The following is a 72089-nucleotide window of genomic DNA, read 5'->3' as shown; positions in this document are numbered from 1 at the left end:
TTTTTTTGGTCACTGTCTCTCTTCAAAAAACCTGTTTTAACTCTGCTACTTGTAGGATGGCCATTGAAATGCAAATGACCTGTGGGACTGTTTTTTTTTTTTTTTCTCTCTCCAAGCAGTGAAAGAAATCGCACACTCATATGCAAATTAGAAGCACTGCATAGGGTCTCATATATGTAATATCTATATGCGTGTGCTTACATCAATGTATGTTATTAGATTAAATTTAGAATTGCATGTTCATTTGTGTAATTTTCACATCTCACTCTCCTGGTTGCCATTTCACAATTGATAACGTGCTAAGAAAGATTTGTTGCTATTAGTAGTTAAAGAGTAGAAGTAATATTTAAGGGTAATTTGTAAAGCACGCACACAGCTTTGCCTAAGATACAAGGAAAGACCTGGGTGGTGCTCGGTAGATGATTGAAGACCATCTACATTGATAAACGTGTTAATTGTATTTCTGTGGACATATCTGGCTGGCATACACGTGTTTCTAACAAAAGGGTTAGACTAGTGTACGCAACGTAAAGGCCGACGCACGCAGCGTATATTACAACGGAGCGTCTGGGTACGCCCACGTAACTCAAATCACACTATAGTATTATTTTAACAGGCGAAAAGGTGGCAACGCGATAAATAGCGCAAGTCAATTTTAGTGTCCGAAATTTAAACTAATAGATCCTTCTCTAAATTTACGACTCATCTGGTCTAAAGGAAAGAAATTTCTGCGCAGAAATAGAAACAAAAGTAAAGTGTACATGTGGTGAGTGAGTGTTTGTATATATATGTTTTTACAATTTTTGGGTTGAACCACAAGAAGTCGAGTTCTCGTGAGGTACATACATGTAAGTGACGTGCATGGTGGCTGGGGAGGCATCCCTTGTTAAACATAAATTTGAGCATTAGAGTATAGCAGACCAGGAGGTCCGGAACAGACCAGGAGGTCCAGGTACAGCAGACTAAGAAGTCCGCTATAGAGAAAAGAGCACAACCCAGGGGGTTGGTGCAGAACCCATATAGGCCATTAAAGCTCTGGCTGAAGGAATTCGCAGCCGCAATTTTCGATTCCACTGGTCGCTCCGCACATAAGATTAGTTGCTTATGTGCCGAACGATTGTACCGCACGTAATTGTGTGCATTAGTTAGTAATCTGACCCAGTGCCATTTGCGTACGAAAGGGGTCATAAACGCTATTTGTACATTCTAACGTGATTTGTGTAAAAAATTTTTATTTTAAGGGAGGTTCACTGGTCACTCAGGAACTATCCAGCAACCAATAGTTACTGGAAAGAGTAAGTGCTCTTCGGATCACCCTCGCATGTTCCAGTAAATAGCGGTTCAGGTCGCAGGGGCCCTGGGTCGAGTACGCCAGCGCTAAGGCAGTGTGTGGGCGTATTGGTCGGCGTGGGCGAGTGAGTGGGGTACTCGGTAAACCGCCACCGTCGGCCTATCTTGAACATCTTGGTTTTTGTAAGGGTTCGCTGAAGACCCTGATTGAAGGTCAGAGGTAGTGAAAGCAACACCTGCAAGTTATGGGGGCCAGTTGTTCAGGTAGGGGGCGATCAACCTCGGTTCGGGTTGATTCAGTAAACCGACCAATCGGGTCGGCAAGGTATGTAATGTGTGAAAAATACGGTTCACACACACAGGTTTTATGTGATGAATGGGAAAGAATGACTGTGCATGACGGGGAGAAGTTTCCCCGGGTAGGTAGCTTTAGCCCAGATGTGTTACAAAACCTAAGGAGAAGGATAGGTCTCATTAAATCAGCAAAGAGACGGATCAAACATTATGACTATTTAAAATTGTGGCAACAGGAAAGTGAAATGCAAAGAAGTTTAACTGACATATCTGACTCTCATCTTGGGAGGAGAGACATGGCAATGGAGAGGATTATGGTTGCGGAGAAAGGCACAATGTTGTACGATAAAAATGCACTTAGTAACTGTATTAAGGATGAAAGTAACAAATGTAATAATGTTTTATAAAAATGAAAAGTGTAAAAATTACAGATGTTAACCTGTGCAAGTCGCACCCCATGTTAAACTCCCCTCAGGATTACCAGCGAGAAGGTGAAACCAACACGATGTCAACACTCTACCCAGCAGTCATCATACGAGACACCCAGAGGGACACGGCCAAGTTGGTAAAGGCAATAGCAGAACCCCCTAACGGAGGGTCAGGTGAGGTCGTGTCAACAGGTAAGTACGGTATTGTATGTTACTCACAGACAAATGCATCTTACACCAAAGAGTTAACACAAAATAGCATAATGGAACAAAATCCTGTCAGGGTGAACAATATATATATTAAAACAAATGTACACTACAGGAAAGTAGCAGTTTAGGTGTTAATAAATGGTTTAAAGGAAGTATTAAGAACGAGTATACAAGCCTCTCTACCTAACTGGAGAAATAACTCAGTAACTGCATTAAGGAACTCCGCTGTTGGGCATGAGCAAAACATCATCAAGCACAGGGAAACAAAGAAGCCCCAGATCCCTGTGGGTAAGTCAAAGGTGAAAAGGTGTTATAATTGCCATAAGGAAGGTAATTTTGCAAGAGATTGTAGACCAAGAAGTAGACCAAATTCATATAAACCCCCTAGACAAAGATATGAGCAGAGTTATGACACACCAAATTGTAATCAGAGACCACATAGGAAGGAGTTTTGGGCCGCACCTGTAACATGCAATCAGGAAAGGTGATCATTAGGACTGATAGTAAGCCTGAGGTTACAGTTAATGAAATGGGAGGTCAGTTCCTTGCAGGCACAAGGACGGCCGGGTAGATGTTGTAATTTATCTGTAAATGTTCTTTTCCCCATCTCTGATGTTCATCGGCAGGACCCAAATATCACATAGCTATTTGGTCCTTGCAGAAGTCTACCAAACCCCAGTATGACCTACCAGCATCGATGTATCCTGGCCAGATACAGAGTGTAGGTATGGAAATACTGGTGGGAGAGACTATGCAAGGATACCATTGGACATGTAGATGTGACAGCCTAATGGTGAACGGAAGATCTGACAATGTTTTTTTTTTTCTCTCCTGAAAAAATGTTTTTTTTTCTGTTGTTGTTTATTGTTGATTTATGTGAAGGACGACAAGACTAGAGAACTAATTATCGTAACAAGTTTCTCTCCCCCTCAAACTGTTTTCCTGTACCCCCATTACAAATTTCTCCTTTTCTCCTCCTGTAAGATGGACTCGCCTCAAGAGACTGTGATCCGTGTTTTCATGTTGACCCTGATGTTGACCAGAGCAGTCTGTTTCGGTGAGAGTACCAGTGAGGTCGAGAAAGGATCCAGAATGGGTTTCTGATGACTGAGACGGAGGTGTAAATTTCCAATAGCAACACAATCACCAAGCAAAGGCGAGTACCGGAAACGATCTAGCAGCCATGTTATTTGTAGACAATTTTGAAGGATTGTTAGCTGAGAAAAGAACTGTATCTGTAGACACTGTGATAGTTGAGGATGGGTGCATCAAGAAATGTCAGTCCAGTTTTAACATTAACATGGACCGGCACCCATTGAGTGACTATCACTCCTTAGTGGGTAAAGTGTTAAATCAGACAGATTGTTGGGTATGCTCTCAAGTACCTCAAGGCCATAGCAAATCAGGTTTAGTACCATTCCCTTTAACGGTAGGGGAGGTACTTGAGTTAAGTGGTGGGAGACCGGTGGACAGGAGGTTTAATATCTCCAGTCCTCCTAGTTTGAAGCTCCACCAATATCATGTGGATAGATCCCTAGTATGTTTTAACATTTCCAATCCCCGAAAGCCGGGAAATTGGGAGGTGTCATGGAATAACCAAACCATGACCTTTTCATATAGAGCAGATAGAATGCCTACAGATACAGAGCTTATACGCCACATAGCCGGTAGTGGAAAATCTTTCCGATATAGGTATACCCTAGGAAATAGGATCATGAGAGTTGGAGAGGTATCACCAGGATACTGTGCACATATCATACAAACAGATACGTGTACTAAACAGATGGGAGAATTAGGGTTAGGAGATTTCATATGGAAAATGTGTAATATGGTTATGTCCTACTCCGTCCCATATGTTCTCCCCGATGATGCATATTTCATATGCGGGAGAAAGGCGTATGAGCGGCTTGCCCCAAACTCAGAAGGATTATGTTATATTGGAAAAGTACTGCCTGAGGTAATGACTGTATCGCATACCAAAATGAAAGATATTCACCGTGGTGCCCAAGCTCCTTATACTCACACCCATTACGAACACGTAGTTAAAAGGCAACTGACAGAAAGGACAGAGCATCCGGCCTCTGATCTGATCCATGAATCCACCGGGATTCAGGTTCTACTCGCGTTAGACTTCACTCGCACCGCCAGAGGAGTGTTGAACTATAGATATATATCAGCGCTTGCAAATTTATTAGACAATATCACTGAAATGTATGACGACACTTTTAGGTATACTGGAAGAGAGCTCCAAGCTTATAAAACAGAACTGGTTCAGCATAGGATGGTTCTTAATTATCTCACGGCAGTGACAGGCGGATATTGTGTCACACTGGCAACGCAGTACGGCGTGAAATGCTGCACTTATATTACGAATAGTACCGAGGACCCGGTCGAGGTCATAGACCAAAAGATGGACGACATTCTCCAATTAAAGTGGGAATTTCGCAGGAGACACAATCTCACCCTTGCTGCTGTGGGAAATGAGCTGACTGGTTGGGTGTCATGGTTGAACCCGCGAAATTGGTTCTCTGGTTTAGGAGAATGGGCTGAAGGAGTTATAATGAATGTAGGGAAGTTTCTTCTATGTATCCTGGGTGTTGTCATATCGATTGGCTTGATATTTAGATGCGGTCAAGCTTTAACGAAGTGTAAACAGAGTTCCAGGGTAATGAGTCTAAGGAGTGAGGAAATTGTAATTCCGATGGATTTGATTTATGACCCAACGATAGAGACAATGATGTGATGAAAATGTGATTCCACGGTCCGTTTCTTTCACCTGTTTCTCCTTTGTTTCTCTCCAAGGTGAAAAGACATCCGCTTGGAAGAAGAATTTGACAGCCTTGTATACAGACAACAGACGGACTAAAGAAGAAGTTTGACAACCTTATACACAGACAACAGATGGACTATGCCATAGACCCCCTTATCCCTAGTCACGTTAATTTTACGCTAGCCCAACACTTTTTGTAAGTCTATGGACATTGACAAAGCTTTTTGCATACCGCTAATAGCAAAAGCCCAAAGGAGACTTCAGACAAGACTTCAGACAAGACATCAGACAAGACTTCAATCGACAAATGTTCATTAACCTCACATAGAATACGACTGCATTTCCCATAATTGTTCTTTATCTTCATTTGTACAACCTTCAGGTAATAACACACATAGTCGATAGGGAATACAGGCACAGATATCAGCACTCACATACCTCCCCCATTCATGTATCATCAACTAAAATGTGCTCCCCCATTTTGTTGCAACCAAAAGCCGAAACGAGCTCGGTAAAGTTTGACAGCCCATCCACAGACCCTTAATACGGGATAAGAAGGAATTCAAATGTATACTTCGCAATACCTCGAAGCTTGATTTAAAACACGTACGGCACGATGATACATGACCCCCCAAACACGGATTCATACACACATGCTTCTGCTACCTCACTAGGTCATACCCTTTTCCCACCTTCTTCTCTCCTCCCTTACCCAATCATAGAAATGTATTTACATATGACATATATTTTTCTCTTTTTGAAATGTTTTAGGAAGTGGCAGTTATTGGTGACTGCCAAAGGGTGGACTGTCAAAGTCAAAAATATTACATAGAGAGAACATACAAACTGCACACATTTAAGTCGCTATACTTGCAAATATGCGCAGCGAGCACAGCAATATATGGTAACACACGCATTTACACGGACATGGCACAGAGATGGATTCGACACTTATTTCATACAGTACATAATTATAATAATATCAAGCACCAGACATCATGGAGATTTAAAATTAGCTAATGAATTAATGTCATGAATGTGTATTATTTGAACAGAACCAGATACACCCGTCATGTTTAATATTAAAACAAGCAGATTGGTGTGTAGATTAATTTGATACTTGTTGTGAAGTTGTGGGACATTGCAGCGGATAGATATGATTATATGTATAAAAGCTAAAATCCCTTTGTTAGAACAATGAATGATACAGTTGGCAGTTTGCAGGGCTGAACCTGATCAGCATATACAAAGCAAGAGAGACCCCTCCCCCAGGAACTAGTCAAATAGTTTAAAGTAGTTCCTGGCTAAAAAAAGAGGTCAGTGTTCAGTTGCTTGTGGCCTCAGAGGACAGATGTACTGTAGCTACTCCCACAGCTACCTGGCACCCAGAAGCATGGCTGGCCTATCCCCAGGACTGACTACCAAGCGAAAGGCTAAGTATCATAATCTCAATATCACATGGCTGATTGGCATAGAATAGTTTAAATATGTGTTTGAGGTAGAGTAGTTGTGAAGTGATTGGTATAGAGTGGTTGGTTTGGAGATACAAATGGCTTAAGGTTAATGAGGCTTGTGCAGTTGTGTGATTGTTGGGTGTTTGTGCTGATACTCTATGAAATCTGTAATGAATTGGAACAGTAGACAATCTGTAGCATAGCATCTCTGGTATAATTTTGTGGATGGTGATTTATAACAGATTGTAGTGGTTTTATATAGAGTGCATCTTGCTGAAATATAGCATGTGTTTGTAGGAATGGCAGGATGATATGTGTGGTTACATTGTGATCAGGTGTAGAAGATGGCTGCTGCTGGGTGTTTTCCCCTCCCCCTTTGAACCATGTGTTGCAGTCTTTGGAATCATGGGAGGTTTTTGCCAAAATGGAGTCTAGCTTCTGCCCCATGCGGCATTGTAGGGAAAATTGTGTTGCTGGGTGTTGTGTATATAGGGACAGGCAGCCTGGGTAAGCTCAAGTATTTTCTCCACAAAGATTCTCAGCATTGACTAACTGCGCAGCGATTGTTCCTCACATGTGTAAGTTTCTCTGCAGCCATATAACCATATTGTCTTATTGTTATTGTTAGCCATTCTCTCTCCCCCTCTCTCTCCCCTCCCCCTTAAACGTACTTGTGTCTTTATTGTATTATATGTTAGTTACTTGGTTAGATATTCTATGTTATTTTGGTAGTGTATAGCTTGTATTGTATTATTCTTTTTGAACGTTCATTCTCTCACTAAAGGCGTTAGAACCATAGACCGGTATTTGATTGATTATTATAAATGCATAAAGGTTCTCAGAGCGTCATAGTCGCTCATACAGCTTTTAAGCTACAAGGTTACACTGCATTACATCTACACATTATCACTGCACAAATGTTTACAGTATAAGTACATTCCTTAAGGTATAGTTAAGGGCGTACCCTTGCGGTACTTTTTGCGCCAATTGCGTACTGTGTTCTATAACCTTTTAGAGGGATTTAAATAAGATAAATATTCAGCTTTATCAATACACAGGCTATGTACAGTATGTATGACAGGGGATATATACACAGGCTATGTACAGTATGTATGACAGGTGATATATACACAGGCTATGTATGTATGTATGTATGTATGTATGTATGTATGACAGGTGATATATACACAGGCTATGTACAGTATGTATGCCAGGGGATATATACACAGGCTATGTACAGTATGTATGACAGGGGATATATATACACAGGCTATGTACAGTATATATGACAGGTGATATATACACAGGCTATGTACAGTATGTATGACAGGGGATATATACACAGGCTATGTACAGTATGTATGCCAGGGGATATATACACAGGCTATGTACAGTATATATGACAGGTGATATATACACAGGCTATGTACAGTATGTATGACAGGGGATATATACACAGGCTATGTACAGTATGTATGACAGGGGATATATACACAGGCTATGTACAGTATGTATGACAGGGGATATATACACAGGCTATGTATGTATGTATGTATGTATGTATGTATGACAGGTGATATATACACAGGCTATGTACAGTATGTATGCCAGGGGATATATACACAGGCTATGTACAGTATGTATGACAGGGGATATATATACACAGGCTATGTACAGTATATATGACAGGTGATATATACACAGGCTATGTACAGTATGTATGACAGGGGATATATACACAGGCTATGTACAGTATGTACGACAGGGGATATATACACAGGCTATGTACAGTATGTATGACAGGTGATATATACACAGGCTATGTATGTATGTATGTATGTATGACAGGTGATATATACACAGGCTATGTACAGTATGTATGCCAGGGGATATATACACAGGCTATGTACAGTATGTATGCCAGGGGATATATACACAGGCTATGTACAGTATGTATGACAGGGGATATATATATACACAGGCTATGTACAGTATGTATGACAGGTGATATATACACAGGCTATGTACAGTATGTATGACAGGGGATATATACACAGGCTTTGTACAGTATGTATGACAGGGGATATATACACAGGCTATGTACAGTATGTATGACAGGGGATATATACACAGGCTATGTACAGTATGTATGACAGGGGATATATACACAGGCTATGTACAGTATGTATGACAGGGGATATATACACAGGCTATGTACAGTATGTATGACAGGGGATATATACACAGGCTATGTACAGTATGTATGACAGGGGATATATACACAGGCTATGTACAGTATGTATGACAGGTGATATATACACAGGCTATGTACAGTATGTATGACAGGTGATATATACACAGGCTATGTACAGTATGTATGACAGGGGATATATACACAGGCTATGTACAGTATGTATGACAGGGGATATATACACAGGCTATGTACAGTATGTATGACAGGGGATATATACACAGGCTTTGTACAGTATGTATGACAGGGGATATATACACAGGCTATGTACAGTATGTATGACAGGGGATATATACACAGGCTTTGTACAGTATGTATGACAGGGGATATATACACAGGCTATGTACAGTATGTATGACAGGGGATATATACACAGGCTATATACAGTATGTATGACAGGGGATATATACACAGGCTATGTACAGTATGTATGACAGGGGATATATACACAGGCTATGTACAGTATGTATGACAGGTGATATATACACAGGCTATGTACAGTATGTATGACAGGGGATATATACACAGGCTATGTACAGTATGTATGACAGGGGATATATACACAGGCTATGTACAGTATGTATGACAGGGGATATATACACAGGCTATGTACAGTATGTATGACTGGGGATATATACACAGGCTATGTACAGTATGTATGACAGGGGATATACACAGGCTATGTACAGTATGTATGGCAGGGGATATATACACAGGCTATGTACAGTATGTATGACAGGGGATATATACACAGGCTATGTACAGTATGTATGACAGGGGATATATACACAGGCTATGTACAGTATGTATGCCAGGGGATATATACACAGGCTATGTACAGTATGTATGACAGGGGATATATACACAGGCTATGTACAGTATGTATGACAGGGGTTATATACACAGGCTATGTACAGTATGTATGACAGGGGATATATACACAGGCTATGTACAGTAAGTATGACAGGGGATATATACACAGGCTATGTACAGTATGTATGACAGGGGATATATACACAGGCTATGTATGTATGTATGTATGACAGGTGATATATACACAGGCTATGTACAGTATGTATGCCAGGGGATATATACACAGGCTATGTACAGTATGTATGCCAGGGGATATATACACAGGCTATGTACAGTATGTATGACAGGGGATATATATACACAGGCTATGTACAGTATATATGACAGGTGATATATACACAGGCTATGTACAGTATGTATGACAGGGGATATATACACAGGCTATGTACAGTATGTATGACAGGGGATATATACACAGGCTATGTACAGTATGTATGACAGGTGATATATACACCGGCTATGTATGTATGTATGTATGTATGACAGGTGATATATACACAGGCTATGTACAGTATGTATGCCAGGGGATATATACACAGGCTATGTACAGTATGTATGCCAGGGGATATATACACAGGCTATGTACAGTATGTATGACAGGGGATATATATATATACACAGGCTATGTACAGTATGTATGACAGGTGATATATACACAGGCTATGTACAGTATGTAGGACAGGGGATATATACACAGGCTTTGTACAGTATGTATGACAGGGGATATATACACAGGCTATGTACAGTATGTATGACAGGGGATATATACACAGGCTATGTACAGTATGTATGACAGGGGATATATACACAGGCTTTGTACAGTATGTATGACAGGGGATATATACACAGGCTATGTACAGTATGTATGACAGGGGATATATACACAGGCTATGTACAGTATGTATGACAGGGGATATATACACAGGCTATGTACAGTATGTATGACAGGTGATATATACACAGGCTATGTACAGTATGTATGACAGGGGATATATACACAGGCTATGTACAGTATGTATGACAGGGGATATATACACAGGCTATGTACAGTATGTATGACAGGGGATATATACACAGGCTATGTACAGTATGTATGATAGGGGATATATACACAGGCTATGTATAGTATGTATGACAGGGGATATATACACAGGCTATGTACCGTATGTATGGCAGGGGATATATACACAGGCTATGTACAGTATGTATGACAGGGGATATATATATACACAGGCTATGTACAGTATGTATGACAGGTGATATATACACAGGCTATGTACAGTATGTAGGACAGGGGATATATACACAGGCTTTGTACAGTATGTATGACAGGGGATATATACACAGGCTATGTACAGTATGTATGACAGGGGATATATACACAGGCTATGTACAGTATGTATGACAGGGGATATATACACAGGCTTTGTACAGTATGTATGACAGGGGATATATACACAGGCTATGTACAGTATGTATGACAGGGGATATATACACAGGCTATGTACAGTATGTATGACAGGGGATATATACACAGGCTATGTACAGTATGTATGACAGGTGATATATACACAGGCTATGTACAGTGTGTATGACAGGGGATATATACACAGGCTATGTACAGTATGTATGACAGGGGATATATACACAGGCTATGTACAGTATGTATGACAGGGGATATATACACAGGCTATGTACAGTATGTATGACAGGGGATATATACACAGGCTATGTACAGTATGTATGATAGGGGATATATACACAGGCTATGTACAGTATGTATGGCAGGGGATATATACACAGGCTATGTACAGTATGTATGACAGGGGATATATACACGGGCTATGTACAGTATGTATGACAGGGGATATATACACAGGCTATGTACAGTATGTATGCCAGGGGATATATACACAGGCTATGTACAGTATGTATGACAGGGGATATATACACAGGCTATGTACAGTATGTATGACAGGGGATATATACACAGGCTATGTACAGTATGTATGCCAGGGGATATATACACAGGCTATGTACAGTATGTATGACAGGGGATATATACACAGGCTATGTACAGTATGTATGCCAGGGGATATATACACAGGCTATGTACAGTATGTATGACAGGGGATATATACACAGGCTATGTACAGTATGTATGACAGGGGATATATACACAGGCTATGTATGTACGCCAGGTGATATATGCACAGGCTATGTACGTACGTACGTACGTACGTACGCCACGTGATATATACAAAGGCTATGTATGTACGCCAGGTGATATATACACAGGCTATGTATGTACGCCAGGTGATATATACACAGGATATGTATGTGTGTATGTATGACAGGTGATATATACACAGGCTATGTATGTATGCCAGGTGATATATACACAGGCTATGTATGTACGGCAGGTGATATATACACATGTTATGTATGTAACAGGTGATATATACACAGGCTATGTATGTCTGACAGGTGATATATACACAGGCTATGTACGTACGTACGTACGTACGTACGTACGCCAGGTGATATATACACAGGCTATGTATGTAACAGGTGATATATACACAGGCTATGTATGTATGACAGGTGATATATACACAGGCTATGTATGTACGCCAGGTGATATATACACAGGCTATGTATGTATGTATGTATGTATGTATGTATGTATGACAAGTGATATATACACAGGCTATGTATGTATGCCAGGTGATATATACACATGCTATGTATGTATGTATGTATGTATGTATGTATGACAGGTGATATATACACAGGCTATGTATGTATGTATGTATGTATGTATGACAGGTGATATATACACAGGCTATGTATGTATGTATGACAGGTGATATATACACAGGCTATGTATGTATGCCAAGTGATATATACACAGGCTATGTATGTACGCCAGGTGATATATACACAGGCTATGTATGTATGTCAGGTGATATATACACAGGCTATGTATGTATGCCAGGTGATATATACACAGGCTATGTATGTATGCCAGGTGATATATACACAGGATATGTATGTAACAGGTGATATATACACAGGCTATGTATGTACGCCAGGTGATATATACACAGGATATGTATGTAACAGGTGATATATACACAGGCTATGTATGTACGCCAGGTGATATATACACAGGCTATGTATGTACGCCAGGTGATATACACACAGGCTATGTATGTACGCCAGGTGATATATACACAGGATATGTATGTAACAGGTGATATACACACAGGCTATGTATGTACGCCAGGTGATATATACACAGGCTATGTATGTACGCCAGGTGATATATACACAGGCTATGTATGTACGCCAGGTGATATATACACAGGCTATGTATGTACGCCAGGTGATATACACACAGGCTATGTATGTATGCCAGGTGATATATACACAGGCCATGTATGTATGCCAGGTGATATATACACAGGCCATGTATGTATGCCAGGTGGTATATACACAGACTATGTATGTACGCCAGGTGATATATACACAGGCTATGTATGTATGTCAGGTGGTATATTCACAGGCTATGTATGTATGTATGCCAGGTGGTATATACACAGGCTATGTATGTATGCCAGGTGGTATATACACAGGCTATGTATGTATGTATGTATGTATGTATGCCAGGTGGTATATACACAGGCTATGTATGTATGCCAGGTGGTATATACACAGGCTATGTATGTATGCCAGGTGGTATATACACAGGCTATGTATGTATGCCAGGTGGTATATACACAGGCTATGTATGTACGCCAGGTGATATATACACAGGCTATGTATGTATGTATGTATGCCAGGTGGTATATACACAGGCTATGTATGTATGCCAGGCAATGCACTGAGAGGGGTAGTTGCTCCCACACGCTGGAGGCTTGTACAGGACACTGGACAGGTAGTCCCGGCAACGCCTCCGCTCCGCCGCTAGGTGTCGCTGCTGCTGTTGCGGTGACGTCACGAGAGGTGGTATAATAAGATATAGCAGCTGATGCCGGGCAGGAAGCGCAGAGTGACTGAGCCGGCACTAGTGCAGCAGCTGCAGAGGACAGATCCCGGAGCCGCTCACCAGTCACCAGGTACTGCGGACTCTCAGTGCGGGACACTGCGGGACTCTCAGTGCTGGGGACTTTGCAGCGGGACACTGCGGTACTGGGGGTCCCGGGAAATGTCCTGTACAGCTGGGGCAGTGCTGGGTGGAGGTGTCCTTGGAGAACTTGCTGCATAGGTCTTTCTAGCTTGAGAGGATGGAGGTAGTGCTCTCCTGGCTGGGGAGGATGAGGGTAGTGCTCTGTGGCTGGGGATGATGGGGGTAGTGCTCTGTGGCTGGGGAGGATGAGGGTAGTGCTCTGTGGCTGGGGAGGATGGGGGTAGTGCTCTGTGGCTGGGGAGGATGAGGGTAGTACTCTGTGGCTGGGGAGGATGGGGGTAGTGCTCTCCTGGCTGGGGAGGATGGAGGTAGTGCTCTGTGGCTGGGGAGGATGGGGGTAGTGCTCTGTGGCTGGGGAGGATGGGGGTAGTGCTCTGTGGCTGGGGAGGATGAGGGTAGTGCTCTGTGGCTGGGGAGGATGGGGGTAGTGCTCTGTGGCTGGGGAGGATGAGGGTAGTGCTCTCCTGGCTGGGGAGGATGGAGGTAGTGCTCTGTGGCTGGGGAGGATGGGGGTAGTGCTCTGTGGCTGGGGAGGATGAGGGTAGTGCTCTGTGGCTGGGGAGGATGGGGGTAGTGCTCTGTGGCTGGGGAGGATGAGGGTAGTGCTCTGTGGCTGGGGAGGATGGGGGTAGTGCTCTGTGGCTGGGGAGGATGAGGGTAGTGCTCTGTGACTGGGGAGGATGGGGGTAGTGCTCTCCTGGCTGGGGAGGATGAGGGTAGTGCTCTGTGGCTGGGGAGGATGAGGGTAGTGCTCTGTGGCTGGGGAGGATGGGGGTAGTGCTCTGTGGCTGGGGAGGATGGGGGTAGTGCTCTCCTGGCTGGGGAGGATGAGGGTAGTGCTCTGTGGCTGGGGAGGATGAGGGTAGTGCTCTGTGGCTGGGGAGGATGAGGGTAGTGCTCTGTGGCTGGGGAGGATGGGGGTAGTGCTCTCCTGGCTGGGGAGGATGAGGGTAGTGCTCTGTGGCTGGGGAGGATGAGGGTAGTGCTCTGTGGCTGGGGAGGATGGGGGTAGTGCTCTGTGGCTGGGGAGGATGGGGGTAGTGCTCTGTGGCTGGGGAGGATGGGGGTAGTGCTCTCCTGGCTGGGGAGGATGGAGGTAGTGCTCTCCTGGCTGGGGAGGATGAGGGTAGTGCTCTCCTGGCTGGGGAGGATGAGAGTAGTGCTCTCCTGACTGGGGAGGATGGGGGTAGTGCTCTGTGGCTGGGGAGGATGGGGGTAGTGCTCTGTGGCTGGGGAGGATGGGGTAGTGCTCTGTGGCTGGGGAGGATGAGGGTAGTGCTCTGTGGCTGGGGAGGATGGGGGTAGTGCTCTCCTGGCTGGGGAGGATGAGGGTAGTGCTCTGTGGCTGGGGAGGATGAGGGTAGTGCTCTGTGGCTGGGGAGGATGAGGGTAGTGCTCTGTGGCTGGGGAGGATGGGGGTAGTGCTCTCCTGGCTGGGGAGGATGGGGGTAGTGCTCTGTGGCTGGGGAGGATGAGGGTAGTGCTCTGTGGCTGGGGAGGATGGGGGTAGTGCTCTGTGGCTGGGGAGGATGGGGGTAGTGCTCTCCTGGCTGGGGAGGATGGGGGTAGTGCTCTGGGGCTGGGGAGGATGGCGGTAGTGCTCTGTGGCTGGGGAGGATGGGGGTAGTACTCTCTGGCTGGGGAGGATGGGGGTAGTGCTCTGTGGCTGGGAGGATGGGGGTAGTGCTCTGTGGCTGGGAAGATGGGGGTAGTGCTCTGTGGCTGGGGAGGATGGGGGTAGTGCTCTGTGGCTGGGGAGGATGGGGGTAGTGCTCTGTGGCTGGGGAGGATGGGGGTAGTGCTCTGTGGCTGGGGAGGATGGAGGTAGTGCTCTGTGGCTGGGGAGGATGGGGGTAGTGCTCTCTGGGTGAGAGCTGGGGAGGATAAGGTAGGTGCTGTGGTAGATGGGGGTAATACTCACTGGGCCTGATGGGGGTAGTACTTTATGGGTAAGAGCTGGTCCTGATGGGGCTACTGTATAACTGCATCAAGGGGGTTGTACTCTCTAACTGAATGCTGGGGCAGATGGGGGTTCTCTGTAACTAATGCTGGGGCAGATGGGGGTACTCTGTAACTAATGCTGGGGCAGATGGGGGTACTCTGTAACTAATGCTGGGGCAGATGGGGGTACTCTGTAACTAATGCTGGGGCAGATGGGGGTACCCTGTAACTAATGCTGGGCAGAGTTGGGTACTGTGTGACAGAGTTGGGGGTATGTTCTGTATAGCAGATGCCCTTGCTGACATTGGGAGAATGCAGAGCTGGCTCTTCCTGGTCTCTCTCCTGTGTGACCTCCATCTGTATAATGTCTCTCTAGCTGTAAAAAGAGAAAATGTGACGAGAGAGAGTGTTAGTAGTGGTAGCTGTGATTGGTAGATCTGTGCAGTAGTAGAGGTAGCTATGATTGGTGGATCTGTGCAGTAGTAGTGGTAGATATGATTGGTGGATCTGTGCAGTAGTAGTGGTAGATATGATTGGTGGATCTGTGCAGTAGTAGTGGTAGCTATGATTGGTGGATCTGTGCAGTAGTAGTGGTAGCTGTGATTGGTAGATCTGTGCAGTAGTAGAGGTAGCTATGATTGGTGGATCTGTGCAGTAGTAGTGGTAGATATGATTGGTGGATCTGTGCAGTAGTAGTGGTAGATATGATTGGTGGATCTGTGCAGTAGTAGTGGTAGATATGATTGGTGGATCTGTGCAGTAGTAGTGGTAGATGTGATTGGTGGATCTGTGCAGTAGTAGTGGTAGATCTGTGCAGTAGTAGTGGTAGATATGATTGGTGGATCTGTGCAGAAGTAGTGGTAGATATGATTGGTGGATCTGTGCAGTAGTAGTGGTAGATGTGATTGGTGGATCTGTGCAGTAGTAGTGGTAGATGTGATTGGTGGATCTGTGCAGTAGTAGTGGTAGATATGATTGGTGGATCTGTGCAGTAGTAGTGGTAGATGTGATTAGTGGATCTGTGTGGTGGTTGTTTATAATATTGGTGGATCTGTGCAGTAGTAGTGGTAGATATGATTGGTGGATCTGTGCAGTAGTAGTGGTAGATGTGATTGGTGGATCTGTGCAGTAGTAGTGGTAGATGTGATTGGTAGATCTGTGCAGTAGTAGTGGTAGATATGATTGGTGGATCTGTGCAGTAGTAGTGGTAGATATGATTGGTGGATCTGTGCAGTAGTAGTGGTAGCTATGATTGGTGGATCTGTGCAGTAGTAGTGGTAGATGTGATTAGTGGATCTGTGTAGTGGTTGTTTATAATATTGGTGGATCTGTGCAGTAGCAGTGGTAGATGTGATTGGTGGATCTGTGCAGTAGTAGTGGTAGATGTGATTAGTGGATCTGTGTAGTGGTTGTTTATAATATTGGTGGATCTGTGCAGTAGTAGTGGTAGCTATGATTGGTGGATCTGTGCAGTAGTAGTGGTAGCTATGATTGGTGGATCTGTGCAGTAGTAGTGGTAGCTATGATTGGTGGATCTGTGCAGTAGTAGTGGTAGCTATGATTGGTGGATCTGTGCAGTAGTAGTGGTAGCTATGATTGGTGGATCTGTGCAGTAGTAGTGGTAGCTATGATTGGTGGATCTGTGCAGTAGTAGTGGTAGATGTGATTAGTGGATCTGTGTGGTGGTTGTTTATAATATTGGTGGATCTGTGCAGTAGTAGTGGTAGCTATGATTGGTGGATCTGTGCAGTAGTAGTGGTAGCTATGATTGGTGGATCTGTGCAGTAGTAGTGGTAGATATGATTGGTGGATCTGTGCAGCAGTAGTGGTAGATGTGATTGGTAGATCTGTATAGTGATTGTTTATAATATTGGTGGATCTGTACAGTGGTAGATGTGATTGGTAGATCTGTGTAGTGGTTGTTTATAATATTGGTGGATCTGTGCAGTAGTAGTGGTAGCTATGATTGGTGGATCTGTGCAGTAGTAGTGGTAGATGTGATTGGTGGATATGTGCAGTAGTAGTGGTAGATATGATTGGTGGATCTGTGCAGTAGTAGTGGTAGATGTGATTGGTGGATCTGTGCAGTAGTAGTGGTAGATATGATTGGTGGATCTGTGCAGTAGTAGTGGTAGATATGATTGGTGGATCTGTGCAGTAGTAGTGGTAGATGTGATTGGTGGATCTGTGCAGTAGTAGTGGTAGATATGATTGGTGGACCTGTGTGGTGGATCAGTGCAGTAGTAGGGGCATATATGTGGTGGCTGCTTTGGGGTAGATTATTGGCGAACACGTGCCAATACAGTAGAGATGGCGTACTTGTGGTATTTAAACTGTTGTGGAACTACAAGTGCAAACTTGGTCTACCAAGCAAAGGCTGGAATATCAAAGCTTCCTAAGCCTGGTTCACAGTGTGATGTTCCTGAGTCCTCTCCCCCGCAGGTCACACAAGGGCTGGGATGGAGCCCCCTCTCCCCTGTATATACTCTCTCCCTGCAGTGTATAGATCCTGCACAGCTCACATTTCATTGCAGACTCCAGGAGACATGGAGGAGGGGGCTCTCTACAAGATCCACTTCTAGGAGTCTGCGAGGAGTATATTCCTGGAGCCCATGGGAGGGTGTGGGGCCTCTGGTAACTGCGGAGAGGGTCCAATGATGAAAGTAGCTTTCTGGAGGGAACACATCGCGTGCACGCCTGTCCCATCTGTCACGTAGAGATTTTCCCTGTCAGATGAGGTGACGGCAATATCTGAGGGTGCAGACTCTCGACCACCATGGGCCGGAGTCGCCTATGTGACCGATGTAGAGAGCGGTAGAACATGGCGACTGAAATGCGTTCAGTGCTGCATTGCCTCTACTTGCGCACGCTTAGTTTCGGAGCAGCGTGAAAGCGCGCAAGCCGCGCTCCGCAAATGGGCGTATGTTCCGCTCTCCGTCTGCCCCGGTGTGATAGTGGTGCAGCCACATGGGTTTAATTTGAGTAAGTTAAAGTGTGGTGAAAGAGCGCCCTTATCTGCCGCCAGCGTCCCCAGTCTCTGATCAATGTGTCAGTATGCTGGGGGTAAACCTCTTTAATTCTGTATTACATTTATATTATATCACGGCGGAATGAAGATGGAAATTCTCTCGCTGCCGTCTAATGCTACTTCCAAAAATTGTATTTTTTTTATTTTTATATTTTGCATTGGTATCTGACCTGCGCCATTGGTTGGCTGAGAATACCTCTCTACGCTGTAAGGCTACTCCTGGTATTCTGCAGGCCCTGGTTTGCAGTCTGTATTTACATACTGAATGGTCTTTAATCCTTTCTTAAAAGATTGAGCAAATCAGCAATTGCATATAACCGGTCTGGCAAGAGCACCTGCTGATAGGTAATGACCCCCTGCGGATGCAGGGATATTGGGCCGAATTCAGACCTGATCGCTCCCATGCGAAGTTGCAGAGGTTTGCGTTCAGATAGTCGCCTCCCAGACAGAGTGAAAACCCGCCCCGTGCAAGTCTGCGTACGCCGTGTGAAAAGCTTTGCAAACGCCGGCCAGCTGCAAATCCATCCGCAACTCACTCACCATCAAATGATTTTTCCAGTCTGTGCGTAGCCCAGGACCTACTCCTACAGTGCGAAAGAATCCGGCTGATCGGGGCCGGACCTGACGTCACACACCCGCCCTGAAAACGCTTGGGAACACCTGCGTTTTTCCAGACACTCCCAGAAAACGTCCAGTTACCACCCGCTTTCTGTCAATCAGTCTGTGTTTGCCTAGCGATCAAAAAAGACGCAGAATATTTTCGCAGTCTGGCCTTGTGCGTGCGCATTACTATCCGTACGCATGTGCAGTCGTTCGATAATCGACCGTTGTGCGTTTTCTCACAACAGCGGTCAGGTCTGAATTAGGCCCATTGTCTTTGAGGGATTGGTTCTCTCTTGTGCTAAGAGCATGGGCGGTACTCCTGTTTTCTGGTGTTTCTATATGAGGTCTGATCAAAAACTGCTGCATTTTCTATACATCTGTGAAGATGCTTGTACAGTATGTAGCTATAAGGACAGCACTGTAAGGAAATAAGGACCGCTGTCTCTCCAAATATGCAGGCCATGATTACCCACAGTCCCCTGCTCCGGTGTGACCCCTCTAATGTCCGGGCCACAATACAATTGTCTCTATAAATAAAGTCCTATAGGCAGAGCTGGAGGTTGATTTAATGCGTTCTGCAGAGAGATGACCTCCTCAGCACAGGTTTTATTGCATTATGTGTGGGAATGATCAATGGAACATAAAACCATCTCCTCTCTCCTACAGCCAGTGCCAGTGGCTCAGGTACTAAGACTAGTAGTGTCCCAGTTACTGTATTTGCGTTGCTGTACACCCGGTGTCAGCGCTGATATAATCCTTTAACGGAAACGCTCATCATTTATAAACATGGATTTTATTTTTTATTTTCTTAAATATTCAGAATAAAGCCACATGGGTGAGCGAGGCTGTAATGTATTTCCCTAAGTATCTTTTAATTAAATAAAGCACCAACCACCATATTGATTCCCGGCCTGAGGTAAAGTGCATCCTCCGCCGACGTCCGTGGATGCAGAATGCGTTTCAGATTAATACGAGACGGAAAATTTCATTTTACGGGTTAAAAATATAAAATCCGCTGGTTGTACCTGTCACTTGCCCTTGCAGCGCCTCACACGTGTGTCGTTAGTCATAGGTGCCTGACGCTGTTTATATAATGTTACATCCTAGGCTATAATAATACACCTATAACCCTGTGGTTACATGAGGCGGGGTCTTGTACCGATACATGGTACATTGGGTGTGACAGCTGTCGGATGTTACCTGTTCATAGCTCTGGGCTCAGTCATAGCTTAATGGAAATAATCCTGCAGCTTTTTACCAGCGTGCCTACCGCCTACACCATGCGCTTTCTGCAGTCTGTGGGACTACACATCCCAGCCTTACCTCACTCCTCAATTGTACCGTGCATTGCTTTCATTTAAATCTGATTCCATAGAGAAAAAATTGTACCTATAAGGAGCACAGGATGGGTAACACAAGCTGGTATGGAACCGTCTGCATGGAATAAGCATGACGGGTGCGGATCATTAGATCGACAGTGTCTAGGTCAGTGATGTCTAACCTTGACACTCCAGCTGTTGTTGAACTACACATCCCAGCATGTGTAGTTTTAGCATGGCCAAATAGCAAAACTGTAGCAGGGCATGCTGGGATGTGTAGTTCAACAACAGCTGGAGTGTCAAGGTTAGCCATCACTGGTCTAGGTTGACAATGTTTAGGTCGACCACTATAGGTCGACCGTCACTAGGTCGACAGGGTTGGAAGGTCGATAGGGTTTCTAGGTCGACATGTGCTAGGTCGACAGGTCAAAAGGTCGACATTCATTTTTTTTCCGGTGTTGTTTTCTGCGTACAGTGACCGGGAAGCCGAATTAGTGCACCGTGTCCCTTCGCATGGCTCGCTTCGCTCACCATGCTTCGGGCAAGGTGCCTCGCTTCGCTCGGCACAGATTACCGTTCCAATCGTAGTCCGCGTGGATCGTTAAGTATGAAAAAGTTCAAAAAAAGAAAAAAAAATTGAAAAACTAATGTCGAACTGTCGACCTAGAAACCCTGTCGACCTTCCAACCCTGTCGACCTATAGTGGTCGACCTAAACATTGTCGACCTAGACAGTGTCGATCTTCAGACCGGATCCCAAGCATGACACCTGGTAATCGCATTGTGTGTCATTGTATAATGGCCGTCTGCACCTGCATTGTGGGCAGCAGAAAACTGCCCTCAAAAGACGTTATTGTTTTTGTTTTGTTTTTATTACATTACAACACACCTAAATTACAACACACCTAAAAATGTATTAATTTTGCTTTATTATCCCTAGGATAGGAATGTGCATATGATAGAGTTTTCTGTTCACTCTCTGTTCTGGTTTTCCACAAACTCGTGGGTATATACCTTCCCATGAGGCCATACTCAAGATTTTCTGTGAGGGTTAGCTAACCTCAAAGGGTTTGACAGGAAGGTGGTAGTGCCCTGAGAAAAGGGAAGACAAACAATGGAACTGTACTCGATGGGGAGCTCAGCAAGCTGCGTTACTAACAAAAGTCCTGTGACAAGAATATTTCCATACAGTCCTACAGTGTTTTATCTTGGAGAGGTACCATAAAACATACAGGGTCGGGGTTCTTTTTAATGTACTACGACAGTTTCAGGTGCCTCCGTCGGGATTGGGTATTGTCCTGACAAGTTATGAGGTTGGTTATTTTCTCCAGTCTCTGTCAGCGCACCACCCCAACCTGACTGCTTTTGGCAGTGGGATCACTGTGCTTCTGCTTTTCCCGCTTATTTTCTAAGGGCTGTAAAATGGGCTGAAATACCTGGTGACAAAGCTGTGTCCTATTGTTAATGAATTAATGGCAGTTGTGCAGGGACACATGGGACAGATGGCCAGACAAAGCTTGGAGGGGGATGGGCTGGCTCCTCTGTATACTGAAAGCAATGGGATTTTGTCCTGGGGAAAATCTGTATAGCCCCACTTACATATGTTCTCTGTGCAGCCTGTCCATAGCCACAGGAGGGCTGAGACCCCATTATCTTATTACTGGACAAGAAGTCCCATAAATTTATATGGAATTCTGAAGTAGCCTGCAAAATGTGCTGCACATTTGTGGTGTCATTGTAAATGTATTCTGTACTGTGCTATGGAATTACACAATAAGCAGCTGCCTGGTGTCCAAGCTTCTTATACAGTGTATAATAGCCATTATTATTCTGATTATTACAGAGTGACCACAGTGAGTGGAATCAATGCACTAGCATATGTTCCTATGTGCGGCCTAGGTATTTATATCTCGTTGCCAGCAACAAGTTCTGTGAACTGTCTGGAAACCTCACGTAGAGGAACTTTCTGAAGTGTGACTGTCACTGTAAAAGCCCCCTCCGCTTCAGAGGCGTGACTGTCACTGTAAAAGCCTCCTCCGCTTCAGAGGCGTGACTGTCACTGTAAAAGCCCCCTCTGCTTCGGAGGCGTGACTGTCACTGTAAAAGCCCCCCCTGCTTCGGAGGCGTGACTGTCACTGTAAAAGCCCCCTCTGCTTCGGAGGCGTGACTGTCACTGTAAAAGCCTCCTCCGCTTCAGAGGCGTGACTGTCACTGTAAAAGCCCCCTCTGCTTCGGAGGCGTGACTGTCACTGTAAAAGCCCCCCCTGCTTCGGAGGCGTGACTGTCACTGTAAAAGCCCCCTCCGCTTCAGAGGCGTGACTGTCACTGTAAAAGCCCCCTCCGCTTCAGAGGCGTGACTGTCACTGTAAAAGCCCCCTCCGCTTCAGAGGCGTGACTGTCACTGTAAAAGCCCCCTCTGCTTCGGAGGCGTGACTGTCACTGTAAAAGCCCCCTCCGCTTCAGAGGCGTGACTGTCACTGTAAAAGCCCCCTCTGCTTCGGAGGCGTGACTGTCACTGTAAAAGCCCCCTCCGCTTCGGAGGCGTGACTGTCACTGTAAAAGCCCCCTCCGCTTCGGAGGCGTGACTGTCACTGTAAAAGCCCCCTCCGGTTCAGAGGCGTGACTGTCACTGTAAAAGCCCCCTCCGCTTCGGAGCTGTGACTGTCACTGTAAAAGCCCCCTCCGCTTCAGAGGCGTGACTGTCACTGTAAAAGCCCCCTCTGCTTCGGAGGCGTGACTGTCACTGTAAAAGCCCCCTCCGCTTCGGAGGCGTGACTGTCACTGTAAAAGCCCCCTCCGCTTCGGAGGCGTGACTATCACTGTAAAAGCCCCCTCCGCTTCGGAGGCGTGACTGTCACTGTAAAAGCCCCCTCCGCTTCGGAGGGGGCTTTTATTATTTAGCCGAATGAGAGGGTGTATCTTTGCGCCGTTACATGCGTGTAACTTGCATTTGTGTTCTAGTTAGCTTGCTGTAGCGGTAAATGCCCGGCTCTGTACTGCCAGGAGGGGGACAGATGTATGAGGGAATGCCCCAGGTTTGCAGGCTCGGTGATGGCAGTAGGGGGACAGATGTATGAGGGAACGCCCAAGGTTTGGTGATGGCAGTAGGGGGACAGATGTATGAGGGAACACCCCAGGTTTGCAGGTTTGGTGATGGCAGGAGGGGGATAGATGTATGAGGGAACACCCCATGTTTGCAGGTCCGGTGCTGGCAGGAGGGGGACAGATGTATGAGGGAACGTCCCAGGTTTGCAGGTTTGGTGATGGCAGGAGGGGGACAGATGTATGAGGGAACGCCCAAGGTTTGCAGGTTTGGTGATGGCAGTAGGGGGACAGATGTATGAGGGAACACCCCAGGTTTGCAGGTTTGGTGATGGCAGGAGGGGGATAGATGTATGAGGGAACACCCCATGTTTGCAGGTCCGGTGCTGGCAGGAGGGGGACAGATGTATGAGGGAACGCCCCAGGTTTTCAGGCTCGCTGCTGGCAGGAGGTGGACAGATGTATGCGGGAACGCCCCAGGTTTTCAGGCTCGCTCTTGGCAGGAGGTGGACAGATGTATGCGGGAATGTCCCAGGTTTGCAGGCCCATCTAGTCTGCCCTTTTTTTTATCCTTTAGGTAATCTCGCTGCTGGCAGGAGGGGGACAGATGTATGAGGGGACGCCCCAGGTTTGCAGGCTCGGTGCTGGCAGGAGGGGGTCAGATGTATGAGGGAACACCCCAGGTTTGCAGGTTCGGTGCTGGCAGGAGGGGGACAGATGTATGAGGGAACACCCCAGGTTTGCAGGTTCGGTGCTGGCAGGAGGGGGACAGATGTATGAGGGAACGCCTCAGGTTTGCAGGCTCTTTGCTGGCAGGAGGGGGACAGATGTATGAGGGAACACCCCAGGTTTGCAGGCTCTTTGCTGGCAGGAGGGGGACAGATGTATGAGGGAACGCCTCAGGTTTGCAGGCTCGGTGCTGGCAGGAGGGGGACAGATGTATGAGGGAACACCCCAGGTTTGCAGGTTCGCTGCTGGCAGGAGGGGGACAGATGTATGAGGGAACACCCCAGGTTTGCAGGCTCTTTGCTGGTAGTAGGGGGACAGATGTATGAGGGAACACCCCAGGTTTGCAGGTTCGGTGCTGGCAGGAGGGGGACAGATGTATGAGGGAACACCCCAGGTTTGCAGGTTCGCTGCTGGCAGGAGGGGGACAGATGTATGAGGGAATGCCCCAGGTTTGCAGGTTCGGTGCTGGCAGTAGGGGGACAGATGTATGAGGGAACGCCCCAGGTTTGCAGGCTCGGTGCTGGCAGGAGGGGGACAGATGTATGAGGGAACACCCCATGTTTGCAGGTTCGGTGCTGGCAGGAGGGGGACAGATGTATGAGGGAACACCCCATGTTTGCAGGCTCTTTGCTGGCAGTAGGGGGACAGATGTATGAGGGAACACCGCAGGTTTGCAGGGATTGCAGAGTACTGGAAGCTGCCACAGATATCAGGAGAGCAGGCCCAGCAGGAGGAATTATAAGTACCTGCTGTGGGGTGTCTCCTTTGTGTTGGAAATGAAGCAGACGACACCCGTTCCCTGCATTGCTAATGTGATTAGGATGCCAATGTCTTGCAAGGGAGGGGGTAACTAATTACAGTCATCTTACTGGAGTTTTCTCTCACAACGGTGACCAAAAGCTGACTCATGTAGCGGGATCAGCAATAGCATTTCCGTGCTCGGGGCGGAACTATAGATCCTTTGGTTCGGGTTTCTTCTGTTTGTATTTCCATGTGGAGCTATAGATAAAATGTCCACTTTGTGTGACCGTTGCATCTTGTACAGCGCTCCCTGATATGTAAAAGCATACAAGATGGCCACTTGGTTAGTGAAATATTAAATTCGATTATTCTCTAGAAACTGATTTATTATGAGTTGTTGAAAATGACCAAAACCATAATCCACGTTTCTTTAATATGAGGTGGGGACAAGCCTATATAAGGTGACTGGTCCACTTGAATAAAATTCAAGAGACTTGAAGCGGCCCTGGATGGTGGCGCTGTAATTGAGTCTGCTGCATCGCAGCACTATGGCTTATGTGTAGAGTTTGTATGTGCTCCCATTGTTTGCATGCGGGTGCTCCATGTTTTTCCCACACTCCAAAAACTGGTACGGTAATTGGCTCCTGACGGAAGACTACCCCTAGTGTGACTCCATATGACGGGGTATAGATTGTAAGCTCCACTGGCGCAGGGACGGATGTGAATGACTGGTATATTCGCTGTAAAGCGCTGTGTAACGTGTGCAGGCCCCTTGGTGTACATCTAGCAGAGGTACAGATGCTCCATCTGCAAGGACTAGATAACAGGAACTTGTTTACTGACTGATGCAGGCACTGAGGGCTTGTGTCTGTATTCCGAGAAGCGGAACATGTGACAAGGAAGTTACCGCTGCTGTCCCAGTACACAGGTCTGCCTGTATCACACATGCATCTGGTATTATTACCTCAGCATCCGGTACACATATGCAACATAAACTATTGTACAGTATTTAAGGCTCTGCTGAGTAGATGCGGCTGAAGAATAAGGCGCTGTTCTCCAGTTGTTGTGGAACTATAAGACTCAGAATGCCTGGCATGCTGGGATTTGCAGTTCCACACAGCCGTAGAGCCACAAGTCACTAGGAGTAGGCGGCTGGGCTTGCAGGTGCCTGTAGTGCCACAGTGTAACGAAGGGCCTAATTCTGACCTGATGGCTCCTCTGCGAATTTACAGAGGTTTGCAATCTGATAGTCGCTGCCCAGACAGAGTGAAAATCCGCCTCGTGCAAGTCTGCGTACGCCGTGTGAAAAGCTTTGCAAACACTGCTCAGCTGCAAATCCATTCGCAACTCACTCACCATCTAATGATTTGTCCAGTCTGTGCGTAGCCCAGGACTTACTCCTACAGTGCGAAATAATCCGGCTGATCGGGCCGGAGCTGACGTCACATGCTTGGGAACGCCTGTATTTTTCCTGACAATCCCAGAAAACGGCCAGTTACCACCCCCAAACGTCCGCTTCCTGTCAATCACACTGCGGTTGCAGGATTTATTTGCAGTTTAAGTCTGCACCAAAACATATGCAGGACGTTTTCCCGAGACTTGCACCGTGTTAATATAAAGTGACTTCTGCAGAACAGTTCTGTTCATTATCGTAGCATGTATTTAGGGGGATATATTACATAGATTTTAATGTTTTTTTCTGTCACCTGCCCGGCTACATGCACCTTTGCTGGAATCGGCTTGCATGAACCGTGGTTGTCTTTGGCGGTTGTGAAATGCTCTGCATTAAGCTGCGCTTTGGTTGCAGAGCTCCTGGTCTGTGTCACACAGCAGCAGTGGGAGAATGCAGGGTGCTGACGCGTTCCTCCTCCTCTGTGGCGTTCTCCTGATGCAGCTTGCAGATATGGAAAGGTCACATCGGAGGCTCCGCATTCTCCCAATGTGTATGCATCACAAGTCACCAGACCTGCGGCTGTCAGACATCCAGGAGCAATGAGCTCACAGCCCTCTCCATTATTCAGTCCCTTTGCTGCGCTCATTGTGTGCCCAACAAAAGGCCTCATTCTGAACAAAGCCGGTACACGAGTCTGTCATCCGCTCTCCTGCATAATGCACAGCACAGAACATTAAAGTGTATTCTGGCTGAACTTTCCAGGTCCTGTGCTCTCCGCCATGGACACAGATACATCATCCTCTAGCGTGCCCTAACAGCAAAACAGTGGCAGGGCATGTAGTTCCACAGCAGCTGGAGTGACACACGTTGCCTACCCCTGTTGTATATTCACGTGGCCGGAGTTTTCCAAATTAGAGTGCTTCTCTTATATGGGGAAGGAATTTTCCTGCATACTCTGTACTTCCTGTCAGCAAGCCTAGTCATGGATTTGTAAACAGGGTGGAGGGATGGTGGTGCTAAACGTCCAGTCATTTTACTACTGGTGGTGTCAGGAGCTAGGTGTCTGAGGGCAGAATTCATTGGTGACTGGGCAGGAAAGTAAATTATCATGGGTACCCGTCATTAAGGCTGAGGGGGTTCAGTATATAGGGAATAAGAGAGAGAGAGCCTGTATGGGTGAGTATGTATATTTTGCCAGTGGAAAGGCTCTATACTAGCCCCGGCCGCCCCTGTGTGGCTCTGGTTTAGGATCGACCAGGCATATTCTGTAATGTATATTGCAATATTTATTTATTAACGGTTTCTTATATAGCGCAGCAAATTCCGTTGCGCTTTACAGTTGGAAATAACAATGATATAACAAAACTGGGCAATAACAAACAGTAATAGAGGTAGGAGGGCCCTGCTCGCAAGCTTACACTCTATAGGGAAATAGGAAGGGATACACAAGGATAGGTGCTATCTATTGCAGAGTTGTTCACTAGATTCCAAAGGTTCTTGGTGGGCTGTATGGTATGGTCACACAGCAATGATGAACCGGGGTCGAGAGGAAGGATGAGAAGACGTGAGGATATGTGTGGACTGTGCAGAGTGGATGCAATTTGATAGGAAAGTTTATGATAGGAAAGTTTAACCCATTGAAGGGCCCATAGGCCAGATACCTTACAGTGTCGTTATACAGTGTATAAAGTTGTGGCCTGTTATTGATCCTGTGGGCCATACGTGGTATTGGGAAAACCTGTATTATCGTTTCTTGTTGTTAGATATTACAGCAGGTTAGCGTCATTTCACGTGGCGTTGTGCAATTGGCATTTAATTAATCTTTAGTAACCTAGCTCCTCCTTATTCCATATAACTGTTACAGAGAAAGCTCCCACCCCTGCCCCACACAGCTTACACTCTATATTCCTTTCCATGCAGACACATTTGTGCTACAGCGCCCTTACACACTGTGTATATATAGGACGGATCAGCGTTCCACAGAGGACATCGCACACACGTTAGTGTTATTTTTGGTTACAGTCAGCTGATGTTGTTTAATAACACAGAACTGTGTATACAGCCGGGCTCGAATCACAGACCGCAATATACTATACAAACCTCCTGCAGAATGTATCCACCCTGTTATAAAGTGTATCTACCCTGCTGTCAGTGTACCAAACATGCACATTGTGGGACCACAGCCATCTTGTGGTTAGACCCAACATTCAGCCTATCGATCCCCTAGGAAGATGGAGCCTTGGTGACTCCACTGGTTCCTATTGGTTTGCCTTCTCGTGAATATTGGTTTTGGAAACAAAATGGCTGCCCTCATGTTGTTGTGTAGACATCCAACACACATGAAATGACAGGCCTGAGACCCGTCCTTGCTGTGAGGATATTTTCCTTACACATCCTGCGTCAACAGGAACTTGGTGATTGTGTGTTTGTGTTTCATGGAAACCCCACTTCCAGGATAAACGAGCCAGGATTTCCGACCCTCCGTTCACAGCCAAAATCCGCTAGTATTTACTGCATATTATTTTACTCCGGCGGCCTATTGTTAGACACGGTGTGACATCATTCTGTCCTGCATCTTGTGGGAATGGGCAGTCCAGCCGCTTATATCTCCCACCCTGGCCCTCCACGTACCTTTACATGTGTATAGTCTGGGCCTTAAGTCCCACCCCACCCCACTGAAGTGCACCATCGGAGGAAGCTCTTGCCCCTGTGGCTTCTCTGTCTGCATTTGCTGTAACTTGGTCGAGGTCTCTGGGGTTAAGTAATGGAGGAAGTAATCTGTAATACACGGCCTGTCACGTCCTGTGTGACCTGCGCTGCCGCTTTCTGCTTGCTGGCATTGACAAGTGGTGACCAGTCTGCTTCCAGGCTGGGAACCAGTCCTTGCGCTGCAGGATGTGCTGACGTACCTGTTACAGGTACTCAGGTGACTCTCTCCCCTGCCCGGACTCGCTCTCCTTCAGGTGATGAATGCGCTGCAGAGAAGCCTGGGATAAAAATAGCTCGCCACTGACTGCTCATTTTAGCAATCTCAGAATGGACGGCCATAAATAGATCCCAGGGGATGCGTCATCTGTTATTAGTGCGGCGAGCTCATTCAGCCTTGTGCAGGATGACGCCGTCAGAGGCCCGGCCATACAGCAGATTGCTTGCATCCAATCTCTTTTCTAATATACGGTTATGCCAGTGCTGTATTTATTGTGTGTAAATATATACTAATGTCAGCATTGCAGAAATGGTATACTCAGTCCTGATCTCTCATGCAGCGCAGCATGAAGGTGACGGCCTTATACCCAATACTAGCGTTTGATTTGTGTTTGAAATACGCCTGTACGAACCCGGTGGAACCGCGTGCTATGCTTTTTGCATAATTAAATAAAGGATTATTCTGAGAGCGCTTCTCTACAGTGAGTAACCCTATTACACGGGCTGTATTGTTCCCATGGGGTATCGGCTGCCGCAACGCCAGTGTCCAGGATGAATTGTGGGTACTAGCGGCTCATAGGGTCGCTATAGGAAGATAGAGAGCATTATAAATGGCCTTAATGTTTGTTGCACCCATTAGAGGTGATAAGCCTGAGCTGTGTACAAATGGAGGACTGTGTGTGACGGCGCTTACAGATCTGTGATGCATGCGGCCATTTTGTCGCCTGACCTGAGAGCTATTGAGGAGTCCCTTCAAACCTTTATTATAATGATATGATAGCACATATAGCTGAATATCCTCTTCCCTGCCCTGTGCCCTAGTGGAAGGAGACTGTTAGCTGTGGTTATGTTACCGACAGTCCTAGGGTGCCCATAAACGGGCGATGTGGACACTGTATCTGACTGCCGCGATCTCTGTTAGGTTTGGCATGCACACACCTACACATATGTTGGCAAATCTGAAGTATCTGGCTATCCGGTGCTTGGCCTAAAGCGTCTGTCTCCGCCATGGGTGCAGTGGAACGATGAATGCCATCGTACTGTCCATAATGAGAATTGGTGGTTCCACAACATCTGTGGGTTGGGATCAGCAGCCATTTTGGACCTATACATTTTGACGTCATCTAGGTTCAAAAGTCCTGATTGGCTGTCCGGGTGGCATTACCGGCCCTATGCTGTAATGGAGGGGAAGGGATGTAAGTGGTGTAGTCTAGTGTAGGGCATCAGTGTGTGCATGCCATCTGGCCAGGTAATTGGGGTGGCTCCGATGCCCCATAAAATGATCTACAATGGTTCCAGGGCAGGTGTGCTGTTGCTGCTGTAAAGCGGTTATCCATTTCTGTGCCCTTCCCCCTGATATAAGGCCAGTGTTGCTGGGGAGAGCAGATTATCTAAAGGCCATAGGAGGAGAACCATGTCCTTCCTCTCTGTAGATAGGAAACAAATGGCTTGACACTAGCCGGCCTCACGGAAGGGACACGGCCCAGGTTTGGCAAATGGCTGTCGTGCCAGGGTTGGGACGTTACTGGTGGTAGGCAGGCAGTATTGAGGAGGGGATTGTCCAAGGGACCACCACCCCTTTAGGCTTTATTATCCCACAACTCTCCTGTATAACACAACTGGAGAGCTTGTTATGGATTATTCACCTAGTTGCTTGCGTTACCTAGAGGGACCCGAGCTGGTGACGTAAGCCGGGCCTGGCAGAGGAGCACTAGTCCCCTAAGGGCACCACCGCTAAGCTCCAACGCTGCAGATTAATGATGTAACCCAGTAACTGCCGGGCGACACTGACTCTGTTCTGAACGAATGATAAGGCTCAGTATTGGCGCAGTCCACACAGCGGCCGCTATACGGAGTCCCTATAGTGCCTCCGTGCTGCTGTTAGCTCCAGGTAAATTGATAAATTGCGTTCTCCCTAACGTGTGCAGGGGTCATCTATCAGCCGACTAATAACCAGTATCAGCCGATCGGCAAAGGCAAATCCAGAGCATTCCGGGAATGCTAATGGCTGATTGCTGCAGGTAACTGGACATTTGTGAAACATCATTAGTAAATCGCCATCTTGGACGATGTTTAATGTTTTATAAAATTCAGTTTGAAATCACAATAGTTTTTTTTTGTTTTTGTTTTTTTTTTCTGGGCAACTTTTGTAAACTACAACTTTTCTCTAACGTCCTAGTGGATGCTGGGGACTCCGTCAGGACCATGGGGATTAGCGGCTCCGCAGGAGACAGGGCACAAAAATAAAGCTTTAGGATCAGGTGGTGTGCACTGGCTCCTCCCCCTATGACTCTCCTCCAAGCCTCAGTTAGGTTTTTGTGCCCGTCCGAGCAGGGTGCAATCTAGGTGGCTCTCCTAAAGAGCTGCTTAGAAAAAGTTTTTAGGTTTTTTATTTTCAGTGAGTCCTGCTGGCAACAGGCTCACTGCATCGAGGGACTTAGGGGAGAGAAGTGAACTCACCTGCGTGCAGGATGGATTGGCTTCTTAGGCTACTGGACACCATTAGCTCCAGAGGGAGTCGGAACACAGGTCTCACCCTGGGGTTCGTCCCGGAGCCGCGCCGCCGACCCCCCTTGCAGATGCCGAAGATGGAAGAGGTCCAGAAGCAGGCGGCAGAAGACTTTTCAGTCTTCCTGAGGTAGCGCACAGCACTGCAGCTGTGCGCCATTGTTGTCAGCACACTTCACACAGCGGTCACGGAGGGTGCAGGGCGTTGGGGGGGCGCCCTGGGCAGCAATGTATAATACCTTTTTATGGCTAAAAATACATCACATATAGCCCTTGAGGCTATATGGATGTATTTAACCCCTGCCAGATCTCACAGACTCCGGAGAAGAGCCCGCCGAAATAGGGGGCGGGGCTTATTCTCCTCAGCACACAGCGCCATTTTCCTGCTCAGCTCCGCTGTGAGGAAGGCTCCCAGGACTCTCCCCTGCACTGCACTACAGAAACAGGGTAAAACAAAGAGGGGGGGCACTTTTTTTTGGCGATATTACTATATTTAAGCTGCTATAAGGATACTACACTTATATAGGGTTGTTCCCATATATATTATAGCGCTTGGGTGTGTGCTGGCAAACTCTCCCTCTGTCTCCCCAAAGGGCTAGTGGGGTCCTGTCTTCAATAGAGCATTCCCTGTGTGTCTGCTGTGTGTCGGTACGTGTGTGTCGACATGTATGAGGACGATGTTGGTGTGGAGGCCGAGCAATTGCCGGTAATGGTGATGTCACCCCCTAGGGAGTCGACACCGGAATGGATGGCTTTGTTTATGGAACTACGTGATAATGTCAGCACATTACAAAAATCAGTTGACGACATGAGACGGCCGTCAAACCAGTTGGTACCTGCCCAGGCGTCTCAGACACCGTCAGGGGCTGTAAAACGCCCTTTACCTCAGTCGGTCGATACAGACCCAGACACGGACACTGAATCTAGTGTCGACGGTGAAGAAACAAACGTATTTTCCAGTAGGGCCACACGTTATATGATCACGGCAATGAAGGAGACTTTGCATATCTCTGATACTACAAGTACCACAAAAAGGGGTATTATGTGGGGGGTGAAAAAACTACCTGTAGTTTTTCCTGAATCAGAGGAATTGAATGATGTATGTGATGAAGCGTGGGTTAACCCAGATAGAAAAGGGCTAATTTCTAAAAAGTTATTGGCATTATACCCTTTCCCGCCAGAGGTTAGGGCGCGCTGGGAAACACCCCCTAAGGTGGATAAGGCGCTCACACGCTTATCAAAACAAGTGGCGTTACCGTCTCCTGATACGGCCGCCCTCAAGGATCCAGCTGATAGGAGGCTGGAAACTACTCTAAAAAGTATATACACACATACTGGTGTTATACTGCGACCAGCCATCGCCTCAGCCTGGATGTGCAGTGCTGGAGTGGTCTGGTCGGATTCCCTGACTGAAAATATTGATACCCTGGATAGGGACAGTATTTTACAGACTTTAGAGCAATTAAAGGATGCTTTTCTTTATATGCGAGATGCTCAGAGGGATATTTGCACTCTGGCATCGAGAGTAAGTGCGATGTCCATATCTGCCAGAAGAAGTTTATGGACACGACAGTGGTCAGGTGATGCGGATTCCAAACGGCATATGGAAGTATTGCCGTATAAAGGGGAGGAATTATTTGGCGTCGGTCTATCGGATTTGGTGGCCACGGCAACTGCCGAGAAATCCACCTTTTTACCTCAGACCCCCTCCCAACAGAAAAAGACAGTCTTTTCAGCCGCAGTCCTTTCGGTCCTATAAGAAGCGGGCAAAAGGACAGTCATATCTGCCCCGAGGCAGAGGAAAGGGTAAGAGAGGGCAGCAAGCAGCTCCTTCCCAGGAACAGAAGCCCTCCGCGGGTTCTGCAAAGCCCTCAGCATGACGCTGGGGCTTTACAAGCGGACTCGGGAACGGTGGGGGGTCGACTCAAGAATTTCAGCGCGCAGTGGGCTTGCTCACAGGTGGACCCCTGGATCCTGCAGGTAGTATCTCAGGGTTACAGGTTGGAATTCGAGAAGTCTCCCCCTCGCCGGTTCCTAAAGTCTGCTTTGCCAACGTCTCCCTCAGACAGGGCGACGGTATTGGAAGCCATTCACAAGCTGTTTTCTCAGCAGGTGATAGTCAAGGTACCCCTCCTACAACAGGGAAAGGGGTATTACTCCACGCTATTTGTGGTACCGAAGCCGGACGGCTCGGTAAGACCTATTCTAAATCTGAAATCTTTGAACCTGTACATACAAAAATTCAAGTTCAAGATGGAATCACTCAGAGCAGTGATAGCGAATCTGGAAGAAGGGGACTTTATGGTGTCCCTGGACATAAAAGATGCTTACCTGCATGTCCCAATTTGCCCTTCACATCAAGGGTACCTCAGGTTCGTGGTGCAAAACTGTCATTATCAGTTTCAGACGCTGCCGTTTGGATTGTCCACGGCACCTCGGGTCTTTACCAAGGTAATGGCCGAAATGATGATTCTTCTGCGAAGAAGAGGCGTATTAATTATCCCTTACTTGGACGATCTCCTGATAAGGGCAAGGTCCAGAGAACAGCTGGAGGACGGAGTAGCACTAACCCAAGTAGTGCTGCAACAACACGGGTGGATTCTGAATTTCCCAAAATCTCAGTTGACCCCGACAACACGTCTGCTGTTCCTGGGAATGATTCTGGACACGGTTCAGAAAAAGGTGTTTCTTCCGGAGGAGAAAGCCAAGGAGTTATCCGAACTTGTCAGGAACCTCCTAAAACCAGGAAAAGTGTCTGTGCATCAATGCACAAGAGTCCTGGGAAAGATGGTGGCTTCTTACGAAGCAATCCCATTCGGCAGATTCCACGCACGAACTTTTCAGTGGGATCTGCTGGACAAATGGTCCGGATCGCATCTGCAGATGCATCAGCGGATAACCTTATCGCCACGGACAAGGGTGTCTCTTCTGTGGTGGTTGCAGAGTGCTCATCTGTTAGAAGGCCGCAGATTCGGCATACAGGACTGGGTCCTGGTGACCACGGATGCCAGTCTGAGAGGCTGGGGAGCGGTCACACAGGGAAGAAACTTCCAGGGAGTATGGTCAAGCCTGGAGATGTCTCTTCACATAAATATACTGGAGCTAAGAGCGATTTACAATGCTCTAAGCCTGGCAAAACCCCTGCTTCAGGGTCAGCCGGTGTTGATCCAGTCGGACAACATCACTGCAGTCGCCCACGTAAACAGACAGGGCGGCACAAGAAGCAGGAGAGCAATGGCAGAAGCTGCAAGGATTCTTCGCTGGGCGGAAGATCATGTGATAGCACTGTCAGCAGTGTTCATTCCGGGAGTGGACAACTGGGAAGCAGACTTCCTCAGCAGACACGATCTACACCCGGGAGAGTGGGGACTTCATCCAGAAGTCTTCCACATGATTGTGAACCGTTGGGAAAAACCAAAGGTGGATATGATGGCGTCTCGCCTCAACAAAAAACTGGACAGGTATTGCGCCAGGTCAAGAGACCCTCAGGCAATAGCTGTGGACGCTCTGGTAACACCGTGGGTGTTCCAGTCAGTGTATGTGTTTCCTCCTCTGCCTCTCATACCCAAAGTACTGAGAATTATACGGCAAAGGGGAGTAAGAACGATACTCGTGGCTCCGGATTGGCCAAGAAGAACTTGGTACCCGGAACTTCAGGAGATGCTCACGGAAAATCCGTGGCCTCTACCTCTAAGACGGGACCTGATTCAGCAGGGACCGTGTCTATTCCAAGACTTACCGCGGCTGCGTTTGACGGCGTGGCGGTTGAACGCCGAATTCTAAGGGAAAAAGGCATTCCGGAAGAGGTCATTCCTACACTGGTTAAAGCCAGGAAGGAGGTGACTGCACAACATTATCACCGCATTTGGAGAAAATATGTTGCGTGGTGCGAGGCCAGGAAGGCCCCCACGGAGGAATTTCAATTGGGTCGATTCCTACATTTCCTGCAAACAGGATTGTCTATGGGCCTCAAGTTGGGGTCCATTAAGGTTCAAATTTCGGCCCTGTCGATTTTCTTCCAGAAAGAATTGGCTTCAGTTCCTGAAGTCCAGACTTTTGTAAAAGGAGTACTACATATACAGCCCCCGGTTGTGCCCCCAGTGGCTCCGTGGGACCTTAATGTAGTTTTGGATTTTCTCAAATCCCATTGGTTTGAGCCACTCAAATCGGCGGATTTGAAATATCTTACATGGAAAGTAACCCATGCTACTGGCCCTGGCTTCAGCCAGGAGAGTGTCAGAATTGGCGGCTTTATCGTATAAAAGCCCATATCTGATTTTCCATTCGGACAGGGCAGAACTGCGGACGCGTCCTCATTTTCTGCCTAAGGTGGTGTCAGCGTTTCACCTGAACCAGCCTATTGTGGTGCCTGCGGCTACTAGCGATTTGGAGGATTCCAAGTTGCTGGACGTTGTCAGGGCATTGAAAATATATATTTCAAGGACGGCTGGAGTCAGAAAATCTGACTCGCTGTTTATACTGTATGCACCCAACAAGCTGGGTGCTCCTGCTTCTAAGCAGACGATTGCTCGTTGGATTTGTAGCACAATTCAACTTGCACATTCTGTGGCAGGCCTGCCACAGCCTAAATCTGTCAAGGCCCATTCCACAAGGAAGGTGGGCTCATCCTGGGCGGCTGCCCGAGGGGTCTCGGCATTACAACTCTGCCGAGCAGCTACGTGGTCGGGGGAGAACACGTTTGTAAAATTCTACAAATTTGATACCCTGGCTAAAGAGGACCTGGAGTTCTCTCATTCGGTGCTGCAGAGTCATCCGCACTCTCCCGCCCGTTTGGGAGCTTTGGTATAATCCCCATGGTCCTGACGGAGTCCCCAGCATCCACTAGGACGTTAGAGAAAATAAGATTTTACTTACCGATAAATCTATTTCTCGTAGTCCGTAGTGGATGCTGGGCGCCCATCCCAAGTGCGGATTGTCTGCAATACTTGTACATAGTTATTGTTACAAAAAAATCGGGTTGTTCTTGTTGTGAGCCGTCTGTTCAGAGGCTCCTACGTTGTCATACTGTTAACTGGGTTCAGATCACAAGTTGTACGGTGTGATTGGTGTGGCTGGTATGAGTCTTACCCGGGATTCAAAATCCTTCCTTATTGTGTACGCTCGTCCGGGCACAGTATCCTAACTGAGGCTTGGAGGAGGGTCATAGGGGGAGGAGCCAGTGCACACCACCTGATCCTAAAGCTTTATTTTTGTGCCCTGTCTCCTGCGGAGCCGCTAATCCCCATGGTCCTGACGGAGTCCCCAGCATCCACTACGGACTACGAGAAATAGATTTATCGGTAAGTAAAATCTTATTTTCCTATAGGGCCCGGCTCCGTAGAAGCAGTTTTTTTGCAGTGGTATCCGGTCTTTGGGTTGACAGTCATTAGGTCGATACTGAAAGCGAGAGGACTCATTTCAATTGTCTGTGGTCCCAGATGGAAATTCAGGTCAAGAAACCCCCCCCAAAACTGTGTCGACCTTTTGGGTGTCAACCTTGCTCACGTCAACCTAATGACTGTGTTGACCTTCCATACCTGTCGACCTTCGGTCAATGTCAACCTTCTTACTGTCGACCTTCAGTGGTTGACCTAATGTCTGTCGACCTAGATCCAGTCGATCCAGTCATCCACTCCCCTTTGCAGTAGAACAGTGTACACTTGGGAGCAGGTCTTTACGTCCATGGATTCTGCAGGGAACACGTTGACACTGACTGATGACAGAGGGTAGGCACTGAACTGGAAAAAAGACAGCGTAGTTACGTAGTCCTGACGATGCAGCGTGTATATCTGGGGATGGTTTAGATTCTTCGTCAGGGAGGATCACATTTAGGCTTTGGGCTATATTTTAAATCCATGTTATGCATTTTTTGCATTTATTACAGCAGGATCGTGGAATGTAATTTGATATTAATGGCTTGTGTTTTGTCCTTGCAGATTCTCCCCAGTGAAGCCCCCAGCTGCAGGACACGATGCAGAACGTGCACGGTGTACTCCTTTCCTGTCTGTTTGCAGTAAGTAACCAGTCCTACTCATCCCTAACTCCGCCGGTCACCCCGTATCCAGCTTCTTACAGCACTGCCTGTGTCTATTTCAAGGGCTTGTGCTTGTCCTCTGTCTCTGGCAGATGATTGTTTAGTAAATAGGAGACTTTATACCTGATCGGTGTTACGTGGTGCAGCTCACACCCTGTGACTGTGCAGTGTAAACACACAATGATTGCGCTGCCGGGGCAAGACAGGGAAATAAAGCCCGTCTGCCGCTCTTCCTCCCGGCTGCTGGATCAGATTGTGGAGCCCTCATCTGTGTCGCATCCTACCGGAGACCTGATCCCCCTGCAGCACAGACCGGAGCTGGTATTGGGGAGAAAGTGGTGTGCTCAGCGCTGTATATCTGCATATACAGTCCATGGCCTGGGGACCTTTAAATGCATATTTAAATTAGAGATGAGCGGATTCTGTTTTACTCGGATTTACTCGGTTCTCAAAACGGCATCTTATTGGCTCACGGATGTCACGTGTTTTGGATAGCCAATCAGATGCCGTTTTGAGAACCGAGTAAATCCGAGTAAAACCGAATCCGTTCATCTCTAATTTAAATCTACAACTTTATTTGTCATCCTGGCCGTGCACATAATCTTAGCTCCCTGGCCCCCATGATATCTGGGCAGTGTAGGACAGTGACCCCCAGTGACCGTGACATGGGAAGTATAAGCCAGTAACACCTCACATTTCCTGCATTGTGATATACGTAATGTTTATACGGTGACACATGAGCTGTCATAGCTTCCGCTGGCTATGTGCAGAGAATGCTGATGTGTGTGTGTGTGTGTGTGTGTGAGCGCCCCTTGGTACACAGAGGTGGACGACACTTACTGTACCAGGCGGCACAACCTGCAGTGTTATAGCCACTTTGCAGCAGATGAGAGAGATGAAGGCTCTGTGCTGAATGTGACTTATTGTGCAGAGGCTCCTGACGGATGCTGTGCAGGGAACGTTTCCTCGGCAGCTGCCTGCGACAGGCAGAGGACGCGCAGCGTGAAGGAGAGAACTGTGCCCTTGAGTCAGCATTGTGCGCAGTGACGCTCTGTTCTCTCCTCGGATGCCCTTCCACTGTCCTGCAGAGAAGAGAAAATACTGCAGAACGCCTGACGTTACAGGCACGCTTGTCTTTTTATATCCGAGTGACAGTGTGGCGCACACAGGGCAGGTACGGTTGTGTGGCTCCCTGGCTGGGGCCCATGTGAGCTATCCGATAGGGACCACAGATCTGCCGTCTGTATTTTCCAGCATGCTGCATAAAAACCTGATTGATCCCCCTTTTTTTAGTTAAAGAAATTGTCTCTGTAATTAAGTTTGCACTGTGACTGTGGTGGCCATCTTGGGACGGAGTGCCCTGTGTTCCTGCGTAATCACCATTACGAATGCTATCCACTTTGCCAGAACAGCCCCCCTGCTATATGAGGAGTTAATGCATGATATTTGGGGTTCCACGGGGCAATGCTGTGTGACGGCAGATCTGCGGGCAGCCTATTGCAGGGATATAAGCCTGGGGAGCGGGGTGTGTGGGGTGCAGGCTGCAGGGCGGTCCCCCGGGTGTGATGCGGGTGTCTTCTCGGATTGGATCACTGCTGCGTAGACAGGTGGGACAGCTGCTGCGGGAAGTGCTGTAATCTGATGCAGGAATTCCCAGATCACCGATTTAGGAAGAATGTTTTGCTCTGCAATTTTGTAGCTGTTTTAGTGAATTACCCTTTTTGGATTTTAGGCCCGTTCCATACATTGAGTAGGGTATAGCATCACTTAGTACAGGACACTGTCCGTTTTATAGCTTGTGTGTGATTACTTTGGTAATCAGTCTGGTCATCTCATTTCATGTTTGACATTATCCGAGATGTCTGGCTAATAGCAATGCATTTGCAGGAAGAATTCTAGATGTCTCCAAAACATTAGAATTTTTTAATTGAATGTTCTAAATACTGTACTATGATCTGTGTCCTTCATTAACCTGAGAGAAACATAAATGTACGATATAGCCTTCTCCTTTCTAGTCTGACTCGGACTCTTTAATTAGAGCAGTGAGAGAGCAGAACGGCCGGACGTCATCTCCAGTTATACCGCGTGTGGTCTACAGGCCGCGAGGGGGCTGCTCTGCAGCCACAGTCTAATGGATATAATGCAGAGATAAAGGGGTTTCAGGGCCGGTCTGTACCACAAATATGTTCCTGAGCAGTGATACATCCGTTGTACTGGTAGCGGTGGCGCCATTCATCCAGTACGCCCGATAGGACATAACTGCAAGTGCACCAGGTGTGCGTGCCGTATTGTTGCTGGGGGGAACCGACCTCCAGTTGCACCACGTTCTGCCATGGGTCCGTGATGGGCGCTTGGGTCTGTCCTGGAGTAAATGGGTTAAGGATTGTGCTTTAGTACAGTATGTTTTCACCTGTTGTCTAATCGCTGCCTCAAATTTCCAATGTTCTCTGTGTCTAATTAACGAAGATCACCTAGAGCTGCGGGAGATTTAACCTCTCTCCAAGCAGGTTCTATAAATAAGACTGAGGCAGGAGAACGGCCAATAACAAGCTCCGCTCAGTACATGCTGACGGCAGAACGAAGGCCGCAGATCCGGGAACTGCGGTCATGGCTGAACTTGCTGCACGTTCTTTCATCCATGGAAAATGGGCGTAGGTGCAAACATCTGTATGTAGCTTTGTAATTAGTCTGTCTGCTTCCATTCCGTACATCGGGCGCAGACATCGGGGAGGCGGCTGTTTTCTACGCTGGATCGGTATTTGCAGATTCAGCCTATCCATTCCCTGGGAACCTGTGACATCACTTAGGGACAGAGCGCTGTCACTTGTTTGCAGTGTTTCGATAGGCTGCGTCTTTAGTGGCTAAGTGACGTTACAGGTTGCTAGGGAATGTTGGCTGCATTCTCTGCAGTGTTGACTAAGATCACAAAATGGCCGCCCCCACTGTAGGTGACAGGAATCATTTCTGTACAGTGTACAGTGTAACTTGCTCAGTGTATTCCGATGACCACATGCCGTATTGTCTTCTGTAGCTTCAGGTCTGGGAAGGAATCTGCCAGGAGTGTGGTAAAGGGGAGTACCTGGACAGTAGCGGGCAGTGTGTACCCTGCGTGAGATGCCCTGCAGGACAGGAGCCAGATGGGGTAAGGCATTACATTTCTGTCACGCGTCTTCTATAGTTTATTCTTGACTGTTTCCCGTTTTAACATCCAAAATGCCTTTCCGATCATACGTGACCCGGTGATATGTTGCGGCAAGGATTCTCGCTTCACACTGTGTGTTCCCCTGTGTTCTGCAGTTCTGTGGCTTCGGGACGGGCTCCGGTGTTCGCTGCCGCGGCTGTGCGCCAGGCACATTTTCCAGTCGCCTGGACATGTCTGTCTGCATACTGCACATCCAGTGTGACAAGCGCAATAGGGTCCAGCGGAGTGCCGGCACTGCCAGAACGGACGCCGTGTGTGGTGACTGCCGGACGGGGTAGGTGCCCAAAGCTGATTCACCCTTGTAATGCCCTAAATGACTGTGCAGTTACTCAATCTGTTGTCCTCTCTCTCTCTCTCTCTCGTCATCAGGTATTTCTCTCTGGTGTCCAATAGCGTCAGCACCTGCATGGCGTGCTGGCTGGCTGCCCCTGATACGGTGGGCTGTGAAGGTGGGTACTCTATTTTTTATGCTCATGAATCCGATATGGTCAAAGTAGCTTAAGTGACAGATGCTGGTAGTGGCAACCAATCAGATTGTGCCTATCATTTGCTAGGATGCAATATATGAACCTTGGCTAGATTCTGATTGGTTGCTATGGGCAACTCCACCCCTTCTCACTTTTAGTAAATCTACCCCTTTGTTTAAGGATAAAATGCTGAATAAGGACCCCCCCCCACTGTCCAGCACGCCTGTAACGTTGACTTGTGTGAAATGTTTCTGCGTCGCAAATTGCACGTTTTGTGGAATTTCCCGCCTGTGTTTCCGTCTGTGCTGATTTCCTTTAGTTTCCTTTAATGTTTTTTTAAGGCCGTCGTTCTGTACTTCACAATGATCTTGTGTGAAGTCAGGGTGGCAGAAGCTGTGCCCAGAACACCCTCAGGGACTAACACTGGGAAACAGGATCTTATTGATGCAGCTCTTGGCCTCATTACTTCTCAGTCCCTGTAGGTTCTCTCCTGAGCGCACGTGTAACTGTTGTGTAACTCAGGTGTCTCCGGGAAGACTTGTTTCCTGTAAATAAAGACTCCTCAGAACATGTTCTGATTGCTTAAGAAGGGAACATTTATTAATCCTAATTTAAAGATCCAGTTTCCTTTTTTTCCCCCCTTCTTAAGTGTGTTTCCTTGGGCGGGATGTACTAAGCGGAAAATGCGGTAAACTCCCTGTTTACCACATTTTCCTGATGTACTAAGCCCCGGCCGGCAGGACAGCGCAGCGGCGGGGTACGCCAGCTGTAGTTGGCGTACGTCCATAGAAGCCTATGGGCTTCTCTCCGCGGCGCTGTGTGAGGGATCCGATCGGATCCCTCCCAGCATGCCCTGCGGCCGCCCCCGTCACCCCGCGCATGCGCAGACTGACTCCTGGGGCCGAATCCCGGAAGTCAGGCTGCCGCTGCGCATCGCGGAGGACAGCTCTTATCGGAAGAGCTGTCCTCCGCAATGCTGATCGCATATGTTAGTACATATGCGATCAGTATCGTGGCGCAGGGCGGCGATGTACATTAGTACATCCCGCCCCTTATATTTTATGTGTATTGACCTGTGAATTCGGATAAAGTAGGTCCAAGGTCTTGGTGTCTCACCGTTTTACTTATATTCACTCGTGAATGTGTTTCTCCGGTTCCCTCCAGGTCAGAGGACGCTGAGAAATCGCTCTCCGCGGACCCTGGAGGCTGAGGGTAAGCCGGACCCCAAGTCCACCCTGAACAGCACCCGTAAGGGGACGCGGGAGGACTCCCGGACGGAATACGCCGTCCTGGCCATAGTGCCCGTGTTCTGCATGATGGGCCTGTCCGGCATCTTCCTGTGTAACCTGCTGAAGAAGAAAGGGTATCACTGCACCGCGCAGAAGGAGCAGGATGCGGAGGCTGCCCCAGAGAAGGACGGTGAGTGCTCCCTAACCTGCGCTAGTAATGGGTTATACCATAGAGTCTCCTATTATAGTCCAGTGTCTCTATATTAGGGTACTAAGGGGGACATTTACTAAGCAGTGATAAGAGCGGAAAAGTGAGCCAGTGGAGAAGTTGCCCATGGCAACCAATCAGCACTGAAGTAACATCTATAATTTGCATACTATAAAATGATACAGAGCTGCTGATTGGTTGATGGGAAATTTCTCCACTGGCTCACCTCTCCACTCTTATCACTGCTTAGTAAATGTATGTGCAAGTGTACTAAGCCTTGGAGAGAGCTAAAGTGGCCAGAGATATAGGGACAGATGTACTAAGCCTTGAAAAGTGATAAATATCACGGTGATAAAGTACCAGCCAATCGGCTCCTAACTGTCATTTTTCAAACACAGCCAGTGACATGGTAGTTAGGAGCTGATTGGCTGGCAGTTTATCACTGTGAAATTTATCACTTTTCAGGCTTAGTACATCTCCCCCAAAGTACCAGCTAATCAGCTCCTGTCAATTTTTCAAACACAGCCTGTGGCATGGCAGTTAGGAGCTGATTGGCTGGTACTTTATCCTCTCCACTTTATCTCTCTGCGAGTCTTAGTACATAGACCCCTCAATCTTCTTCCGTCCTCCTGTGATCATTGTGTTCCGGGGAGCGGTCTGCTTGGGGACCCTCTCCCACAATGTTTCTGTTTCATATGTGAGAAGCTGCGGCTCTGACATTACATCAGGGGGACCGAATACCCATTGAAGCAGTGTGACACAGTGAGAGATCTGTAATGGTGTCTATGGGAACGCTGCTTCCGGAGACCCCCAGCTTCTGATGTTAGTGGTTGCTACGGGGCTTTCCATTCCGCGGCCTGTACCTACCTAGCTCTAACACGCCCCCATAGACGGAAACGTCTGTCACACGGGACGTAAATGTGATACCCCGCACTATTTGTGTCAGCCCAGGATTGGCCGACTCGCCCTTAGAGGGCTGGGGGGGGGAGGGGGGGGGAGGCGGACAGCTGATATCCTATTTAATACTCCCAGTGTGGGTGGGGAGAATTCCTCACATCAGCTGGTATGAGAGTCGCGTTGTGGGCCATGAGGGAAGAGAAGGGCTATTAGGGTGAACAGAGCCTGTGGTAGGAGCGTGACTTGCCATATATATCAGGGAAGGTTTATATCCAGACTGATGGTCAGTGACAGCAGCCCTGAGGTATTCATGAGAGGTTTTATTTGAAATAATAAGAAAAAAAAATACTAATTGCCATTATTTTCTTTTATTTGACTTGGTTTATGCTGGCCAAAATCGTCCAAATTTTATGGGAAAATTCAGAAATAAACAATCATTGTGAATCCGATGTTTGTTTGTTTGTTTTTTTAAACAAGACAAAGTAATTTTTGGAACCTTACGATAATTCGTTTAAAATGCTGATTAGTGTGGGAGAACAGAAGTGTTTTATTATAGTCGTGTGTATGTATATATTGTAATAATGAGTGTATTATGTGTGCTTATATTAGTGTATATGTCTGTTATAGGTTTGTATATATTAGAATATATATGTGTGTATAATGCATGCATGGCAGAGGACAGGTATTCGCCTCATCCAAGTCTCTTGACCGATGAGCCTCCATTCCTGTCATATACTCAGGCCTACACTGAGATATGTGCAGGATCCAGGCCTACGTCTGCTCTGTCCTGACGTTGCTGGCACGGATGGTCTGAGGTAAAAGTGCGGGAACATCTGCAGATTACTGCGGCCTGGTGCTGTACCTCGGCCATTACTGCAGTTAGGGAGAATGTACACTAATGTGAAGTGTTGTGTCTCTCGTCTACACAAATATTAAAATTCTGTATATGTCTGGCCAGGTATTATCCCTCCCGACATGTTGGAGGAGAATGGAAATGAAGACACCATTGGGGTCCTTGTGCGTCTCATCACGGAGAAGAAAGGTCAGTTTGCCACATTGTGCGCAATATAGAGGGGAACCTAATACCATGATGCAGATCTTCTGTAACCCTTTCCTCCATTAGTGCATGCCGTACCAATGACGGCTAATGCAATCCTCCCAGCAGTCGTGATTTACAAACTGGGACAGTTTAGGCCCCAATATGACCACAGCCTATTCTGGCCAGGCTGTACCACCAGCCTTAATTGAGGGGTCACCTCTGTTTGCAGCCGATATCTGAGCTGCTATATGAAAGACTGTATTGTTTATTAAGGGGGTATACATGGTGATCACGGCTTCCATCATGTCTGCGATATATGGTCTCTACTTAATGTCCCTCAGGTGCAGAGAGGGCAGTGACTGAGTATTAGCTCCTGCTAGTACCTGTTACTGGTCAGGCTTTCTGACCGCCATTCCCATGGTGTGAGCAGATAGATTAGCGGCGCCAGGCTGTGAGCGCGGAGGGAGGGCTGTCGCCCTGTTGATGTCACATGGTCACACATGTCTCCTCTCTTCCGCCAGAAAATGCTGTTGCTCTGGAAGAATTACTGAAGGATTATCAGAACAAGCAGATCTCCACGATAGGAAACAAGTCGCCCCAAAGGTAAGTGACGTTCCCAGGGTAAGAGACTCCTACGTAGTGACTGCAGAGCCTACACATCCCCCTGTGCTCCATCTTGTGGGCTGAGCATAGTCAGCCATCTGCAAAATCCTTCCCAATGTGTATCGGTCTCCTACACACAGGGAGCTGAACCAATCCTAAACTTGTCAGTTCACTAGCAGCCAGTGACATCACTGAGGCATGAGGCACAAAGTACCTCATGCCTCAGTGATGTCAGTATATATTATGAATCCAAAGAAAATTTAAATTGATTCTCAACAATAGCAGAATCTTGAGGTTTGAGGATGGGGGAGGAGACTCGAAATAAAAGTGCAGCAGTTAGACATTAGACAAAGTATGGCTGATTATGTGGGGGAGGGGAACACTTCTGAGGCGTAACAGTCTGTTACATTAGTCTTGTTTTCTATCAAATGCTTCCAGGAGTGTAATTAAAGGTGACATTGTCAGACAGCCCTTATCCATCCCCTTCTTCTCTTCCCGGCCTCCTTGGTAATGTTACACCCATCCTCTGAAACCAGACCCTCCCGAACAATGCAGCCCTCTAATTACAGCCGTGCAAGAGCCGCTGCCTATACAGATTCTTTCCATAAGCCTCGGGTATCAGTGTACCTCACTACTGCGGTCACGTTAGGGCAAAACCACTGTACAGAGGGACAAATCCTATATATCCCTCTATCCTGGCCGCTTCCACACAGTACATCATCATAATAATAATAATAGTATTATTAGTATTCTAAGTATTAGTATTATTATGACAGGACGGTACCGTACGAAAGCACTCGCCGCTTTCGCGTCCCGTTGGCTGCGCACAGAATGGAAGGTCAAGCCGCACGAGGCCTGACCACATAGGGGATTCCCGCTTACCGTCAGTAACCGCCTGTTACTGACTCCACCCACTGCGCTGTGGGCGGGTTCTCGCTGCCACCACCAAACTCCTAACCTGCCGTGGCGTTTGGAACCACGGTTCTGCTCTGTATGTGCCGACGCACTGCCTTACCACCCCTGTGTGGTGCTGACGAATCCCCACTAGCCACTTGCTAGGCCTCTACCGGTAGCTGGCGGAAGGCGGAGCTTGGAGACGCTAGGTGCTTCCCTGGACAGCCGGAGGACGGGGCTAGGTTTGGCCTAACCCTGTTGGTCACAAGATGAAGCAGTCTTGAGGCAAAGATGTTTATTGCTCAAATAACCTTTAAAAAGGCTCTTCCCTATTGCTAGGGGCAACAGCATACAATTAGATGTTTTCAGCAGAAGAAGATGTTACAACTACAACTCTGGAGGCACGCAGGTCTCCTTTTTATGTCAGTTTTCCACACAGTACCACAGGGGGGTAAGCCCTCCCTGTCTTCTCCAACCAATCAGGTTATTTTACAAAATACCAATAAATTACATTTTACAAGGATATAAGTGCAATAAAACAATATCCTCCTTCCTGTCACCCAGACAACGTTTGGTATCAGATTAACATTCACTATTGATAAATTTATCACATATCTTCAAAATACAGATGTTTCTGGTCATTCACATCTCCAGGCAATCCCAGTGTTTAAGATTACAACAGGAATGGCTACAATACAAACAAACAGTCTTCCTTCCTTTATCTTCCATTCAGGGATCGTATATCAAATCCAAGCCCATAAACCCAATGATTAGCATCTCTCCTAAGGAACTTACACATCAAAAGGTATTGTCCTTCACACCTCTCTGATAGAACAGGGCCATTAGCATGCCACTTCCTATTTCCAGAGGATAAGAGATGCGTATTCAGACATCTATAGTAACTGCATTTTTCCTTTAAATATACACCAAGCCTGTCTTGAATATAAAATAGATACAGTTAAACATGCCTTCCTGCAATGGTGCACAGAGCACTACATATGACATGTTAAAAGTAAAACACATGATTCAACAAACTTTTAAACAGTCCGCAACATGGCGCTGGGCACGATGGTTAACCCCTTCAGTGCCGCAGACGCCATTACACGTGTGGCTGGCTAGTCTCTCCGGCCACATTCCTTCCCCCCCATTCAAGCGGGTCAACCAGGGACCCATGTCCCAACGATTTGGGTCCTGGTCCCGCAGTCCCTTGTGTTGAAGGGGACGCTACCTAGGGTGTGTAGGCTCCGGCCTAGACAGTTCATCCATAGTGCAGTGGGCCTCTCTTCGTGGGTGCACAATGTTCAAATAGTCCACCTGAAGTCCAAGTTCAAGGCTCCACCACAAAAGTCTGTCCAATTCCCCCAAGGTAGGTTGCAGCCACCTAACAGGTAGGTGGTAAGTCACCACGGTGGGAGGCCGGTTACAAACAAGTGCCACCCAAGGTGTCCCAATTGTGGCATACCCCAGCTCCCACAATAGCAGTATACTGCTCAACCAGGCCACAGGGTGCTCCTGCCCATATGGCTCTTTCTGGCTCTGTACTGCTCCCAGTCCGTGCAGTGGCGCAATAGTTCGTAACACACAGTCCTGGTCAAGAATGTGCGCCATCAGCACTGGAGCGGGTACCCGAGCCTCCTTCAATGACTGGAATGCCAACTCGCAAGCGGGTGCAAAGTCCACTGACTTGGGAATGCCCTTCCTAGCCATCTCTGTCAAGGGGTTCACTACAGGACTAAAGTTAATGACAACATGTCCGTAGGGCCTTACAGGTATTAAGGTCAGTACCGGTCTGGGTGATGTGGGTCGGGGACGGCCTCTGGTTGCCTCCACCCCCTCTGGGTTGGGCCTACCCCTGTCTCCTCCCACATGGTGCCCCAGGCACTGCACCTCCGTCATACCTTTCTGGCAACTGTCTGCCCTAACTGTCAGACCTGCCCTCCAATCCTCCACTGTCGACCTATGACTCGGGAAACCTACCCTGTCACCTAGGCCTACTCCTTCCTCCTCGTCCGCTACCTGTGCCACAGTGATGGCGGCCAGACCACCAGCCTCTGGATCCTGTGTGGCATCAACTACAGGGAGGCTGCGTGTCTTCCCCGATCTACTGTGCACAGGCAGGGGACCTGCTATGTCCACAGCAACTTGCTGCAAGGGTTCTCCTATGGGCAGAGGCCCAGAGACAACACAACCGCTGGAGTGCCCCGGCTGCCAACGCATGGCACCAGCCTTACATTTGGTCTGGGCGTCATCCGACATTCCAGACCAGGGTAAGCTCTGTGTCAGGCACTTCAGGGTACGGTCTGTCTCCGGGTTGCTGTCCAAAGGGGTTTCGCTGGCAACCGACACCGGTTGCGCAGGAACGTTCCCTGAGGGGACCAGTTGGACACATTCCCTATCTGGTCTATCCCCTCCCACTTTCCTGGCTACCCTGTACCTTAACCCTTCCCGCCAGGTCAAACTTCCTGCCCCAACCCTGTCAAGGCCGCTGCCAGAGTGGCGCCTCATGCCTTTTGGGGATGGGTCAGAGAGTTGAGCCTCCCTAAACTCCTGCCTGTGGCCCTCAATCTCTCCTAAATTGGGACACTCTACAGGGGGATCCAGGTGGGGACTACTAGGGTCAGTCTGGTAGGGGTCAGTCATGGAAAAGTCAGTGTGGTTTCTCATACTCACCGCCGGAGTTGGCAAACCACTTGGGTCAGGAGCATCATTGGGCACCCCCACAGGATCACACGAGCTGGAACCGACATCCTCTGCGTAGCTAGGGGACGTAGGCATACCAGAGGCAAAAGGCATGCGGGGTCGATGTACTGATCTAGCCGCTGTAATCTTTTCCTCTGGGCTGGTTGATGCTGTGGTTGGCTGTGCTGGCAGTTGTCTAGCATCTGTAGTCTTTTCCTCTGGGCTGGGCTGTGCTGGAGTAGCTGATGTCAATGGTGGTTTTGGAACTTGACTCCGGGGAATGGCGCCAACAAACATAGTGACGATCCCACCACCCAGATCATTTCCTAGGACCACATCAGTTGGGAGACCATCCATGACGGCAACTTCTCGCAACTCTGGTCCAGCTCCCCAGTCCAGGTAGACTCTTGCCATGGGAACCGCTTTTTCTGTTCCTTCTGCCAGGGTGACCGTGGCAGTGCGACCCTGCAATACTGCAGCAGGATCTATAAGGTGGGGGCTCACCACAGTGATTGAGGCCCCAGAGTCTCTTAGGCCTTCTCCCTGCAGGGGTCCCACGTGGACTGGCTGCAGGTGCCTCCACATGTTGTGTAGGGGCTGTTTGGCCATGCAGGTGACTCTCTCCGCAGAGTGCACCTGTCTCTCGCCACACTCCATCGGACTGACTGGAGGGGGAACAGTCTCTGTAGGCTCATCTCCTCTCGTCAAACAAGCGAGCCGGGCTCCAGCACTCGGATTTGGGGCACGAGTCTGGGGTGCTTGGGATGCAGGACAGTTCATCCTCAGATGTCCGATTTTCCCACAGCCGTAGCACTTCTTCTCCAGTCGTGGCACCGATGATCTCTGATCAGTTGCAGGGACGCTGCGGTGCGGTTGCTGGCCAAGAGCACCCGGGTTGGAAGATGCTTGTCTTTGGGGGTAATGAGCTGAAGAGGGTGGTCCCCTTGGTGGTACAGTCTGTTGGAGCTGGCTGCTGGCGGGGCGCTTCTGCCCCCGTGGCCGAATTGCCACATATTTGTCGGCTAATTGGGCAGCCATTTTTAAGCTGGGTGGCTCCCGATCTAGCACCCACTCCTTCACTTCTTGGGCGCACCTGCGGTAGAACTGCTCCCTGCAGATCAGGTCGATCAGTGCGTCCCATGTAGTGGCTTCCGAATCCTTCACCCACTTCACCACGTACTGCCGCAGCTGGGTGGCGAACTGCTCATGGGTGCTGCTAGGATTCTTGGGCAAGTCTCTGAACTTCTTCCTGTAAGACTCTGGAGTGATGAAGAATCGCTGGAGGAGGGCCTTCGCGACTTCGTCGTAGTTCCCGCAGTCCTCCGTCGCCACTCCTCGATAGGTCTCCAAGTCCTGATCTGTGTACAACAGCTGACAACGGCTCCCGGGGTACCACTGCCTGTGATGCCCGCTCCGCATGCCACATCCGAATGACAAGCATGCGTTCTTGCTCCGTTGCCCTTTCCCCCAATTCCGCTAGCCGATCTGCTAGGGTATCCGGGTCGCCCCCCCTGGGACGTTGGGATCCTGGCCCTGCTAGGGATTGCTGGGAAACATGGCTGTTGTGAGAGAGGGCGGGGCTTGTGGTTCTCACCGGTTTTGTGCGAAGGTCCACTGTTGGGTCGTCCTCTGCGATGCTGACGCCGTCAGTGTTTTCCACCTCCACCCGATGAGACTCCTCCCAGCTCCTGAGCGCCGCCTGCATGACGCTCCTGGACGCGTTGAAAGGGATATCCACACCCTTCTCCTGGCATACGATCTCCAGATCATCCTTGGACATTCCGCTGAATTCCGCCATCTTGTGCGTCCTCTTGCGCTGCAGTTACTCCTCTCCTGAGTAACTCGGCTTCTCCAATCGGGTGATGAAAAGCCGCCTGGGATTATCCCACCACTATGCCACCAATTTCTGTGACAGGACGGTACCGTACGAAAGCACTCGCCGCTTTCGCGTCCCGTTGGCTGCGCACAGAATGGAAGGTCAAGCCGCACGAGGCCTGACCACATAGGGGATTCCCGCTTACCGTCAGTAACCGCCTGTTACTGACTCCACCCACTGCGCTGTGGGCGGGTTCTCGCTGCCACCACCAAACTCCTAACCTGCCGTGGCGTTTGGAACCACGGTTCTGCTCTGTATGTGCCGACGCACTGCCTTACCACCCCTGTGTGGTGCTGACGAATCCCCACTAGCCACTTGCTAGGCCTCTACCGGTAGCTGGCGGAAGGCGGAGCTTGGAGACGCTAGGTGCTTCCCTGGACAGCCGGAGGACGGGGCTAGGTTTGGCCTAACCCTGTTGGTCACAAGATGAAGCAGTCTTGAGGCAAAGATGTTTATTGCTCAAATAACCTTTAAAAAGGCTCTTCCCTATTGCTAGGGGCAACAGCATACAATTAGATGTTTTCAGCAGAAGAAGATGTTACAACTACAACTCTGGAGGCACGCAGGTCTCCTTTTTATGTCAGTTTTCCACACAGTACCACAGGGGGGTAAGCCCTCCCTGTCTTCTCCAACCAATCAGGTTATTTTACAAAATACCAATAAATTACATTTTACAAGGATATAAGTGCAATAAAACAATATCCTCCTTCCTGTCACCCAGACAACGTTTGGTATCAGATTAACATTCACTATTGATAAATTTATCACATATCTTCAAAATACAGATGTTTCTGGTCATTCACATCTCCAGGCAATCCCAGTGTTTAAGATTACAACAGGAATGGCTACAATACAAACAAACAGTCTTCCTTCCTTTATCTTCCATTCAGGGATCGTATATCAAATCCAAGCCCATAAACCCAATGATTAGCATCTCTCCTAAGGAACTTACACATCAAAAGGTATTGTCCTTCACACCTCTCTGATAGAACAGGGCCATTAGCATGCCACTTCCTATTTCCAGAGGATAAGAGATGCGTATTCAGACATCTATAGTAACTGCATTTTTCCTTTAAATATACACTAAGCCTGTCTTGAATATAAAATAGATACAGTTAAACATGCCTTCCTGCAATGGTGCACAGAGCACTACATATGACATGTTAAAAGTAAAACACATGATTCAACAAACTTTTAAACAGTCCGCAACATGGCGCTGGGCACGATGGTTAACCCCTTCAGTGCCGCAGACGCCATTACACGTGTGGCTGGCTAGTCTCTCCGGCCACAATTATTATTAGCAGAATGTATTAATTGATGTTTTTAGGACTTGGGTCATTGAGGTAATCTTGGTTAAGAAACTGCAGGGAGTCTGTGTGTGTCTTGTACTAGAGCAGGCCAGGCCAACCTGTGGCTCTCCAGGTGTTGTGAAGTCCCATCATGCTCTGCCACAGTTTTGCTATTAAGGAATGCTAAACTGAGACAGAGCATGCTGGGATGGCGTGTAGTATGGTATGCCGGCGGCCGGGCTCCCGGCGACCAGCATACCGGCGCCGGAAGGCCGACCACCGGTATACTGACAGCGCGGCAAGCGCAAATGAGCCCCTTGCGGGCACGGTGGCGCGCTGCACGCTATTTATTCTCTCTCCAGGGGGGTCGTGGACCTCCACAAGGGAGAAAAAGTGTCGGTATGCCGGCTGTCGGGATTCCGGCGCTGGTATACTGTGCGCCGGGATCCCGACAGCCGGCAACCTGAAGACCACCCCTGGGATGTGTAGTTTCACAACAGCTGGAGAGCCACAGGTTGGCCAGGCCTGCACTAGAGGGTCCGTCTCCAGATTTTCTCTCACTGTGATTAAATATTTTGGCCAATTGTATGGTATGCCAAGTGATTGTGACCCCCCGCTCTTCTTCCCCTGCCCAGCAGGCTGCACCTCCTCCCCCAAATGCCAAACCTCTGCAAACACCAGCATCACCTGCACACCGTCCAGGGTACAGCCTCCCGCTCCGGAACGTGTTGCTCTCGTTGCAGCCAGAAGAAGTGGCCAGGGGAATTTGCATCTCCGCAGCCTGAACCGGTTCCTGCTGCCGCTGCCAAAGCCGGTAGACCTGGGGCCAAAGCTGCCAGGGCTGGAGAGATCACCATCCTCTCTGTGGGCAGGTAAGTGTCTCTTAAAGAACCTAAAATGGGGGAGGGAATAACATGATAATGGTTAAAGTGACTGTATGTCTTAAAAAGACTGTCTAGAATTTTGAGAATATATGTTTGAATAGCCGGGGAGCGGACTGGTTCTCCCGCCAAGCTTTCAGATTAGAAATTATATAAAGGTGGTGATCAAAATTGGTTTGCTGGTTCTGTATTATAAAACAGGCAGACAGAGCCCCAGGGAAAACCAGTTACGTGTACCAGCTCTGTCTGTGGGGAGGGCGGGGGGCGACGTAGTGAAATTATTTTGCATAGATGATAGCACAGGTCACTATGTGACAAGTTCTAGGGAAGATCATATAACAGATGTATGTCGTTGTGCAGTGTGATTATCGTTACCAGAATACATTCCAAAAGGAGATGACCCCTCAGAGTAACCAATCACAGGCTGTCAACGTCCAAGTTCCTGTCCAATCACCTGCGGCTAATTCCTGACAGTTGGCTAGATCCACTTCCTGTTGTGTTGCTGCATAATAATGTTATACAGTTTATTCTTTGGAAGCGACAACTTGTAAATGCAGGAATAATGGTGGCGGTTGTCCTGTGGGCGGAGCCGATGCTCGGGAGATTGCAGCCTATCCATTCGTTAGCTGCTAGCACCATATACCTCAGTATTGTCCCTTGTTCCTAATATATTCATAGTCTGCTTACTCCTTATATTGGCTCCGCCCACAACATGGCTGCCATGGCTGTACGTAGGACCCCTGGCGGCTCTTTAGTGTCGTACATTATCCAGGTAAAATGCAAACGAGCAGCTGGGTGATCGTTGTGATTCTGATCGTCCCAGCAACCATACACTCCAGATGTGATAACTTGATCATGCTTTGACCTCCAGGTTCCGGGTAGCCCGAATACCAGAACAAAAGCCGAACCCCCTAGAGGTGAAAGCCGCTTCTGACCTCGCCGTTGGAAACGTCTGCTGTCTTCCTCAGAATGAGGATTCCGAGCAACGCGTTCTGCTGTCCAACACCGTGAGAGCCAAGAATCGCAGTCTAGAAGATACCAGCAAGTTGGAGGTAACGTCTGGGGTATACGGCCTCCCTACTGCCATTAAATCGCCGTAGGAGGACCCTGTGGGTGGTCCTGCCTGTACGTGATGTGTCCGCTCTTCCACTACATTTCCCAGTGGGAGACAGACCTTTGGTAGGCTAGAATATATTGTATCTAAGGAACATTTTAGCCAATCACTGGCCTGGATTATGTTTTGATAACTGGGCACCAGCTTTCACTATGCCCAATGGATTAGGCTGTCACTACTGTAGTTCCTAGTGAAAGGTTACGTTCTCGTGAATGGTGCGTCGGCTCTGCTGTGCGTGGTGAGTCTACGTTAAAGCTTTGGGTGACGTGGTAACGATCTCATTATTTGACCTAAATCCCATCGGAGATGCTGAATTTGCTGCAGCCATATTACACGGCATCTGACCGGTGATGTGGCAGGAATTGCAGTAATACCGGTAAATTGGCTCAGTCACTCTCTCTCGTGTCAGGCCGGAGATGACGCTGGGTTTGTGTCACACTTAGATGGCAGGGTGTGATGTCTGAGTCACCTGCCATGGAAAGTGCGTCAGGTAGGAAGCATTACCAGAAACGTTGCCCAAACCAGTTCTCCTGCAGGCTGGAAGCACACGCCTTTCTCTCGTTGGACTGGAATAGGATTATGCTAATTGTATACCTACTGTACTCTGTTTATACAGTTGATTCAGCGCGTTGTTTCCTGATTGAAATATCCGCTCAGAGAGAACCTGTGACCTCCCTGAGTCTTGAGGCACAAAATAGCTGTGCTTCCCCGTGCCTCAGTGATGTCATTGGTTCCCAGTGGATTGATAGGCGTTAGGCAATTGGCTGTACCTTACTGCCATTAAATCGCTGTAGGTTCCTGCTGAAGACACAAACCGGAGTAGTCCCATCTTAACGTAAATCTCTCTCTCTTTCTCTCCAGGATGTTATCTGACTCCCCTCCTTTCCAGAACAGCCATTCACCTACACAACTCCAAGCCGTGGTGGTTCGGTCCTCCTGCCGGTCCCAGGAGGACTAACAAGGAAGAACAATGTGAAGTATGGCGCCGCCCTGTCTGTACAGCACCTCATTGCACTGCATTTTAAACCTATTCTTATTCCACGACAATCCCTGGAAACTTCATTTCGGATACAGATGCGAGATGGGGATCTCCGCAAGAGAAATGCGTCGGGAGCGTTGGCCTGATGCCATGCTTCATATTCTCGTGGTCCGTGGATGAGAGACTATGTGACGGACATCCCATCGGAGGGGTCATCCAGTGCTGCATTATGTCCCCTGGACTGGAGAATCGGGCTCTAGGCCTGGAGTGGGACGATTGCTCATATTCTATGGGGAGAGGGAGTACGTCCTCCCTCCTCAGACTCTACAAACCAAAGCTGCTGCTATTAGTGTTCATTTAAATGCACATCCTCTCTTTGTGTTTGTTTTTGCTAATGTAAGTTTCCCCAGAGCAGCCTGCGGAGTACCATCGCTGGGGTGCATAGGGCAAATCAATGTGAAAGTATTGACACTACATGGGTAGAACACGTGGCTGGCGGAGCCTGATATGAATAGTCTATGCATACAACCTGTGCAGTTTTGTAGCTATATGGCACCTGTGGTACTACAAGTAACAGCATATCCTGCCAGCTAGAGGCTGGGGCTTGTAGGTCTGCAACAGCTCAGAGAGTCACTACCTGTATACTAGGGGTGGAGGCCACAGATATACCATACGGGTGGTATTTAGGTTTGCCGGCTGTTGGGATCCCGGCACACAGTATACCGGGGCCGGAATCCCGACACCTTTTCTCCCTCTTGGGGGTCCACGACTCCCCTGGAGGGAGAATAGATAGCGTGGCGCGCGTAGCGCACCACCGTGCCCGCAGCGAGCCCGCAAGGGGCTCCTTTGCACTCGCCCGGCGGTCAGGATTCCGGCGCCGGTATGCTGGCCCGCCGGGAGCCCGGCAGCCGGCATAGCATACTACACCCATACCATACAGGTACAAGTTTTAGCGTTCAGCTACCTGAACTACAAATGACACTAGTGATACATAGAGTGTATGTTATATCTACGTATAATGTAACTGACGAATACACATGTAAAAGTTTATATTTATAACCTGAGTGTACCAGGTTTATTGTGCTGGAATTGTAGTGACTGTAGATGCTTTGCGGTATCGGATATTTAAAGACCAGGCTGTTCGTGGTTCGCTGGATTAAGGCGATATCGCTGCAGAGCTGTCCGTTGTCCCTGTACTATTATCTGGTAGTTCCGTAACCTGAGCTCCATCTTGGTGACGGATGAGCAGAAGTGCTGCGAGCTCCCTGTAACCATGTGATCTGTCCTGAAGCTGGCGCAGCTTTTGCAGTACACGAGTATTAGTCCATTACTGAACTCCGGCTCGTCTCTGTCCTGTTACCGGCTGTCACCTCCTGGCTTCTGTGCGCCGTGATACGGGTCCTGCTAATCGTCTGCTTGGCTGACCTTGTCCCCAATCTCCTTGTGTGTCTGTGTGTGAGCAGAAAGCATTTAGGAGCTATTGGAACATAATGTCTGGCATGTTGGGGCCAGTAAAAGCTGGGTTAGCGGCGTAATGTGACCCCGGGCCATTATCCTGGAAGGGCTGCCTGGGTGTGATAGCCGGGGGATGTTCTGACCTTTTGTTCTTGGAATATGCGTCTACTTTCAGATGCTGTTTGGCAGCACAGTAAGAAGCATGGACGGTGACAGAGGACTGGGCCGGTGAGCTCCAGTGCGCGGCATCACTGAGCTTCTGGTGATAGGAGACCAAAAAAGCCCCCCTACACGAGTACAAGCGCCAGATTCCTCTAACCGTGAGGAAGCGCCATATTCCATTAACGGCAAGGAACGAGACGGGATATTAGGGCGGTAAAACATGGCTTATATTTGCTTGTACCCGTACAGGAGCCAGCGCGCGCCACCTGTACATTGTAATGGAACCTCTCGCCTAAGAGAAACTGCCCCTAAGTGCGCTGGGTACAGGTTAGCGGTATATAAATGAGCCTCCATTTTGTGCTCTGAATCATTACTTACTTTCTCCAACATTAACATTTCTGGTGCTAATGGTACCCCCAAAATCTGAATCTGGACGCTCGGGCGTATTAGATGGGTGAACACGGTCTGTGGAAGAGTTACTGGCCAGACTATGGTTCTGGTGCCGTCTGGTACTTATCGGACAGGGCCGGCTCCATTTTCTGTCACCAGTCTCCAGTCTGGGTCCGGGCATTAGCTGAGGTAAAACTATTTAGGAGATCCTCCTAATAATGAATGCGCTGTCTCCAAAAGAGCCATATATTTTATTTCTCGCTTTATAGTGTGCCTTACATTGGGCGGAGGCGGCCATTTTGTTAACTTCGGTGTGTCACTAAGCGCCTCAGTCAGGTCACTAGTGCCTCATGAAACGTCCAGAAATTTATTCTTGTCTCCACCCTATGTAGGTGATGGGTACACTGTCATGTAACACGTTTTTGCACGTTTCGCCTCTGACTGGTCCGTAGCATTTTGCCGGGGGCGTTCGCCCGAGCTGCTTATAGCTTCCAAAACTTGAATCTCATGACTGTCTCTTGTGTTTTTTAAAATTAATTTATTGATGCATATATTTATATTTTTACAATCTACTCTTTGAAGTGGGGCAGGGTTACGTGGCTGTCTTGGAAGTGTTAAATTACCCGTTGCCTGAAGGGTGTGAAACAGTGTAGTGGATATAGCGCCAGGCTGTCATCGTAGACGAGCAGTGTTATTACTGACCGGAAGGTATTTATATACTTGTATATCTGACTAGCCATCACATGTAGTTCTGTGCTGTGTTGGCATAAAGGCCCGCTAAACTTTATTATAGAAAAATTATTCCACCCTGAAAACATGTCCTGTTGGGGGTACTTGGGGACTGAAGTTTAAACCACTGCTTTAAAGCTACATTTACCCTTTAAAATTAATAAAATACGCACCCTCTTATCAGTCCTTGCTCCTGTCACAGTATGGAAACTTGTCCTTTATGCACATCCTGTATACGGCGTTGCTTCACAGTGTTGTAGTAATTTGAGTGCTGGGTTTAGTGGGCCATTTGATACCAGAGGTTACATCTGTACACGTCTGCGGAACGGGCATCTAACGCGCGACTCCATTCTCTCCACGGTCCCCTGTGGTCTGTATATTCAGAGGTGGGTTGTAGCAAAAAGGGTACATTACAGTTTTTAATGTATTATTTAGTATATCTAGGTTTTTTTTATTTTTTAGTCTAGTATTTATAGAACATTACAGCTGCCTGTAGCAGATTAGGCTGTGCTTACATACTGGGATTTACCACGCAATACTTCCACAGCCCGCCACAGAACCAGCCACCAGCCGTTGTGTGGCGCTGGAGAGATTAGTGGTGAGAACGCGAGTGCTGTACGCATGGACCAATCATTGTGTGACTATTTATTTTTGTTACTTCTGAACGTTTCTTTGAGTATTAAATAAAAACATTTGTTTCTCATCCATCTTGAATTTATTTATTTCTCTGACGTCCTAGTGGATGCTGGGGACTCCGTAAGGACCATGGGGAATAGCGGCTCCGCAGGAGACTGGGCACATCTAAGAAAGATTTAGGACTACCGGGTGTGCACTGGCTCCTCCCTCTATGCCCCTCCTCCAGACCTCAGTTAGAATTGTGTGCCCGGCCGAGCTGGTTGCACACTAGGGGCTCTCCTGAGCTCTTAGAAAGTGTATATTTAGGTTTTTTATTTTCAGTGAGATCTGCTGGCAACAGACTCACTGCTACGAGGGACGTAGGGGAGAGAAGCGAACCTACCTGCTTGCAGCTAGCTTGGGCTTCTTAGGCTACTGGACACCATTAGCTCCAGAGGGATCGAACACAGGCCCAGCCTCGGTCGTCCGGTCCCGGAGCCGCGCCGCCGTCCTCCTTGCAGAGCCAGAAGCAAGAAGAACGTCCAGAAAATCGGCGGCTGAAGACTCTGGTCTTCATTAAGGTAGCGCACAGCACTGCAGCTGTGCGCCATTGCTTCCTATGCACACCACACACTCCGGTCACTGATGGGGGCCGGGCGCTGGGGGGGGGGGGGGGGGGGGGGGGGGGGGGTGCCCTGGGCTGCAGTAAGGTTACCTTATCTTGGCAAAAAAACACATAATATAGTCAGTAGAACTATATATGTGTAAAATCCCCTGCCAAAGATATCCTTAAAAAAGCGGGAGAAGCCCGCCGAGAAAAGGGGCGGGGCTATCTCCCTCAGCACACTGGTGCCATTTCCTCTCACAGCTCCACTGGAAGGACGCTCCCAAAGCTCTCCCCTGCAGTTTCCAGGCTCAATAGGGTAAAAAAGAGAGGGGGGGCACTAAATTTAGGCGCAAACTGTGTTTTATAGCAGCTATAGGGGAAAATCACTGTGTGTAGTGTTATCCCTGCATTATATAGCGCACTGGTGTGTGCTGGCATACTCCCTCTCTGTCTCCCCAAAGGACTTTGTGGGGTCCTGTCCTCAGTCAGAGCATTCCCTGTGTGTGTGCTGTGTGTCGGTACGGCTGTGTCGACATGTTTGATGAGGAGGCTTATGTGGAGGCGGAGCAGGTGCCGATAAATGTGATGTCACCCCCTGCGGGGCCGACACCTGAATGGATGGACATGTGGAAGGAATTACGTGACAGTGTCAACTCCTTACATAAAAGGTTTGACAACATAGCAGATGTGGGACAGCCGGCTTCTCAGCTCGTGCCTGCCCGGGCATCTCAAAAGCCATCGTGCTCTAAAACGCCCGCTATCTCAGATGGCAGACACAGATGTCGACACGGATACTGACTCCAGTGTCAACGACGATGAGACTAGTGTTCAATAGAGCCACTCGTTACATGATTACGGCAATGAAAAATGTGTTGCACATTTCTGATATTACCCCAGGTACCACAAAAAAGGGTATTATGTTTGGGGAGAAAAAACTACCAGTGGTTTTTCCCCCATCTGATGAATTAAATGAAGTGTGTGAAGAAGCGTGGGCTTCCCCCGATAAGAAACTGGTAATTTCTAAAAGGTTACTAATGGCGTACCCTTTCCCGCCAGAGGATAGGTCACGCTGGGAGACATCCCCTAGGGTGGATAAAGCGCTCACACGTCTGTCAAAGAAGGTGGCACTACCGTCTCCGGACACGGCCGCCCTAAAGGAGCCTGCTGATAGGAAGCAGGAGGCTATCCTGAAGTCTGTTTATACACACTCAGGCATTATACTGAGACCAGCTATTGCTTCAGCATGGATGTGCAGTGCTGCAGCTGCGTGGTCAGATTCCCTGTCGGAAAATATTGATACCCTAGACAGGGACACTATATTGTTAACCATAGAGCATATTAAAGACGCAGTCTTATACATGAGAGATGCACAGAGGGATATTTGCCGGCTGACCTCTAGAATAAATGCAATGTCCATTTCTGCCAGGAGAGGATTATGGACTTGGCAGTGGACAGGGGATGCAGATTCTAAAAGGCACATGGAAGTTTTGCCTTACAAAGGTGAGGAGTTGTTTGGGGATGGTCTCTCTGACCTAGTTTCCACAGCAACAGCTGGGAAATCAACATTTTTACCCCATGTTCCCTCACAGCCAAAGAAAGCACCGTATTATCAGGTACAGTCCTTCCGGCCTCAAAAAGGCAAGCGGGTCAGAGGCGCGTCCTTTCTGCCCAGAGGCAGAGGTAGAGGGAAAAAGCTGCAACATACAGTCAGTTCCCAGGAACAAAAGTCCTCCCCCGCTTCCTCTAAGTCCACCACATGACGCTGGGGCTCCACAGGCGGAGCCAGGTACGGTGGGGGCCCATCTCAAGAACTTCAGCAATCAGTGGGCTCGCTCACGGGTGAATCCCTGGATACAAGTGGTATCTCAGGGGTACAAGCTGGAATTCGAGACGTCTCCCCCTCGCCGTTTCCTCAAATCTGCCTTGGCAACAACTCCCTCAGACAGGGAGGCAGTGCTAGAGGCAATTCACAAGCTGTATTCTCAGCAGGTGATAGTCAAGGTACCCCTCCTTCAACAAGGACGGGGTTACTATTCCACAATGTTTTTGGTACCGAAACCGGACGGTTCGGTGAGACCCATTTTAAATTTGAAATCCTTGAACACTTATATAAAAAGGTTCAAGTTCAAGATGGAATCGCTCAGGGCGGTTATTTCAAGCCTGGACGAGGGGGATTACATGGTATCACTGGACATCAAGGATGCTTACCTGCATGTCCCCATTTACCCTCCTCACCAGGAGTTCCTCAGATTTGTGGTACAGGACTGTCATTACCAATTCCAGACATTGCCGTTTGGTCTGTCCACGGCACCGAGGGTATTTACCAAGGTAATGGCCGAAATGATGATACTCCTTCGAAAAAAGGGAGTTTTAATTATCCCGTACTTGGACGATCTCCTGATAAAGGCGAGGTCCAGGGAGCAGTTGTTGGTCGGGGTAGCACTATCTCGGGAGGTGCTACAACAGCACGGTTGGATTCTGAATATTCCAAAGTCACAGCTGGTTCCTACGACACGTCTACTGTTCCTGGGGATGGTTCTGGACACAGACCAGAAAAAAGTGTTTCTCTCGGAGGAGAAAGCCAAGGAGCTGTCATCTCTAGTCAGAGGCCTCCTAAAACCAAAACAGGTGTCGTCGCGTGCAGTGACTGGGAAAAATGGTAGCTTCCTACGAAGCAATTCCATTCGGCAGGTTCCATGCAAGGACCTTTCAGTGGGATCTGTTGGACAAGTGGTCCGGATCGCATCTTCAGATGCATCGGCTGATAACCCTGTCTCCAAGGACCAGGGTGTCTCTGCTGTGGTGGCTGCAGAGTGCTCATCTTCGAGAGGGCCGCAGATTCGGCATACAGGACTGGGTACTGGTAACCACGGATGCCAGCCTTCGAGGCTGCGGGGCAGTCACACAGGGAAGAAACTTCCAAGGACTATAGTCAAGCCAGGAGACTTCCCTACACATAAATATTCTGGAACTAAGGGCCATTTACAATGCCCTAAGTCAGGCAAGACCCCTGCTTCAAAACCAGCCGGTACTGATCCAGTCAGACAACATCACGGCGGTCGCCCATGTAAACCGACAGGGCGGCACAAGAAGCAGGATGGCGATGGCAGAAGCCACAAGGATTCTCCGATGGGAGGAAAATCATGTGTTAGCACTGTCGGCAGTGTTCATTCCGGGAGTGGACAACTGGGAAGCAGACTTCCTCAGCAGGCACGACCTCCACCCAGGAGAGTGGGGACTTCATCCAGAAGTCTTCCAACTGATTGTAAACCGCTGGGAACGGCCACAGGTGGACATGATGGCGTCCCGCCTCAACAAAAAGCTAGAAAGATATTGCGCCAGGTCAAGAGTCCCTCAGGCAATAGCTGTGGACGCTCTAGTGACACCGTGGGTGTACCAGTCGGTTTATGTGTTCCCTCCTCTTCCTCTCATACCCAAGGTACTGAGGATAATAATAAGAAGAGGAGTAAGAACTATACTCATTGTTCCGGATTGGCCAAGAAGAGCTTGGTACCCAGAACTTCAAGAAATGATCTCAGAGGACCCATGGCCTCTGCCGCTCAGACAGGACCTGCTGCAGCAGGGGCCCTGGCTGTTCCAAGACTTACCGCGGCTGCGTTTGACGGCATGGCGGTTGAACGCCGGATCCTGAAGGAAAAGGGCATTCCGGAGGAAGTCATCCCTACGCTGATTAAAGCTAGGAAGGAGGTGACCGCAAACCATTATCACCACATATGGCGAAAATATGTTGCGTGGTGTGAGGCCAGGAAGGCCCCAACGGAGGAATTTCAGCTGGGCCGTTTTCTGCACTTCCTACAGTCAGGGGTGACTATGGGCCTCAAATTGGGTTCCATTAAGGTCCAGATTTCGGCTCTATCGATTTTCTTCCAGAAAGAACTGGCTTCACTGCCTGAAGTTCAGACATTTGTTAAAGGAGTGCTGCATATTCATCCCCCTTTTGTGCCTCCAGTGGCACCTTGGGATCTCAACGTGGTGTTGGATTTCCTAAAGTTGCATTGGTTTGAGCCACTTAAAACCGTGGAACTAAAATATCTCACGTGTAAAGTGGTCATGCTGTTGGCCTTGGCTTCGGCCAGGCGTGTGTCAGAATTGGCGGCTTTGTCATGTAAAAGCCCTTATCTGATTTTCCATATGGATAGGGCGGAATTGAGGACTCGTCCCCAATTTCTTCCTAAGGTGGTATCAGCTTTTCATTTGAACCAACCTATTGTGGTGCCTGCGGCTACTAAGGCCTTGGAGGATTCCAAGTTGCTGGACGTAGTCAGGGCCCTAAAAATATGTTTCCAGGACGGCTGGAGTCAGGAAAACCGACTCGCTATTTATCCTGTATGCACCCAACAAGCTGGGTGCTCCTGCTTCAAAGCAGACTATTGCTCGCTGGACCTGTAGTACGAGTCAACTTGCACATTCTGCCGCATCCTAAATCTGTAAAAGCCCATTCCACGAGGAAGGTGGGCTCGTCTTGGGCGGCTGCCCGAGGGGTCTCGGCTTTACAACTTTCCCGAGCTGCTACTTGGTCGGGTTCAAACACATTAGCTAAATTCTACAAGTTTGATACCCTGGCTGAGGAGGACCTGGAGTTTTCTCACTCGGTGCTGCAGAGTCATCCACACTCTCCAGCCCATTTGGGAGCTTTGGTATAATACCCATGGTCCTTACGGAGTCCCCAGCATCCACTAGGACGTCAGAGAAAATAAGAATTTACTCACCGGTAATTCTATTTCTCGTAGTCCGTAGTGGATGCTGGGCGCCTATCCCAAGTGCGGATTGTCTGCGATACTTGTATATAGTTATTGTTTAACTAAAGGGTTATTGTTATGAGCCATCTGTTGAGAGGCTCAGTTATTATTCATACTGTTAACTGGGTATAGTATCACGAGTTGTACGGTGTGATTGGTGTGGCTGGTATGAGTCTTACCCGGGATTCCAAATTATTTCCTTATTGTGTCAGCTCTTCCGGGCACAGTTTCCTAACTGAGGTCTGGAGGAGGGGCATAGAGGGAGGAGCCAGTGCACACCAGGTAGTCCTAAATCTTTCTTAGATGTGCCCAGTCTCCTGCGCAGCCGTTATTCCCCATGGTCCTTACGGAGTCCCCAGCATCCACTACGGACTACGAGAAATAGAATTACCGGTGAGTAAACTCTTATTTTTTTGTTCTATTAAATCAGGGGTGGGGAACGTCCGTCCGCGGGCTGTATAAGGCCGGCACAGCCTCTTCATCCGGCCCAGCGGCCAGTGCTGCAGCCGCTGCTATGTGAGGAGAGGAGAGCGCAGAGCCTCTCCTGCCCCTGAATGTACTCAGTGGTCTTCGACGGCGGAGGCGGGGTGAATCTCCTTGGTTTGTTAGCCAATCAGAGCTCACGGACCGGCAGCTCCGGGTCCTGATCGGCTGTCGGTCCGCCAGCTCTGATTGGCTAACGAACCGGCGCCTCATTTAAGATACCCGCCGCCTGAGATCGGACTTCAGGAAGCATTGAGGGGCAGGAGAGGCGCTGCGCCCTCCTCCCCTCACATAGCAGAGGCAGCGGGGGTCATTTTGGGGCAATGTGTGCTTGGCACTGTGGGGTAATGTGTATCTGGCACTGTGGGGCATTTGTGTATCTGGCACTGTGGCCACACCCATTTATTGGCACGCACGCACGCACGCATGCAAACATTACCACTAAGGGGCATATCTACTGTGGCATAACTACTGGGGACAGGCTAATTTTTAAGTTGATAATTTTTGTATGGCCCCCGAAGGATTTTGCAAATATCCAAATGGCCCTTGGTAGAAAAAAGGTTCCCCACCTCTGCATTAAATGATCACTTTCATGATAAGTTCAAAGCAAAATTTATATTCTTGCTCAATGACGGCAGGATTGCGGTATAAAGCGTTCTAAAGCTCCATACACAAATGCACGCTCTAGGACTCGCAACTAAATGCCGTCACTGAAATCATCACATAGGTCCATGTATGTAGACTACAATGTTCAGCTTTATCTGGAATTAAATGTTATGCGCTGTTTTAGGAATACACAAATTAAGTGAAGGACTGAACAACGTCTCTGCGACGCTGGCCTATGTTATTGGATGAGTAAATGGCCAGGCCAAAGTTAGGCGACCTGTGACCCTCCAGCTGCTGTGGACCACATTTCCCAGCATGCCCTGCCACAGTTTTAGCATGTCCTTACAGCAAACTGGTGGCAGGGCTTTCTGGGAGGTGTAGTTGCACAGCATTTGGCATATCGTAGGTCCCTTACGCCTGGACCGGCTAGGGCATGGAGCATTTTTTAACCTTTCAGAGACTTGCTAGGCAACCGCAAACCTCCTGGCTCTGTCAGATAGAGGAGCAGCACCCTCACAAGCAATGGCTGCTTTCTCTGACTGAGCACAGCGTGCTGCACACATCGCCCTGGTGCTTAATCATAAACATAGCCATTAGTTCATGCAGTTATTTTACTGCAGGCCTGGCCAACCTGTGGCTCTCCAGATATTGTGAAACTACACATCCCAGCATGCCCTGCTACAGTTTTAGCATTCCCAAATAGCAAAACTGTGGAAAGGCATGATGGGACTTGTAGTTTTACAACAGCTGGAGAGCCACAGGTTGGCCAGGCCTGTTTTACTGACTCTAAAGCTGGATACACACTATAAGATTATGCCCTAGATTTATCAAGCCTTGGAGAGTGATAACTAGCACAGTGATAAACTACCAACCAATCCGCTCCCAACTATCATGTTACAGGCTGTTTGAAAAATGACAGAAGCTGATTGGTTGGTAACGTACGGGAGCAAATGACAATCAAGCGTTTGCTCCCAAAAGTTGAAAAAAGACAAAACCGGTCGCTCAGATAAATTGGATAAATAAAACCGCTTTAACCAATTTGTCTGAACGTCTCTTTTCCAGTGTTTGGGAGCAAATGGTGAATAGTTATTTGTGAGGCCTATTTATTAAAAAAAATGTTTTGAACTAAAATAATGTGAAAAGAGTGTTATCTGTTCACACCCGTATCACATTATTTTAGTATCAACTGAATGTATTAAAGCACAGGTTCTCAAACTCGGTCCTCAGGACCCCACATGGTGCATGTTTTGCAGGTCTCCTCACAGAATCACAAGTGACATAATAAGCTCCACCTGTGGACCTTTTAAAATGTGTCAGTGAGTAATTAATACACCTGTGCACCTGCTGGGTTACCTGCAAAACATGCACTGTGTGGGGTCCTGAGGACTGAGTTTGAGAACCACTGTATTAAAGCATAGGTTTGCAAACTCTGTCCTCAGGACACCACACGGTGCATGTTTTCCAGGTCTCACAGAATCACAAGTGAAATAATTAGCTCCACCTGTGGACCTTTTAAAATGTGTCAGTGAGTAATTAATACACCTGTGCACTTGCTGGGTTATCTGCAAAACATTCACTGTGTGGGGTCCTGAGGACCGAGTTTGCAGACCTATGTATTAAAGGGCTTTTGGAGCAGTCTTCATGAAAAACTGCTCCAAACTGTCTAATTCACTTTTTTTTTTAGTAACTCGCATCGCATTCCCCGTAATGGGGAATGTGATCTGACCAGATTGAAAATTTAAAAAAATGCTAAAAAAAAAAAACCCTGTGATAACTATGCCAGGCTCACTCCGGATCCTGCAAAGAAAGCTGTGCGGGGAGCCTGCAATGTTATCAATGCTGAACACACAGAGCTGATCACTGTGCTAAAAAAAAAAATCAAAACATACTGACCTACCCAGGGTCCGGTGATCGGTGCAGGCTGCGGGCCATCAGGGGTTTCCCTGCTGCTGTGACCGCCGGGGCAGTAAAGTGATGCTGCGGAGGTCACATCAGCAGGGAACCACCGATGACCGGCAGCCCTCCAGGAGCTCCAATCAACGATACCCGGGTGTTGGTGAGTATGATCACCTGTGTGTGTGTGTGTGTGTGGGGGAGGACATTAAAGAAAAATACCCCGAAAATGTTGATGAGTTTATCGCAGTGCAGATTGGGGTGATTTTATCACATCTCATCCGCATCCTGCTCCCAAAAGTAAAAAAGACAAAACTTGTCGTACGGATAAATTGGTTAAACTTAAACGTCTTTCACCAATTTTTGTCTGTTTTCCAGTGTTTGGGAGCAAATGGTGAAATGTCATTACCAATATTTTTGTTCCAACAAGAAAGATTTATGGTGTGTATCCAGCTATATTATTATAGTAACTGGATCTCTAATGCAGCGACGTACTGGATGTTACAAAGCCTACAACGTGAGATCTGAGGTTTTTCCTTGTTGCGTGTGATTGGCTGAGTCTGCAGATCACTGCTGGGAAGTATTCATTGAGATCTGTGGGGAATTCCGCAGGTTTCAGGCCCACTGTACGGCTAACGCGCCTGTTTCCTCATTCCCTGCCTGTGATTCATCACCTGTGGCAGCGACTCACATCACGTTCTCTCTCCCTCCTTCTCTCTCTCTCATCCCCTCCAGCTACAATGTGTCACTGATAGTTTTACTTTTTCTGTGTCAGATTCCAGAATGAAGTGCGCTGTGTGTTTTGTTCTTGATGCACAAATTATATTTTTAAATCCTGGTTCAGGTGCAAATCCCAAACTGCGCTGTGCAGACCAGACCTGAGCAGAACTGACGCTAATAGTGGGTGTGTTGCAGGCAGGTGCGTGCTCCGGCCTTACAGATCCCCCACTACAGCGTGCGCGGTAATTCCGTAGCGTTGTCCAGCAAAACCTTTATGTCGCTCGATGAAATACAATAAAGCTCCATCCCCATAGAGATCGGTGCGGATGTCCGTTATACGCAATCTATCCTCTGTTATAGCCCGTCATCAGACTAATTGTTGGTTCACTGGAGATCTATCAAACCTAGAGGACAAGTGCTGGTGTTGCCCATAGCAACCAATCACTCTAGCTGTCCTTTTGTAGAATGTACTAGACGGCTGATAACTAGGATCTGATTGGTTGCTATGGGCAACAACATCTCCACTTTGTGCTTTTTAGAAGGTTTGATACATCATGTAAAGTGTTCAATAGGGGTCCTGCGCAGTACAGCGATGTATAGACCAGGAACAGCCAACGCAGGAGCCGGTGGGAGAGTCAGCCGGGAAGTATTTGCCGTTTTCTGTGTTCACACCTAACATACAGCTGTGTCCTCCTACATCCAGCCTCAATACACCATGCAGCATGTGAGCCCCAGGTCCCGTGTAACTCTGCTAACGTTGGGCGATGCGACTAGGACGCACCAGGAGACTGCGCTGATTAATGTGATATATGACACTTAGGGGGACATGTATTAAGCGGTGATAAAAGTGGAGAAGTGAGCCAGTGGAGAAGTTGCACATAGCAACCAATCAGCATTGACGTAACATTTAGAATTTACATACTATAAGCGTATACAGAGCAGCTGATTGGTTGCCATGGGCAACTTCTCCACTGGCTCACTTCTCGACTTTTATCACTGCTTAGTACATCTCCCTCTTATTGTGTGCGGCTGAGTCTGTATACGGAGCAGAACAGAACTTGTACTGGAAACCAGTGGCTGCTACATTGTAGAACTACGTATACAGATTAGGAGGCCGATTTATTATTGTATAATTGTGGCTTAATCCCCATTTTTGGGGTTAACCGCAAATATTAAGTATCCCCTAAATCAGGCATGGCCAACCTGTGGCTCTCCAGCTGTTGTGAAACTATACATCCCAGCATGCCCTGCCACAGTTTTAGCATTCCCTGATAGGAAAACTGTGGCAAAGCATGATGGGACTTGTGGTTTTACAACAGCTGGAGAGCCACAGGTTGGCCAGGCCTGCCCTAAAACATGGGTCTTCAACCTGCGGCCCTCCAGCTGTTGTGGAACTACACATCCCAGCATGCCCTGTTTACCAGTTTCCAGAATGTGAAGCACTCCGGAGATTAGCCCCCACTGCTATTGGCTACACATCGTGGATGAAGTTCTGGAGGGGCCCCCGTGATAGTGCATTGAAGGGACGGGCCCCTGCTCCTGGATTATACAGTACATGTACCAGAAGTCATTGCATCATATCGCGTCCAGATCGCACTGAATATACGATTAATACATCAAAATAATCCGAGCGTTCTCCCCGTGCGTCCTCGTCACATTGCAACTTGAGACGCATTTTCGTCAAAAAAGTTTCCCGATGCTGGAAGATTCTCACGTGACCTGGCGTGCCAAGGGGGGCAGTTTGGCACGACTGCAGCAAAGACGTATGAGGACATAACTGCATTTATCGTATGAACGCAGATGCAATTGTGATTCTCTAGGCTACGGAGCTGCTGATGTTAGTAAGTGAAGCTGCCACCCTGGAATGAGAGGAGACGCCCAGTGGACTCATTACAAGCGGAATGGCAATTGCGTACACATTAGTGGACTATACATAATTACAGGGAACGTCGAAGACAAGGCTTAGTCTCTGGCTACGCAGACTGGACACACGTAGCGACTCGGATGTATTTGCACGTACAATCACACACCCGTCGGCAGATACCCGCCGCAAATACAGCCATGACACGCTGCGTTTTCCCAACCGCTCCCCTGTAACTCCTGGTTACCACCTCCAAACGGCACCTTCCTCTCAATCTCTCAGCGTACATATATGAATTAGGGATCCGTTTGTCCATAACCGCCGGGATGTAGTCACAGTGTTGACTTGTGAAATAACTTTCTGCAAGAACAGGCAGCGGAGGGTTAGGCTGAGGCAGCGGAGGGTTAGGGTTAGGCTGAGGCAGCGGAGGGTTAGGCTGAGGCAGCGGAGCGTTAGGGTTAGGCTGAGGCAGCGGAGGGTTAGGGTTAGGCTGAGGCAGCGGAGGGTTAGGCTGAGGCAGCGGAGGGTTAGGGTTAGGCTGAGGCAGCGGAGGGTTAGGCTGAGGCAGCGGAGGGTTAGGCTGAGGCAGCGGAGGGTTAGGGTTAGGCTGAGGCAGCGGAGGGTTAGGGTTAGGCTGAGGCAGCGGAGGGTTAGGCTGAGGCAGCGGAGGGTTAGGCTGAGGCAGCGGAGGGTTAGGGTTAGGCTGAGGCAGCGGAGGGTTAGGCTGAGGCAGCGGAGGGTTAGGGTTAGGCTGAGGCAGCGGAGGGTTTGGGTTAGGCTGAGGCAGCGGAGGGTTAGGGTTAGGCTGAGGCAGCGGAGGGTTAGGGTTAGGCTGAGGCAGCGGAGGGTTTGGGTTAGGCTGAGGCAGCGGAGGGTTAGGGTTAGGCTGAGGCAGCGGAGGGTTAGGCTGAGGCAGCGGAGGGTTAGGGTTAGGCTGAGGCAGCGGAGGATTAGGGTTAGGCTGAGGCAACGGAGGGTTAGGCTGAGGCAGCAGAGGATTAGGGTTAGGCTGAGGCAGCGGAGGGTTAGGCTGAGGCAGCGGAGGGTCAGGCTGAGGCAGCGGAGGGTTAGGCTGAGGCAGCGGAGGATTAGGGTTAGGCTGAGGCAGCGGAGGGTTAGGGTTAGGCTGAGGCAGCGGAGGGTTAGGCTGAGGCTGAGGCAGCGGAGGGTTAGGGTGAGGCAGCCGAGGGTTAGGCTGAGGCAGCGGAGGGTTAAGCTGAGGCAGCGGAGGGTTAGGCTACAGGAGGGGAAGTTAGGGTACGTGAAACGGGATCTGCCATTAGGACGTCACTCCTGGAGTCACCGTACCAGATGAGTCACCACTAGTCCACCACCATCAGGGACGTTTTGTCGACACTTAGCAGGTTGACATTTCAATGGCAACATGTTGACATTCTCATGTTGACACAAATATTCCACATCCGATTCAGCCTTCATCTCACACCCTCATCCTCTCACTCACCAACGTGGTTTAGGAATGAAAGCAATGCTGCAGCTTCTCTCACTCTAAAATAAACTCTGGCCCGTCAGCTGCTGTAGGTGGCACCCGCCCAGATGAGCCAGCACAGTGACTCAGAAAGGGTTGCATGTCTCTTGGCTTCCCTCATTGTGACCTCATTGGAGAACAACCCTGGGGCGCTCTCGGGTCGGGAGGCAAAACGTGACCAAAGTGGTTGTGCTACCGAACATTCTTTACCCCTTCCCCCCCATTCATATTGCTTCAAATTCCTTCAAGTTTTACAGAAATTGGTAGAGGTCCTTGTATCAGTGGTCCCAAACTTGGTCCTCAAGGCTCTCTAACATGGATATCCTAAAAAAACTTAACTCTTAGGTACGCTTACCATACTACCCCTTTACACCGGGACACTCATTAATTACACAGGTTCTGTGGCTGGCTGACTTTAAGCCTGCATTTCACCTGGTTTTAATCAGCCACAGAACCTGTGTAATCCATGAGCATCCCAGTTTAAAGGGATAGTATGGTAAGCTTAGGGTGTCTTGAGGGCTTTATATCTAATGCAGTGGTTCCCAAACTTTTTTGAATCATGCTGCCCTAGAGTACCAGAATTTTTTTCACGGCACCCCTAGGCCAATAATTTCTTATTGAGAAATTTAGAAAGAAATATTAAATTAAGTAGATTGTGTTTATATGTCATCCTTAGGGTCAGTTATGTGGTAAGGGACGAGATTTGCTTCTGTTTGTCCCCATATATTTTTGACTGATAGCCACCAGCACTGGTTTTGTCTATTATATTGACCATAAATAATTTGAATTGGTCCTGGACCACCAACCCGGGGCACCCCTGCAAGTGTCCCGAGGCACCCCAGGGAGCCACGGCACACAGTTTGGGAACCACTGATCTAATGTAATGCTGTCTCAATAGGGCTTGGGGCTGTGTGTGTGTGGGGGGAAGGGGGATGAGCGGA

At 48.2% G+C, this 72089-nt stretch overlaps 1 protein-coding gene across 2 annotated transcripts; it reads left to right on the top strand.

Annotated features, from left to right (window-relative positions):
• The first annotated feature begins 13586 nt into the window (after positions 1-13586).
• On the top strand, positions 13587-58822 carry RELT (RELT TNF receptor). 2 transcript variants are annotated; one of them, XM_063951201.1, is made up of 11 exons: positions 13587-13691; positions 37927-38003; positions 41056-41166; positions 41322-41500; positions 41596-41675; positions 42858-43112; positions 44986-45069; positions 45588-45669; positions 53046-53279; positions 54160-54340; positions 55264-58822. In XM_063951201.1, the coding sequence occupies exons 2-11, from the start codon at positions 37962-37964 to the stop codon at positions 55273-55275; spliced, it is 1260 nt and encodes a 419-aa protein (XP_063807271.1). In that variant the 5' UTR covers positions 13587-13691; positions 37927-37961; the 3' UTR covers positions 55276-58822. The 2 variants fall into 2 exon arrangements, with proteins under 2 accessions (XP_063807271.1, XP_063807269.1); XM_063951199.1 differs by having other exon boundaries at positions 53043-53279.
• Positions 58823-72089: the final 13267 nt, after the last annotated feature.

The sequence above is a fragment of the Pseudophryne corroboree genome, chromosome 2 (genome assembly GCF_028390025.1).
Source record: "Pseudophryne corroboree isolate aPseCor3 chromosome 2, aPseCor3.hap2, whole genome shotgun sequence".
NCBI classification, from domain to species: Eukaryota; Metazoa; Chordata; class Amphibia; order Anura; family Myobatrachidae; genus Pseudophryne; species Pseudophryne corroboree.
Note: the sequence above shows the minus strand (reverse complement) of the source record. Positions and strands in the feature narration are given on the sequence as shown.

Bases quoted from the DNA above. Each gene is read 5' to 3' on its own strand.
- RELT (XM_063951199.1), top strand. From the start codon at position 37,962: ATGCAGAACGTGCACGGTGTACTCCTTTCCTGTCTGTTTGCA. The intron at 38,004-41,055 runs GTAAGTAACCAG...TGTCTTCTGTAG, and splicing joins TCCTTTCCTGTCTGTTTGCA to CTTCAGGTCTGGGAAGGAAT. The intron at 45,670-53,042 runs GTAAGTGACGTT...TCCCCTGCCCAG, and splicing joins GGAAACAAGTCGCCCCAAAG to CAGGCTGCACCTCCTCCCCC.